Source organism: Xenopus tropicalis, chromosome 7 (genome assembly GCF_000004195.4).
Source record: "Xenopus tropicalis strain Nigerian chromosome 7, UCB_Xtro_10.0, whole genome shotgun sequence".
Lineage (NCBI taxonomy): Eukaryota > Metazoa > Chordata > Amphibia > Anura > Pipidae > Xenopus > Xenopus tropicalis.
Genome location: NC_030683.2, coordinates 118193172 through 118244381, shown reverse-complemented (window position 1 = coordinate 118244381; position 51210 = coordinate 118193172). Strand labels below are relative to the sequence as shown.

The window sequence follows — 51210 nt, the reverse complement described above, 5'->3', positions numbered from 1 at the left end:
GGGTCTTTATTTCTATAGAGCGTTGGTGGCTTTGGGCTGGTACAAGGAACCAAAAACACATGAGGAAACATTTCTAGTGATATTCCTTATCACAGAACAATAAACAGATAGGGTAGCTGTACATGTAAAACTGTGACAAATGTTTTTTTGAACAGGATGCAGATTAACCCATCACGTTTATACTCCAATTGCTGTTAATTGCATTATAAAGAAGGAAACAGTATAAACACCCACCTGTATCGCTTCCCAGCTCTTGGAATTCTACTGCTGAAAATGCAGTTTTACCCCTTTTATAGACGAAAACACATCACGCGATGCTGACCCCCTCCCAGTGATTACCATGGTAACGATAAATATATTTTGAAAAGTGAAACTTACTGTGTTGTTGCACTGCAAACACTTACCCAGCCCAGTTATATACGGCTAGAAATAACTAATCTATTGATAAATAACCATACCACAAAAAAGAAAATGTTTTACCAGCCTGGTGTATGGGCTTATAAAATATGAGGAAATGTTTAGAGAAAATCTGCCCAACTGCTACATAACCCACAGTTTTATTCTTTCTACTGTTTCTATTCTGCAAAGTAATATAAGGGGCAATTTACCCATATTAATCATTCCAAGGATATTACAAGTTATACAGGTCAGGGAACTCTGAGTATCACTTACTGTATGTATTATAAGGGATAATGTACCCCCTACTGTAAATGATAAGGATATTAGAAGTCACTGAGGGGTTCTGTAGCCATATAAAGGCACAAGGCTGCAGGCTGAGTTATACAGGGAACTCTGAGTATCACTCATGTATTATAAGGGATAATGTACCCCCTACTGTAAATGATAAGGATATTAGCAGTCACTGAGGGGTTCTGTGCCCATATAAAGGCACAAGGCTGCAGGCTGAGTTATACAGGGAACTCTGAGTATCACTCATGTATTATAAGGGATAATGTACCCCCTACTGTAAATGATAAGGATATTAGAAGTCACTGAGGGGTTCTGTGCCCATATAAAGGCACAAGGCTGCAGGCTGAGTTATACAGGGAACTCTGAGTATCACTCATGTATTATAAGGGATAATGTACCCCCTACTGTAAATGATAAGGATATTAGCAGTCACTGAGGGGTTCTGTGCCCATATAAAGGCACAAGGCTGCAGGCTGAGTTATACAGGGAACTCTGAGTATCACTCATGTATTATAAGGGATAATGTACCCCCTACTGTAAATGATAAGGATATTAGAAGTCACTGAGGGGTTCTGTAGCCATATAAAGGCACAAGGCGGCAGGCTGAGTTATACAGATATGGGATCCCTTATCCTAAAACCCATTATCCAGAAAGCTTCGAATTACGGAAAGCCCGTCTCCCATAGACTCCATTTTAATCAAAGAATTCAGAATTTTAAAACTGATTTCCTTTTTCTCTGTAATAATAAAAAAAAAACCTTGTAATTGATCCCCACTAAGATATAATTACCCCTTATTGGATGCAAAAGAATCCTATTGGGTTTATTTAATGTTCAATTGATTTTTTAGTAGACTTAAGGTATGAAGATCCAAATTACGGAAAGACCCCTTATCCGGAATACCCTTGGTCCCGAGCATTCTGGATAATGGGTCCTATACCTGTACAGGGAATTCTGAGCATCGTGTATTTATATTAAAACTATATATAGGTTACAGGTCACAGAGGTGTTTATGAGCATATATATTTTGTCTAGACCTGCGCTTAAGGGCAAATGCCCATACCTGGTGCACTCTTACCTTCCAATTTGTGCCTGTATGTTACCCAACCACTCAGACTGTAAGCTCTACGGGGCAGGGACCTCCTTCCTACTGTCTCATACCACACTTAATCTCTCTTTATTTATACTTATTTATTGTATTTATTATGACACTTGTCCTCCCTGTGTGTAATTGTGTATATTATAAGATTATACAGTGATGTGTGTCCTTGTAGTGCTTTATAAATAAAGTTATACATACATACATACTGTACATATAAAAGCCGAGTGCTCTAATGCAGGCTATGGAACTTCAAGATGCCTTCTAAGATCTGGATTACAACACTGGACATACATTATACATTTGTAACACTTGTTTGGCTGTAATTAGGGGTATATACCAGGCTAGTTTGGACCCCCTTTCCCAGGATGGGCCTCCGCTATATGGGAGCTGTGTCTGGGGATATATGGTGTAGTTGAACTACAACTCACACTGGTGTTGTGCAGTAGATTAAAGGAATAGGACGCCAGGAGCTCTTGCAGATTAACTAGATGAAGCTTTATTGTCCAAGACAATGTTGTATCAATGCAGGGATCAGCAAATACTCACACAGAGTTGAGGTAGACCAGCATACAGCAGTACAATCGATAACACAAATGAGCAACAGGTGGAATATGATACTTCCCTAGTACTCCCTTCTCATCAATAGGTCGGGTAGGCAAAGCACCAACAGAAGGATAGGTATAGGCAGCTCACCTGCGTAGTCCCTTCTCATCAAGAGGTAGGGCAAGGCATATTTGCTAACCTAATTCCCTAGCACTTCTGTGTCCCTACGATAAGGCAATAAAGGCCTAGTAGGAAGATTACTCCTTTCCTAGTATTCTGGATGGGGCTAAAGACTGCCCTTGCTAAATAAGTCTGACTGATCTCACACCTCCTAGAGGGTGCTATGACAAATACTGCTATGCTGTCTTTTCCTCATTCACGGGGCCCTGTCCCCGACTTATCAGATGAAATGCTACTGGGGCCTTAGTGCTCCAGGCTCAGTGGACTGATGCCCGCAAGCAGTGGCAGCCAAAGAGGAAGCCACTCCATCCTGCTAGACACTTTATTAGCCTACAGGGGGAGTGGTCAACCTGTATAGACCTATAGGGAATAGTATTAGAACTGTAACTTAAGTACAGGGGCTATTACCCAATAACAGTAAAGGTGTGAAGAGGTAGGGGATAAAGCCATAGGGAGCTTAACACTATGGGTCCCTACACATTTATAAGGATACATTTTACAGAACATTTATGGGTTTTGAGTATTTTAAGAATATAACAATTTGGACTTGAACTGGCCATTATAATCAGATAAGGGAGATATGTGGTTGTTGGTATATGGATTCTTTTTCTGATGCTCCAGACTTACAGCTAGACAGTCTGGCAGCTAGAATCAACCATATTTACACATTGCCCTGTTTAAGCTACACTCTACACCTCAGTCAGCCACACCGAGTCCTGTTCTTGCTTATCTTCCTATCCATCAGCACAGCACTTTCTCCTTGATTCTAGAAGTATAAACCACTATATATTTTAATAATGGATCTTCTGTTAGGGGGGTGTACACCTCTACCCAATCAGTGTCAAAATTGCATTCCAGACTACAATCTTTTATACAAAGTCCCTTTAATTAGGTAGTTTCCTTGCCGATAGTCCCTAGGGCTAAACATTAAAGGAACAGTAACATCAAAAAAATGAAAGTGTATCAAACTAATACAAATTACTTTAAAAGTTGTGTGTTTGCTTAAAAAACATTACCATAGTTTATTAAACTGTTGTGTAGCCATTGGGGCACCTATTCAATTGAAGGGCTAGGGCACAGGTTACATAGCAGATAACCTGTGCCTTTTCTCCTTTATCCCAGTTTGAATGGCTGCCCCCGGGGCTACCCAGCAGCTTTGTTTATATAAACTATAGTAGGGTTTCTGTAGCAAACACCCCAGCTGTACCAGTGCAGGAATGGCTGCCCCCGGGGCTACACAGCGGGGTATTTATATAAACTATAGTAGGGTTTCTGTAGCAAACACCCCAGCTGTACCAGTGCAGGAATGGCTGCCCCCGGGGCTACACAGCGGGGTATTTATATAAACTATAGTAGGGTTTCTGTAGCAAACACCCCAGCTGTACCAGTGCAGGAACGGCTGCCCCCGGGGCTACACAGCGGGGTATTTATATAAACTATAGTAGGGTTTCTGTAGCAAACACCCCAGCTGTACCAGTGCAGGAATGGCTGCCCCCGGGGCTACACAGCAGGGTATTTATATAAACTATAGTAGGGTTTCTGTAGCAAACGCCCCAGCTGTACCAGTGCAGGAATGGCTGCCCCGGGGCTACACAGCAGGGTATTTATATAAACTATAGTAGGGTTTCTGTAGCAAACACCCCAGCTGTACCAGTGCAGGAATGGCTGCCCCCGGGGCTACACAGCGGGGTATTTATATAAACTATAGTAGGGTTTCTGTAGCAAACACCCCAGCTGTACCGGTGCAGGAATGGCTGCCCCCGGGGCTACACAGCGGGGTATTTATATAAACTATAGTAGGGTTTCTGTAGCAAACACCCCAGCTGTACCGGTGCAGGAATGGCTGCCCCCGGGGCTACACAGCGGGGTATTTATATAAACTATAGTAGGGTTTCTGTAGCAAACACCCCAGCTGTACCGGTGCAGGAATGGCTGCCCCCGGGGCTACACAGCGGGGTATTTATATAAACTATAGTAGGGTTTCTGTAGCAAACACCCCAGCTGTACCGGTGCAGGAATGGCTGCCCCCGGGGCTACACAGCGCGGTATTTATATAAACTATAGTAGGGTTTCTGTAGCAAACACCCCAGCTGTACCAGTGCAGGAATGGCTGCCCCCGGGGCTACACAGCGGGGTATTTATATAAACTATAGTAGGGTTTCTGTAGCAAACACCCCAGCTGTACCGGTGCAGGAATGGCGGAACCCCTACGCTGCTTCAAATGGAAGCTCCATTCCTCTAATCTAAAGGGGGGGGCCTCTGGTGTACTCTAATGTACTTGTACAGAGTAATCATGTCCCCTCGCAAGCGCCTCTTTTCCAACCCTGACAATCTAACCCCATAGTTTAACCCTTCCATTCCCTTTACCAGTTTAGTTGCACGTCTCTGCACATAACTTCTTCGTGAAATTCCTCATTTCTACATTGGTGAAATTGCCTGGAATAGACAACTTGTTATCTACAAAAATCCTCAGATCCTTCTCAGTTATGGATCCCCCTAACACACTACCATTTACTTTATAACTTGCTATGTCTCATATAATGAGGTTTTTTTTAGGTTCTTTAATGCTAATAGATGTATTAATAAGGCCACATTGTTCACATTCTCCACATTTATATGTGCCCAGAGTTTTGCAACATTTAGTAACTTTGTGGTTTCCAAAATGGCTGGCACGTGGTAAGAAAAAGGCTGAAAGAGGAATCACACAAGAAAATGTCCCAGTGTTCCCTAACAGAGGAAAGTACAACGCATGTCCTTGTCTTGTGCATAATAGGTTAAAATGAGTCTATTTGAGGCCTTATTTCATGAAACGTTAAGTCCCTCTCCTTTTTTGTCTCCTGATATAGAGAAGTGATTCCCTAGTGTGTAATAAAGCATATTGGTAGGCTCTGGGTCTGTTCTCTATAGTCTTAAATATTTGGTATAGTAAATATGCCTGTTTTCTAAATTCTTGATCTGAAAAACAGACTTAAGTACTTAATACTGTACCTTAAGTGACTGGATCATACCTTCTTACACCTGTCAGTTTCAGCCAACACCTAACTGAATAAGTTCAATGGAACCATTATGATTGGATGCCTGTGACTGTACTAACCCTCAAGGGTTTAAATGCCGGGGAATTCCCTACCAGTCGGAGAAGAAGCCACTCCGATGGTGGTGAAATGTTTTCCAGAAAAACTCAGAAAAGTCCAGTTGTTTTAGACGTAATTCTACTAGATACTGGAAAAATATACATTGTCCATAGTCTTCTATTGAAACTTCCCCTTATCATATTTGATAAATCTGCCCCTAAATTATTACAGGTGCCTATAAGGTATAACACATTTATCTTTTTTTAACTGATTCAAATTACAATCAAACATTTCATGCAAATGAATTGTATATGTATAAAGCTTCTCACCAGCTCATTGTATCCCATGCCTGTTAGCCAACCATTAAAAAGACAAACTGCCATATAACACAGTATAACACAGTGTATATGTCTATAATCTGATCTCTTTGCCATGGAAATTAGTTTAAAGAAGGGAGTGAGTTGTACTTAATAAAGATTCTCTCCTTGATACAGTCCTGCCCAAAATGATTTCCTATTAATGATCTTTCACCCTTTGCAGGCCACACAAGAACAGGTATGGTGATAACACTTCATACTTATTGCTTCCACATATATATTTCAGAATCTATAACTATATTAACTATGAATTGCTGAGTGAGTATTGGTGCACAGTTTTCTGCTAATAGAAGATGGGTTATACTCATCCAGGAGGGTCACTCTCGGGATCAGGCAACACTCACTTTATTAGAGGATTATAACAAAAACATTGACTGCTGCACACACTCTCTGCAACATTAGGCACCTCCCAGTGATTGCACCTTTCCTTCTCCTTTAGGCACTGATTCTCCTATCACTCATGTTGGCTGGGATATATTTTAGTTATGGACAGTTACTGCACACAGGACAAGGGGTGAAGGTGTTGTTTACCTGCAGTACACTGCACTTTGAGGTCATAGATGAAGTTCCAGCAGTTCAGCAGTAGCAATTCCTTGCAGTCAGATGGCCAGTGAAACTGCTGTGATCACGCTGTGGAACTAACGTTACTGGGGCTTGCTATATTTTAAAGGAAAGCTATACCCCCAGAATGAATACTTAACCAACAGATAGTTGATATCATATTAAGTGGCCTATTAAAGAATCTCCCCAAACTGGAATATATATATCAGTAAATATTGCCCTTTTACATCTTTTCCCTTGAGCCGCCATTTAGTGTTGGCTGTGTGCTCCCTCAGAGATCAGCTGACAGGAAGTAATACAGCTCTGACTGTAACAGGAAGTAGTATGGAATTTGTCCATTCATTGGCTAATGTGGCCTAGTATGTATGTATGCCCTTGGCTTGTTTGTGTGCACCGCTTTTCCTATGATACCAGGAGGCGGCCCTTAATTGTTAATGGCTCCATTCAGTCCAGAAATTGAGGTCTCAGGGGACACTCAGCCACCATCACAGCAACTGGAGTCAGAATACTGAATTTTAGAAACTAATATAGATGAAGCTCCAATGTGGACTAGTGTTAATCCCTCAAAAAAGCACTTTTGCCATCAATAAATACCCTTTATGTGAGAATAGATGAACTATCCCTAAACAAAACCTCTTATATCCAGTACTGCAACCAGAACAAAAAGAAAAAAGAAGCTAAAAACCGGTCTCCATTCCTATTTCCTGCTAACAACTGGTTTACTCAGGAGATATAATAACTGTATCAATTCTGAAAGCTGGAGAGAGAAAAAATATAGAAATACATTTGAGAAATAATTCTGAAGGCTCAATGTGTGCTTTTTTGCCTCAAATGTAAAGAACACAAAATAAAGGTTTTTCAGTACTTATGGATAGCGATGAGTGAAATTTTTCGCAGGCATGGATTTGCAGTGGAAAAATAAAATAACAGAACTTTCCCCACAATTTGCTTTTATTAGATTTACTTAGTAGGCTAAAGCTTGGACATAGAGTCTAAGGATCTATGTGTTAGCAAATGTGGTAAATGTTTATATTTGGTTACGGCTTGAGCTTGGAAGTTAATTTTTTTGTTTTGGATTAAAGAAAAATCTCCTGTTTTCAAAGATATTTTGTCACATTTGAGCTCTCTGTGCCTCCCGGAGGCAATCAGATTTAGATTTGCAAGTCTAAAGATTTATTTTTAAAAAAATGTGAAAAATCAATGTACAATACTCATGTTTCAGTTGAACTTTATAACTTTTATTATTCTATTACTTGATCATTCATTTAATTTCCAAATATTATATATAGTGTATATATATATACACTTTAGTAAAGCTTTTTATTCCAAGTGAAGAGACAGTTAGATAGACAGACAGACAGCAAACTTTTATTTGTTGTTTGGTCATTCTTGGGTGTTTGAGATTAATCAATTTCTCCTATTCATGCATATCTATTGTATTAATTTCTCTAGTTATTTCTCTAGTATTGAGACTCTGCTATGTATCTGAATGTGTAAAATCATTTTTACCAGTAGGTGTTATTAGCCCAGTGCAGCTGTTATCGTGTTACCTGGCCATTAATCTGTTAATCAAATGCTGCGGGGGTGGTTGACATTACCATACATATCCAACTTATAGTGCAGCAGTAAAAAAAGACTTGTTGAATAGTTATATGGCTAAGGGCACTTGGGAAAAGTAACAAATATAAATCCCCATTTCAACCTTGAATATAAAAAATCTTTTTCCTCTTTTAAAAAAACAGGAGTGACATTAAAGTGTTTTTTTTTAAATCATGTTTCCCCACAACAGATTCCCATTAAACTATGAGGAAGGGCTGTCAAGATTACTCTTTACAACAGGTAAGGGCAGTGAGGTTGGGGAATGCCCTGCCGGGGGATGTTGGGTAGGGGGCTCCTCACGGTGAGGGCAGTGAGGTTGGGGAATGCCCTGCTGGGGGATGTTGGGTAGGGGGTTCCTCACGGTGAGGGCAGTGAGGGGGTTGGGGAATGCCCTGCCGGGGGATGTTGGGTAGGGGGTTCCTCACGGTGAGGGCAGTGAGGGGGTTGGGGAATGCCCTGCCGGGGGATGTTGGGTAGGGGGTTCCTCACGGTGAGGGCAGTGAGGTTGGGGAATGCCCTGCCGGGGGATGTTGGGTAGGGGGTTCCTCATGGTGAGGGCAGTGAGGGGGTTGGGGAATGCCCTGCCGGGGGATGTTGGGTAGGGGGTTCCTCACGGGGAGGGCAGTGAGGTTGGGGAATGCCCTGCTGGGGGATATTGTGATGGCAGATTTTGTTAATGCCTTTAAGAGGGGCTTGGATGACTTATATGACAAAGATAATATCTAGTAATCTTAGGAGCTACAGTTGGTTTGATATATCTATATATATCAATATATACACATTAACAACATATACCGGTGTGACGGGTGTTTGTATTTTTATTAAATATCTGATGTTTTGGATTTTTAAGGAGTGGGTTATATCCAATTCTGTTTGTTTATCCCTGAGGAAGGTCACGTTATATGACCAGAAAAGCAGATTTTCAGTAAAAATACTTTTTGTTTTTCAATGCTAAGACCAATGTACATTTTGTTAATTTGTTTCACAACCAGCATCCAGACGACTGACCTATATATGAGTTTCCTTCATGGTCTAGAAACATTTTCAGTTTTTCATAGATCTTCCTAAATGGCTGATATTGTTTCCTGTTACCGTAATTATCTATACATTTTTGAATATATAGCACATTATGAGGAAAAAATACCTAATGCATATAAATACAAGAAAATCTACCAGTTACAGTATCTGTCATGGTAGGTTCAGCCTTCTGTTTCCAGGGTCAGAATAAGGGGTAGGCAGAACTGGCATGTACCTGGGCCATAAGCAGATGGGTGCAATAGTAGGGGGAGAAATGAACTGGGGAAGGAGCAAGCAGAGAGTAGGAAGTGGACCAATCATCAGGGGCCCTGCATGGACAGTATTACTGGGTGTTGTGGCATGGTGCTAAATAATATGGCCTTGGGTGACAGTGCTACTGGCCCCACTCTGCTGGTATCAAGCAATGAGACATCATTTTCAATGTTTTAGGAGGCCGGGTACTAAACCTAAAGTTTTTCCAACTATCCCTGGTAAAACAAGTGATGCTACTTCAGCAATAGCACAAACACCTTGAGTTAGCCATTCACTGCTGCTGTTGCTCACTATATTCTGCCTTTCCAGATCCTGCACCTGTTCTTGTAGCCTCTCAGCCTTTGTATCAAATCCATCCTTACGCAGCTGCTCTATTTCCTAAACAGACACATGAAATACAGGATTAGCAGATAACTATTGTCACAATACACATTAAAGAGAAGTAATAGTTTCTATTGATGTCGGTCATTTTGCTACTTTTTTGCTAAATGTTGTTTAGTTCTCAATATTTGACATGTACCCCCTAGATCAGGGGTCCTCAAACTACGGCCCCCCGCAGCCATTTTCCCGGCCCCACACACTCGCTGCTGCGGCCTGCAGCTTGAGGCATAAATGAGTTGCAGGCAGTCTCCTCCTCTGTCTACTACTGTGTCAGGGTTCTGATCTAGCCAGCACGTCAACACGTCGCCACGTAACACGGTGACGTCACTTTGTTGCACAGCATTATGTGGTGACGCGCTGACGAGCTGGGCAGAGCAGACACAGGAGTAGCAGTTATGCGGCAACGCGCTGGGGCACAGCAGAACACCTACATTCACTGAATCCCGTGTCCTTTTATTAATGGTAGTGTACAATACTTTAACTAACTAAGCAGGGGAAGGCTAAGCTATGTTTATATGAAATATGGTAATAAGGTAACTTAAGTACTCCAGTATATACAGCTTTATTATGTGCTTTTTTGGAAAATAATAGATGTTTTCTTCTTCTTTTCATGCATTCTCTGTATTATTTTTTTTTTTATTTGCTTCTTTATGGTGCAAAAGATTGCACATTGGGAAAAAGTTGATTAACAATAGAAAAAAGAGTAGGGGTAATCGCAATTCAACTGAAAGAATCTAAGCATGATACAATGATACTATATATATATATATATATATATATATATATAGTAATGAACAGTGTTGGCACTCACAGGATTTCACGATAATATTCAAGGAGAGACTCATAGGTAGATGCAAAATCGGTGAGGTTTATTAATCCCGACTGGAACCTTCATCAGGGAACGTCGATCCTTGAATATTATCGTGAAATCCTGTGAGTGCCGACACTGTTCATTACTATTTTACAATCCTGCTCTGGCACCCAGGTATTGAAAAAACTCTTTTGGTGTGCTCCCATTGTGTATATATATATATATATATATATATATATATATATATATATATATATATATATATATATATATATATATACAACATAAACTACAATCCACAGATTACCGGTCCAGGCCTGATATATATAATGATAAACAAAGTTAAGGTGGCCATACAATAGTTTAACTAACTCTATCTTGTACAGCAAGAGTCATACGCTGTTCTTCATTTTAAATATTGTATTGCTGTTTCATGTTTTTTTGCACTACAAATAAGATGTGTGCATGGAAATTCGTTGATGTTTTTTTTTTCCAAACTATAGACCGGCCCCCAACAGTCTGAGGGACCATGAACTGGCCTCCTGTCTAAAAAGTTGAGGACCCCTGCCCTAGATCCTATATATTTGCTATCTTTAGCCAAAATGGAGATAAAATGATCCTTCTTATATAAGGAAGATCTGATAATCCATGCTCATTAATTGATCATTAATAGCCTCAACCTTTCTCCACTACGCAGTTGGTACGTTCAACGTGTTGTATGTATCTTATTCATTATACATGATATAAACCACTGTAATGTGCCTTTGCTCAGGCTATGAGCTCAAGTGACATATTTATAGTAGTCTACTCATTCTCTTATATGCTACTGTCAGTTGGTCTTCATTATTTATTTTTTTCTGTTGGTATTAGCGCTCAGTGGCCTCACTGAACAGCCCATCAGTACAAACAGTGCCTGAAAATGAATGAGCATTAATATTTAATACTATGCCTTCTATGGATACTATGTGAATTATTAATCATTTCCCTGGGTTGTAATTAAATTGGGAATAATGTGGAAGTGTTTTCTTTGTATATTACTGGAAAAATCACCGGTAAAACAAAAAAAATCTCCTGATTTTTTAAAATTTATATGTAATTTGATAGATTATACAATTAATAAGATCTATTTAAACAGAACATAACCTCCAGAGTCTTTTCTGCTCTGTTGGTCATAGTTATTTTACCTTTGTTTTCTCGTCAATCAGCCATTGAGTTTCCTCTCGATACTTCTCATGTTCCTCTTTCATCTTCTCCTTAAGCATTTCTACCTGTTTCTCGAAGAATCGCTCCTTCTCCTTTTTATCTTTTTCCATTTGCTTGACAGCATCCATCTCTTCCTGCAGTTTTCTCTCTAAAGCTTCCCTTTGAATTCTCTGCTCTGAATTTAATAGAAAAATCCATCAATGATATGCAAAACATTTTCCCATCACTTTGCATTGAGCTCCTCTCTCACCTTCTTTATCTTTCTGCCCCTCTGTCAGACATTCATCTGCCTTTAGGATGGAAACCTCTATAGTGTTCTTTACTTGAAGGAACAATTGCAACACCATAATAGCCTAGGATAAAATGTTGTTTTAGAAAGCAAATTAGTAATCATGACAGGAAATTTAAACTGGACTAAGCAGGGCAATTTCTTACAGTTAAAGCCAAACACATTTTTGTCCCATTGTGCCCCCTAGTTCTTTATAGAAGTGGGTGGAAAACATACAGTAATTGCATATGGAAAACAATTCACCAATGAGAATTTTACTGACAACAAACTTAATTAAAGATGCAAGAGAATTGACCATTTAGAATGCTAATTTGCAGCACCTTTTCAGCAATGTTGCTGTTATCTTGCATACAAAGATTATTGTGTCATTTTGGCTTTATTATATTACTCTATAATTAAATGGGCATAAACAACTCATTTGATCGGTGCTGGGAAAATGATCATTTCCTTGGATTTGTGTATTCTGCAACTTGATTCCACATAAGTCTTTGGCAGGACGTGCAAAAGTTGACACATTTAAGGGGAAATAAAGTCTAAAATACAATTTCACTATAAACGATTTATTTAATAAAATAATATATGCCTTCAAAGTTGTCCACGGGGGGGTCGCCACCTTGTGAATATATTTGGCCATCTCTTGAGTGACCTGCAGCCATGCACATGCTCAGTGAGCTCTGGGCTGCTGTTGGGAGACTTGCTTTAGGGATTGTCATACATTTTCAAAACAGCCCAAGTCAGGGAACATCTTCCATAGAAGCTGATGCTGCAAAACTAATAATCAGAATCGGAATATACAGACTGTATTGGCTCCTGTGTTGCCATGTAATGTGGGTCAGTGGTTACAATAATATGCAAAATAATCCTCCAATGAGAATCCCAGCTGATCTGTGTAAATCCGGCTCCCTGTTCTCTGTTCCTGCAATTGGAGTTGGGAGCAATAAGCACAGTTTCCCAACACTGAACAAGTCTGTCCCTTGATCCCCATGTCTGATTCCTGTGCCATATAATGAATATGGAATAACCTCTGTATGTAAGATAACATCAAGATGTCTGTCATAGTGCTGGTAATAAACATTCCCATTAGTCAATTCTCTTGCATCTATGATTAAAGGAATACTGTCATGGGAAAACGTGTTGCTTTTTTTAAACCCATCAGTTAATAGAGCTTCTCCAGCAGAATCCTACATTAAAAAAATTTTTTCCCAAAAGGCAAACAGATTTTTTTATATTAAATTTTGAAATTTCACATGGGGCTAGCCATATTCTTCATTTCCCAGGGTGCCACAGCCATGTGACCTGTGCTCTGATAAACTTCAATCACACTTTACTGCTGCGCTGCAAGTTGAAGTGATATCCCCTCCCCCCCAGCAGCCGATCAGCAGAACAATGGGAAGGGAGCAAGATAGCAGCTCCCAGTAGGTATCAGAATAGCACTCAATAGTAAGAAATCCAAGTCCGGCTTGGGACTCCTCCAGTTACATGGGAGTAGGAGAAACAATAGGTTAGCTGAAAGCAGTGCTAATGTGTGAATTATTTGTTATGTAAACAGTGTCATTTAGAAATAAAAAGTACCCAAAAAAATTATGATAGAATCCCTTTAAAGGAACAGTTCAGTGTAAAAATGAAACTGGATAAAATAAAAAATATTTCTAATATTGTTAGTTAGGCAAATATGTATAAAGGTTGGAGTGAACGGATATTTCACATAATAGCCAGAACTGTACTTCCTCCTTTACAGCTCTCTAAGCTGTTAGCAGTCAGTAACCAATCAGTGACTTGAGGGGGGGCCACATGGGACATAACTGTTCAGTTAGTTTGCATTTGAATCTGAGATGCAGGCTCACAAACTAACTGAACAGTTATGTCCCATGTGGCCCCCCCTCATGTCACTGACTAAAGGTGGCCATACACCCAGCGATTTTCGATCTTTCGTGCGACCATTGGTCGGGCGCCTTCAATTGGCGCCCAATAAAAATCTCTTAACCCAGCCAATTGATGAGTTGACCAATATCTGCAGCTTTTTGCGTTATCGGTCGCCTCGTCGAGCCGCCATACACGCACCGAATATCGTACAAAACAAGGTTTCGTACAATATCATTGGTGTGTATGTCCAGCTTAACTAAGAGGTTAGAGAGTTGAAAGCAGAAAGTAGTGTTCTGGCCATTATGTTAGACATCTGCCCACTCCAGCCTTTATAGATTACATTTTTGCCTAACTAACTATATCAAAAATATTTTTCATTTTGCGCAGTCTATTTTTCTCATTCCCATTTTTACACTGAACAGTTCCTTTAAGTTTTTCCTTAAAGGAGAATTAAAGCTTAACTAAAGCCGTAGGCTAGAAATGTTGTTCATTATTTTTTCTGCTTCTGTACCAGCCCAAGGCAACCACAGCCTTTTAGCAGGGAAGATGCCCCAGTAGCCCTCCGTCATCTTATGTGCTGATTCCCTGCACATTCTCTGTGCTGCTGTCACTTACCTGAGCTTAGGGGCCCACTCACTATATACTGTATATATAGAGTATAAATGTCACACTATACTGTATATATAGAGTATAAATGTCACACTATACTGTGTATATAGAGTATAAATGGCACACTATACTGTATATATAGAGTATAAATGTCACACTATACTGTGTATATAGAGTATAAATGTCACACTATACTGTATATATAGAGTATAAATGTCACACTATACTGTATATATAGAGTATAAATGTCACACTATACTGTGTATATAGAGTATAAATGGCACACTATACTGTATATATAGAGTATAAATGGCACACTATACTGTATATATAGAGTATAAATGGCACACTATACTGTATATATAGAGTATAAATGGCACACTATACTGTATATATAGAGTATAAATGTCACTATACTGTATATATAGAGTATAAATGGCACACTATACTGTATATATAGAGTATAAATGTCACACTATACTGTATATATAGAGTATAAATGTCACACTATACTGTATATATAGAGTATAAATGTCACACTATACTGTATATATAGAGTATAAATGGCACACTATACTGTATATATAGAGTATAAATGTCACACTATACTGTATATATAGAGTATAAATGTCACACTATACTGTATATATAGAGTATAAATGGCACACTATACTGTATATATAAAGTATAAATGGCACACTATACTGTATATATAGAGTATAAATGGCACAATATACTGTATATATAGAGTATAAATGGCACACTATACTGTATATATAGAGTATAAATGGCACACTATACTGTATATATAGAATATACATGTCACAATATACTGTATATATAGAATATAAATGGCACAATATACTGTATATATAGAATATAAATGGCACACTATACTGTATATATAGAGTATAAATGTCACAATATCCTGTATATATAGAGTATAGGCACAATATACTGTATATATAGAATATACATGTCACAATATACTGTATATATAGAATATAAATGGCACAATATACTGTATATATAGAGTATAAATGTCACAATATCCTGTATATATAGAGTATAGGCACAATATACTGTATATATAGAGTATAAATGGCACACTATACTGTATATATAGAGTATAAATGGCACAATTTACTGTATATATAGAATATAAATGGCACAATATAGTGTATATATAAAATATAAATGGCACAATATACTGTATATATAGAATATAAATGGCACAATATACTGTATATATAGAGTATAAATGGCACAATATACTGTATATACAGAAAATAAATGTCACAATATAAGGCTGATTAGTAATTAACACAGATGATTACTGCATGGCAGCTCTGAAACCAGTGCTATTAGCATCAGACTTATACCCATTAGGATCAGCTTATATGTCAGACAAACATCATTTTCTTTGCTTGATAATTTCCGATGACCCCTAAGCTCAGCTTCTCAACAGCTGCTCAGAGCGCACTGAGCATGTCAGTGTTGCAGATACAGGGGTCATTTAAAATCAGCTGTATTTACAAGTGTAAAATAAATTTCTGATATGTTTATATATTGTAGGGGATCAGAGAACCCTGTCCCCTGTTTCTCAGTCTGTGATCTCATCCAGCCTAGCTACAGCCTGGGGAGGGATCCGGTTGGCTGGCTGCCCCAGTGCACGTCTGGGAGAGGTGTGCCTAAGTTTTGGAGCCAAAAATCTAGGGGCGGGCCCAGCAGTTTATAAAGGGAGCCCCTGCTGTTGTTTGCCAGACAGAGAGAGAGACCCAGAGTGAGCAGTCAACACAAACTGTGTGAGTTCAGGCTAGAAAGCATAAAAGTCTGCTGGACTGCCAGGGAGTATAAAGTCCTCTGTGGAACTCTCAGATTGTGTCCCCTGAGTGAACAGGTATTGCCCGGTTACCTGCTACGTGGGAGCAGCCACCCTTTTCAATGGTGAAGGTACTCTGGGGCAGGTACTTGGGGGGAATTAAGAGCTCTTTGGGAAGGGACTGAAGTGATTAAAGGGTTGGGGATCTATCCGGATCCAAGTTGGGGCTGGGCAAAGTACAGAGACTGTGCCAGCCGTGGATAGCCTACACAAGTTCCTCAGGACAGGATTATCAGTCCTCCCTAAGCTGTCCTACTTTCTGTTTCAAAAGTTATATAAAGTTTAATACTGCTGCAAACAGTGAGTGATTATTTCCTAGTGGAAATCCCCTAGAGGTGTGTTCCTAGGTGGAGGCACTGCGCTGTTCCCAGTTCCCAGTATCAATATTACTCTGAGAACACATATCTCCTGGAATACAGCCCAATATTAAGTGAATGTGCCAAGAAAGGGTTACAATATATTGGAAAATCTGATTGTTTTTCATTTTTTAAAGGTGAATGACAAAATGAAATGCCCCTGAAATGAAAGAGAACAGTTTCAAAAACAGGCAATTAAAGTAACAGAAGCACCAAATTGGCTGGCTAAGGTTTAAAAAGTTTTATTATGCCATGCCCCTATCTATTAGGTCCTTACCTTTATCCCTTTCCCAGGGCTATTGTTATAGGTATCCGTTATCTTCTGTTTCTCCTCCAAAAACTCTTTGTACCCTCCAGGTTTGCAGAAATCGCCATCATTTATCCCTTTTTCCAGACTGGCACTTAGGACCTTCAGAAGATCCTCACACTTGTGTATCGATGCTTCTTCATTGCGTCTAGCATATTCTGTATTTTTCTGATATAAGCCTCCCTGTAGGTAAACATATTTTACATTGACAGGTCAGTTGTACTGATAGAAGAGGGATCAATTCTATATTTTTAAATCCATAGTAAGAAATGTCAACACTTTTACAGTAATAAAACAATAAATAATAATAATAATGCAATAACTGTGGTATCTACTGGAGAGCAAGTATGCTCTGAATACAACGCCTTCTTGTGTGCAGTCCCAAAGAGCTCCACAGCCCCATTATCAGAGGATCAAAACCTACTACAGACATATTCGATACCGTCCATAAGACCAATGTATTAACTTATTAATGCTTATATAGGAATTTATTTGATTCATTTTTATTTATTTATTAATTAATGCCCAGTAATTATTAATTTATTGATATTGATTCAATCATGTCATGTTTTACTTCCTACAGGAAATAAAACAGGTCTATGTACATATTGTGGGGGGATTGCTCTTTAGGTAATAGGGTTTGTAAAATTATTATTTTATATTTATCCAGAAGATTGTCAGGTGATTGCAGGGTACTCTCTGGAAACTCTTAAAATCCACAAGTAAATATATATTTGAATACAGAAAGAATATTTTAATTCATTTAGGCTTCAATGGAATATAACCTTTTCTCTTATGGTGAGGCTAATCAGACCTCACACATGAATAGGCCCTCATTTTCACAGCTGTCCTAAAGGATTCTGGGGGAGATATACTTTCCTTCTATGATTTTCTCTGTAATCATGCTGCATAATACCCCCCAAATACAGGCCGTGTAAGGGTTAACTGGCACAGAAAGCAATGTTTCCCTCATTTGTGCACACATTCTAAATTTGTGCTCAGGTTTATTTGCCTAGAAGACCATGGGTGAAATAGTTTTTTGATAATAGGTGCCCTTTAAGTTCACTGTTTAATATGGAAAAACATTTTTTTGGGATGTGATATTGTATGAAGATGAAGGGAAAATCTCAAACAAACTTTATTACAAACCCACAGATGTTAAAGGAGAAGGAAAGGCATTTTGGCATTTTACTGCCAATAGATTAGCCACATTAATGCCACATAGAACACTATATTTATTCTGCAGAATTCTTTACCACACCTGAGTAAGCAGCCCTAGAAGCTCCCTCTGTTTGTTTAAAATTGCAGCTTGGTCTTCATAGCTTCCTGCTTCCAGTCTAGCCATTATAGTTGAGATTACACATTGCTAAGGGAGGGGGGAGTGAGTTTTATGAATTCTTATGTGAGGGGGGAGAAGGGAGAGAGGAGAGAACTGCACAGACTCCGGCCTGGGAATGAAGGATTTTTCTGAGAGAGGAAGTCAGATACCCTAAGAATATGTTTACTTTTCTTACTTAGTTTTTTACGTTTCCTTCTCCTTTAAGGTTGTGTTGTACTACAGCAGTCACCACCCTAGGCTTTTGACAGTACAAGGACAGGAGGGACAGTACAGGAAAATAATAAAAGGTTTTTCAGTTATTCATCTTATCAAAACGCTGTGGTACAATATGTGTGTTATTACCTGGAACACATCAAAAGAACATTTGTTCTATGATTGTTTAATATCCAAATATTCCTGGCCTGGACAGTGAGCATTCTCAGATCAGTTACCAGATAAAACTTTTTGTGTTAAGGATATCACATTGGCCAAAGGTCACATAGTGTAGCGGTAAGGAATAGACTTTAAATGGCTATAGTTTAAATGGCTAAAGTATTTATATAAGTTGCAATTTTGTTTATTCTGTTATTGAATGTATAAACTAATTGGAATCACTTGGATTTGCAGTAGATTCTTCTGCCCAAATGGTAACTACAGACACCTACTCAGTCACAAGCATGTGTAACAACTAGAAATGGACGTTTGAGAACAAATATCATGTTGGGTTGAAAAACGTGAAGTAACTGAATGAAATCTGATCTGTTGTTGGCTCCGCCCACTTTTTCTAACCTTGGACCCACAGTTATATAGTAAAACCCACTGTGCAAAGTTTGGGGACCCTGGTTTTAATAGTGTCTGAATGGCAGCAATTTAAATTTCCCACTGAAAGTCAACAAGTGACATCTGATTGGCGGTTGGTGGCTCCGCCGTGGGGAGTTTGGGTGTTGGGCCCCTAAGACTTTAGGAGGAGTAGCGTTTAGAAAATGGAGGGCGCTAAAAAGAAGAAGAAAAAGCGGAAGAATAAGTCGAAGAACAGTATGTTGGGGTTTTCAACCCAACATAATAAATTCTTCCTTATCTCACTGACAGTAAGAGAACCCAACATGGACTAATGCAGCTTTTTATAAAGACTTGTAAAACAACACATTGACCCCAGCCTCACTCATCTCTTTTATTAGTTGCACCTATAATTTGAATTCCTATGAAATCAAAACAAGCCCCTAGAATTTATTTCATTGTAACAAAGCCACACATATGCTTTTCATGGAGTAACAGTGCTGCACTGTTCATCTAAACTTTACTCAAATCCCAGAACCATTTAACATCAGGGTTGTATTTCCCCAAATCCTCCAATAAGAATTCAAGCTAATCTGTATACATCTGGATCCCTGTACTTTGTTCCTGTAACTGAAGTTAAAATTCAGGGTAATATAATGAAGGAAAAGAAAATGTACTTAATCATCGCTATATGTAAGGTAACAAAGAAAAAAAATAAAGCCTGACCGTATTTTTAATCAGCATTCTCACTGGTGAATTGCTTTGCATGTATAATGAAGCTTTTGGTCAGTAGACCAGTAGACTAGTGGGCCCAGTTGGATGCCATTACGGTTAGTTTTTCAAACCCTTTAATGAGCAGAATTAATGAACTCACCATGAGCTGACCCTGATACTCTCTTTTATCATCCTTGAATGACCTTTCCATAAAAACCTTCATTGCCATCTTCTCACATTGTGTTTGCTTTTGAAAAAACTCTTCCTCTGTATCTGTAGGGAACGTGCCTTCTGCCTGCTTCATCTCAGCCTCATAGACAGACAGTGCCTCCTGAATGGCGGCTGTATTCTCAATCTGGGCAAGGGCCAGAACAGCGTTCTCCATGCAGGGGACTGAGCCACTCCGGATAGACTCCACGTATGTGACCGCCAAATTCCCCAGCACTGCAATAAACAGATGCAGAATATCTGTTACTAATTTACAACTATAAATTTTAGAGAATGAAAACATTCTAGTTTATGCTGCTTTTATTCTATGCGATACATTTCCGAACATGAAGTAGGCGAAGAAGTTGTTAGGTGAAAGAAAGAGGGATGATCTGATTTTTTCTGGTGAGGAAAAACATTAGAATAACTTTTCTAACATCTTTCAACGTCATGTTTGGCAAGTGACCAGCAGGTGGTGCTGTTGTAACTAAATGCATCCATATTAATAGTACTTTAACCCTTAATATCTTGGAATTAAAAAAAATAATAATAATGAATGTAAAAAAAGTGCTTAGAATAGCACTTATCAATTTTACATCTACAGGCATGGGACCCCTTATCCAGAATGCTCAGGACCTGGATCTTTTTAGATAAGGGGTCTTTCTGTAATTTGGATCTCCATAATTTAAATCCACTAAAAAACATTTAAACATTAAATAAACCAAATAGGATGGTTTTGCCCCCAATAAGAGGTAATTATATCTTAGTTGGGATCAAGTACAGGTACTGTTTTATTATTACAGAGAAAAGGGAATCATTTAACCATTAAATAAACCCAATAGGGCTGTTCTGCCCCAATAAGGGGTAATTATATCTTAGTTGGGATCAAGTACAGGTACTGTTTTATTATTACAGAGAAAAGGGAATCATTTAACCATTAAATAAACCCAATAGGGCTGTTCTGCCCCAATAAGGGGTAATTATATCTTAGTTGGGATCAAGTACAGGTACTGTTTTATTATTACAGAGAAAAGGGAATCATTTAACCATGAAATAAACCCAATAGGACTGTTTTCCATCCAATAAGGATCAATTATATCTTAGTTGGGATCAAGTACAGGTACTGTTTTATTATTACAGAGAAAAGGGAATCATTTAACCATGAAATAAACCCAATAGGGCTGTTCTGCCCCCAATAAGGGGTAATTATATCTTAGTTGGGATCAAGTACAGGTACTGTTTTATTATTACAGAGAAAAGGGAATCATTTAACCATTAAATAAACCCAATAGGTCTGTTCTGCCCCCAATAAGGGGTAATTATATCTTAGTTGGGATCAAGTACAGGTACTGTTTTATTATTACAGAGAAAAGGGAATCATTTAACCATTAAATAAACCCAATAGGACTGTTCTGCCCCCAATAAGGGGTAATTATATCTTAGTTGGGATCAAGTACAGGTACTGTTTTAGTACTAAAGAAAAATGAATTATTTTTCGAAAATTTGAATTATTTGATAAAAGTGCAGTCTATGGGAGATGGCATTTCTGTAATTCTGGGCTTTCTGGATAATGGGTCCGATACCTGTACTCGTTTTAAAGGTTTACTTATCCTTTAATTAGACTAGAATTTTGATTTTTATAAAAGCAAAAAAGCTCCTTGCAGGTTTCTACTATTACAAACCGCAACAAATCTTGTTTAAAAAAATAGTTTTCAAATATTTTAATTTAACCTTTTGAAAAATGAATCTTACAGAAGCCTAATAGATACAATCCCTCTCACATAACAATAGTTTTCTTTCTACTTATATAGCTTTAAAGGGGTTGTAAACCCAACCACAACACTATCCCACTGTTTCTGAAGTTTCTAAAAAAACGTAATTATAGGTGCAATAAGAATTATACTGACCTTAAGGTTGATTTTAAATTTATATATAATAAAGTTTATTTTTTAATAAAAATGATAATTAGTATTTGATAAATATATGGGTTAAATTAAATATTTTAGCACAATTTTAACTCACCCAGTGATAGCTATGAGAAGTTTACAGGTATTTTTCAAGTACAGGTATCGGACCCCTTATCCGGAAACCCGTTATCCAGAAAGCTCCGAATTACGGAAAGCCCGTCTCCCATAGACTCCATTATAAGCAAATAATTCAGAATTTTAAAACTGATTTCCTTTTTTTATGTAGAAATAAAACAGAACCTTGTAATTGATCCCAACTAAGATATAATTACCCCTTATTGGGGCAGAACAGCCCTATTGGGTTTATTTAATGGTTAAATGATTCCCTTTTCTCTGTAATAATAAAACAGTACCTGTAATTGATCCCAACTAAGATATAAATAATCCTTATTGGATGCAAAACAATCCTATTGGGTTTAATTAATGTTTTATTAATTTTTTAGTAGACTTAAGGTATGGAGATCCAAATTACGGAAAGACCCCTTATCCGGAATACCCTTGGTCCCGAGCATTCTGGATAATGGGTCCTATACCTGTACTGATAAAGGATAGGCACTGGTAAATTTGAGAAGTAGTGTAGATCCCTTAACAAGGAAGGTGTAAGGTATTCCCAAGTAGGGATGTAGCGAACATAGCCAAAAATGTTCGCGGACCCGTTCGCGGACTTTCGGCAAAACTCGCGAATATTCGCAAACTTTGCGAACCCCATAGACTTCAATGGGAAGGCGAACTTTAAAACCTAGAAAAGCCATTTCTGGCCAGAAAACTGATTTTAAAGTTGTTTAAAGGGTGCCACGACCTGGACAGTGGCATGCAGGAGGGGGATCAAGCAAAAATTTCTCTGAAAAATACTTTGTAAAAAAAACGCCAAAAAAAACGCAAAAAAATAACGCAAAAAAAAAAAGCCAAAAAAAAACGCCAAAAAATAACAAAAGAAAAAAAAAAACGCAAAAAAAAGCGGCGAACCCAAAATGGCGAACATCGGCAAAAGTTTGCGAATTTGTGGACTTGCGAACACCCGATGTTCGCGCGAATTAGTACGCCGGCGAACAGTTCGCTACATCTCTATTCCCAAGGTGATTAAAAGGGAATCCCATATGTGTTTGTCCTTCTTGCTAAAAGAAGTGGTTTGGTGCTGGTGGGACTGGAATGGAGGTTGGTTCAAGTATAGGAGAAGTAAGTGCTAGGGCAATTTAGTAATTCTAGTGAAAGCTGGAATCATAAAATAGCTAGAAGAGCAGCCAGAATCTCCACTGTGGAGACCAAGAGGGTTAGTTCTCTGGGGTGACAAGGCTGCCAGGATAGGCACTCAAGGCTCATGAAAGAGAGATCATTGGAGTATGAGACCACTGTGAGATGCACCCAGAGCAGGGGATTGTGCACCAAGGCAGGTATATACTGGGTGGCTATCTGTTACTGAATAATTCTGTGTTACATCAGCACCCACCAAAAAGTGATTGTTTGGTGGGGGTGGGGGGGCATCAATAAATATTTTGATCTGTTTTTAAGAACCACTGGTGCCCAAGTTATTTGAGAGATTGAGCTTTATATGTGGGATCAGTGTGGTTAACCCTTCCTTCTACAGTACAGCGAGGGCTCACCTGAAAAGAAAGAGTCCTCTGTAACACATGCCTACGAGGTATTGCTGGGACTTGTGCCTGATTAGACCGGCCTGATAAATACCAGAGAGGTATTAGTGATTCTGGGCCACGCCTACCCCCATGTACCTGTTACATAAGCATTAATAGAATATTGAAATTTTTTCCTTCCAGATTAAAAGATTTTTTTATCACTGTAACAGAGATGCTCAAGTTTTTACCCTATCCTTGCACACTATTTACTTATTGCTGTATAATTAAAAATAATATGGGTGGGTTTTATAAAACTTACTTCTCCCAGTCACACAATTTCTTCCAGGCAAGGTCTTGGTCTGGCTGTTCTCGAACACATAGTCACAAAATTTGTGTGTCTGTTCTACAAATTTGGGTTCAAGTTTTGACTCTGGAAGTTCTTCCAGACATTCGAGGTCTGCTGTAGATGCTGGGCGCTCAAACACAAAGCATTTATGGGAGTGGAAAAATTCAGTGATACATTCCCGGAGGAGGTTGTAAGCATGTAATTTACTGGATTTATTTCCTGTGGAATTAAAAAAAAACATTAACACAACCTTTATTTTTTAGTTGCAAGGTATGGTCATAGCTATAGCTCAGTGTGCTATACTCTGCCTGCCCTATGCTGCCTGTGTGTGCCATACTCTGCCTGACCTATGCTGCCTGTGTGTGCCATACTCTGTCTGTCCTATGCTGCCTGTGTGTGCCATACTCTGCCTGCCCTATGCTGCCTGTGTCATAATCTGCCTGCCCTATTCTGTCTGTATGTGCCATATTCTGCCTGCCCTATGCTGCCTGTGTGTGCCATACTCTGCCTGCCCTATGCTGCCCTACTCCACCTGTGTGTGCCTGTCCTATGCTGCCTGTGTGTACCATACTCTGCCTACCCTTTGCTGTCTCTGTGTCATACTCTGCCTGCCCTATGCTGCCTGTGTGTGCCATACTCTGCCTGCCCTATGCAGCCTGTGTGTGCCATACTCTGCCTGCCCTACCCTGCCTGTGTGTGCCATACTCTGCCTGCCCTACCCTGCCTGTGTGTGCCATACTCTGCCTGCCCTACCCTGCCTGTGTGTGCCATACTCTGCCTGCCCTATGCTGCCTGTGTGTGCCATACTCTGCCTGCCCTATGCTGCCTGTGTGTGCCATACTCTGCCTGCCCTATGCTGCCTGTTTGTGCCATACTCTTGTTACCTTGTTACACAAGTGATCGAAGACTCTCCTGTAAACCAGTTCAACTTTATTTGTGTGACTTCAGTACAGCACACAGTTTTGGCACTCTTCTCCTTCCTAAGCTTTCCCTGACAAGCACTTCTTTCCCTTACCTTCTCACTGCCAAAATGGCTACTCCATTTCCTGTTCCTCTTTCCTTTATTTACTTTTCTTTCTCACACACCTTTATTACCCAATATTAGAACACACTGCCACCTAGTGGCTAAACTAATTTGTATTAACTATTAACATTTCACATCCTTACACTCTGCCTGCCCTTTGCTGTCTCTGTGCCATACTCTGCCTGCCCTATGCTGCCTGTGTGTACCATAATCTGCCTGCCCTATGCTGCCTGTGTGTGCCATAATCTGCCTGCCGTATGCTGCCTGTGTGTGCCATATTCTGCCTGCCCTATGCTGCCTGTGTGTACCATAATCTGCCTGCCCTATGCTGCCTGTGTGCCATACTCTGCCTGCCCTATGCTGCCTGTGTGCCATACTCTGCCTGCCCTATGCTGCCTGTGTGTGCCATATTCTGCCTGCCCTATGCTGCCTGTGTGTGCCATATTCTGCCTGCCCTATGCTACCTGTGTGTGCCATACTCTGCCTGCCCTATGCTGCCTGTGTGTGGCCATGCACTGCATGCCCTATGCTGCCTGTGTGTGCCATACTCTGCCTGCCCTATGCTGCCTGTGTGTGCCATACTCTGCCTGCCCTATGCTGCCTGTGTGTGCCATAATCTGCCTGCCCTATGCTGCCTGTGTGTGCCATACTATGCCTGCCCTTAGCTGCCTGTGTGTGCCATACTCTGCTTGCCCTATGCTGCCTGTGTGTGCCATACTCTCCCTGCCCTATGCTGCCTGTGTGTGCCATACTCTGCCTGCCCTATGCTGGCTGTGTTTGCCATACTCTGCTTGCCCTATGCTGCCTGTAGGAGGTGAACATTGTAGGAGTTTGTTCTGGGAGTTTTCTATCATTTGGAAATAGTTGTTAGGGGGTCCCTAAGGTGTTTAAATGCTCTATCCACAGGGGAGGAGGAGGCATATGGATTTAAGAGTATGTTTTAATATGACTTAATTAATTTTTTTCACATATGAGCGATGGGTGATATTTTTTGGTGTGCTACCACCATTAATGTGGATATGGTCTTAAAAATGTTTGTGTTAACATAGGTGTGGACAGCACTGTTTTATAATATAAAATAAAGTAAAAAAGGGAATGGGGAAGTCATACATGCCAATATATTTAAATTAAAAAGTAGGAAATTTGAGCCCATGTTCTGATTCCTCAGCCATCCCTTGTTTTGTTCCAAACTGAACCCTTAAGAGTCCACTGAAAATAACATTTACAGAGGACAAAGGCATTTTATAAGACAATTGACAAACAGGTAGTATAAGTAATTTAAGTGTAAAATCCACAAGTATATTAATTTGGGTTTTGACTGTAGCTATATAGGTTCATCTAATGTGCCGAAAGTATAGAATTCAATTCTATTATAACCCTTGTTATTGCCAATCAATTCCCCTTGTTGATTAAAATTACAGATACCTCTCCTGAGCTTAAGAGCGTTTTGTAGATATTCATCTTCTGTAATTTCTTTCCCTTTATGCTCCATCTTCAAAGTAAAGTCTCGGACGCACCATATGAATGATGGGGAGATCCGTTTGAACTCTGCAGTCTCATCATCATCATCATCATCATCATCATCATCATCATCGGCTGTCTTGGCTTTTAGCTTTATCCGCTCCGCCAGCTCCTGTACATAACTGAGACAGGCTAAGGAGGAACTGGGGGACTGACTGACAGGAAAAATTGAAATAATGTATAAAATAAGCTGTTCTCTATAAAACCTAAAGTTATAGTTGATTAAAATCTATAGATTTGTTATTAAAGGGGCAATAAAAGCAAATATTTGTACAGGTATTGGACCCCTTATCCGGAAACCCATTATCCAGAAAGTTCCAAATTATGGAATGGTCATCTCCCATAGACTCCATTTTAATCAAATAATTCACATTTTTAAAAATGATTTCCCTTTTCTCTGTAATAATAAAACAGTACCTGTACTTGATCCCAACTAAGATATAATTACCCCTTATTGGGGGCAGAACAGCCCTATTGGGTTTATTTAATGGTTAAATGATTCCCTTTTCTCTGTAATAATAAAACAGTACCTGTACTTGATCCCAACTAAGATATAATTACCCCTTATTGGGGGCAGAACAATCCTATTGGGTTTATTTAATGGTTAAATGATTCCCTTTTCTCTGTAATAATAAAACAGTACCTGTACTTGATCCCAACTAAGATATAATTACCCCTTATTGGGGGCAGAACAGCCCTATTGGGTTTATTTCATGGTTAAATGATTCCCTTTTCTCTGTAATAATAAAACAGTACCTGTACTTGATCCCAACTAAGATATAATTACCCCTTATTGGGGGCAGAACAGCCCTATTGGGTTTATTTCATGGTTAAATTATTCCCTTTTCTCTGTAATAATAAAACAGTACCTGTACTTGATCCCAACTAAGATATAATTACCCCTTATTGGGGGCAGAACAGCCCTATTGGGTTTATTTCATGGTTAAATGATTCCCTTTTCTCTGTAATAATAAAACAGTACCTGTACTTGATCCCAACTAAGATATAATTACCCCTTATTGGGGCAGAACAGCCCTATTGGGTTTATTTAATGGTTAAATGATTCCCTTTTCTCTGTAATAATAAAACAGTACCTGTACTTGATCCCAACTAAGATATAATTACCCCTTATTGGGGCAGAACAGCCCTATTGGGTTTATTTAATGGTTAAATGATTCCCTTTTCTCTGTAATAATAAAACAGTACCTGTACTTGATCCCAACTAAGATATAATTAATCCTTATTGGAGCCAAAACAATCCTGTTGGGTTTAATTATTGTTTAAATCATTTTTTTAGCAGATTTAAGGTAGGAGATCCGAATTACAGAAAGACCCCTTATCCAGAAAACCCCAGGTCCCCAGCATTCTGAAAAACAAGTCCAATACCTGTATCTTATTTCAAAGTTTAGACAAAATTGAACCTTTTATTATCATTATTGACTAGCTATAGTTTTTGTTTGTTCCGTATACCTCTAGTCACTGCCTATTTGCTATTAAGCATGCATACAAGCTAACCAATCAGGGCTTAAGCCCTTTGCTCATGACTATTATGAAAAAAGTGGTAAACCTGGTTTGTGATTTCTTCTCCACATGTAATCCTGAATCCAGTTGAACAGCACATCAATACAGGGTGAACCATCATGCATCTAAAACCAGCTCTATGGCAAACTAATATATATTATTTTTCCCCTCCTGGTTAATAGCAATGAAATATTGTGCAATGTTGACAAGAGAAAATAAAAAACATGCAATTAAACATGCAAGTAATTAAGTAATGAGCAAATTGCCAAGACTACAATATGGGGCCAAATTTAAACAAATCAGGGTAAAAAGCCTGTTAAAGGGGATGTAAATCCTGCTGCACTGCACAACAAAACTTTACTTAGTTGTTGCTGGACTACAAATCCCAGAGTAATGTAACATATAATGAAGACTGTGTCATGCTGGGAGCTGTAGTGCAGGAACATCAGGTTGCTTAAACCAATATTGCACAATACAACTTTTCCCCAATTCTCCATAACCAGCAGCTGCATTAAAATAAAAAAAAATCCTCCAATGAGAATCCCAGCTGTTCTGTGTAAATCTGTCTCAATGTTCATTGTTCATGCAGCTGGAGCTGGAAGGTGTAAAGGAAACATGTAGGATCAATGAAATAAAAACTCCAGTCTTTTAGGCAAATATGAATAATACGTGTATGTGGTGCTCTTTTTACTTTGCTCTTAAAATTGATCCTATCTGTAAAAATGTCCCCTTTATTGGAGCTCTCTATAGATCTGCTATGACCACTGTCAGTGTTTTAAATGAGGGGTGGGTGTGTCCTAACAGTCCCTATCAGAAGCACAGTAAAAGGGGGATAGCCAATCACAGCCCTGCAGTCACACAAGCAAAAACAGGCTTCGTTTTCTGAAAACTTCTATTGAAAACTAGGGGGCGGAGTGGTATACAATTATGGTTGGGTTTACATTCCCTTTAAAGGTAAATCAGAATTCTGTACTGAAATCCATTTTTTATTTAAATTTTTAAATTTGTCATGGGGTTAGCTACATCCTTACTTTCCCAGGTGCCCACAGCCATATAACTTGTGCTCTGATAAACTTCAGTCACACTTTACTGCTGCGTTGCAAGTTGGAGTTATATCACCCCCTCCCTTTCCCCCCTAGCAGCCGATAAGCAGAACAATAGGCAGGTAACACGATAGCAATTCCCTAGCACCTCTGCTGAAGGATTCAGTTGCCTGAACTGATAGTGCCTTCATGGGCTAATAGCACTGCTGCTACTGCCCTGCATTTTAGTAAATGGATAAACAGGCCAATTATTAAGGGTGGCTTCAGGCATTTCTTTGCCAGAAAATATACACTGTGTAAAAACTGCCCATGTACCATTATCCTCAATGAGCTTGTACAGTAAAGGATAAATACACACAGTATGCACTTGTAAATTATGGTAATTTGCCTATACATTACATATAGTGAGAAGCAGTGGGAACTTAAGCCGCAAAAAAATTAAATACAAACAGAGACAATGGTTTCTAACACCCCAGACCCCCTTACCCTTCCAAAAAGTTGGTTTCCTAAAGGCTGGAGAAGATTGTAGAGATCAAAACGAATTCAGAAACCGTTTGCACTGCTAAATGTGCTTACATACCCCAGTGGTAGACAAGAGAATAGCACCCAAGAAGGAGAAGCCCTGCATTGCTGTTATGTGACTTGGGTCATATTGACGTACGTTGAGTAAGAAAAAAAATAGCTTATCTGAAAGCTCAAAATCAAGCACAATGTACTGAGATGACTGCCTACACTCCAAATTTACATTTATTGATTCAAGAACGTAATATTAAAATGGTAGAGGGAATCATTTGCTATGTAAATAGTGTTATTAGAAATAAGAAGTAAGGATACTAAAGTTTCTCCATGCTGTCTTGGTCAATAGTCCCCACACTGTTATACACCAGAGTACTGCTTAGGAGAACGGCTAGTGAGAAGATCCAAGTATCATTGTTACTGTCTCCCTGAAAGAGAAAAAAATCTGTGTACAGTAATATAACCAATTCTACCACAGAAATTAGGGTTATGGTGTCGGCACTGACCTTTTCTACATCCCCCAGTCCCTCCGTGTCCAGCAGTACCAGGGTGTGCCCAGGTTTGCGTGGGTGAGGAACACACCACATCCAGATGCCTTTGGTCTTGGACTCAACGGTGGACCCCAGAGCGAATCCTAATAGATAAGATAAGATTTAAGAATAGAAAGACAAAATTACATAACAAAATAAAAAGGGATTTTTGGCTTTATTATTAAGATAACCTATAACAGCTTTAACTTTAAAGCAGACCTGTCATATCCAAATCCATCCTTTGGTTGTATAGGGAATAGTAAAGGGATCCTATTTATTATAACCTATGGGATTTTTGTCCATAAAATCCAAAGAAATACTTGTAAATTGCACATCTTTTTATTATATTTCCTCTGTGATATCTGCCATGACAGGTTGTACTATAGTTATAATCTTTTTAATCCTTTTGCCACTCCCCTCTGTGATACTTTGATAACTTCACCCAAGTTTGGGTGTATCCTACTATGTAGTCACAATCTCAGCTTCCTTTGCTGGTAATGCTGTAATTACATAAACTGTTTTAAGGGATTAAGTCCAACCAAAGAAAATCACATAGTCATGATCTCCAGCTGAAGGCCAAAGACTATACTTGTGTAGGGACCCATAGGGTTAAATGGCCCCTATGTCTTTAAATCCCTGCAGGTTCAGTTCCCTCAGTTGCTGGACAGAGGGGAATGTATGTAAGTAAGTTCATTTATATATGTATGCTATTGGCTAGCAGGTATCGTGACCACTTCCTGACTCACTTTGGTATAGTGCTGGGAAAGGAGTGGTACCTTCCTGTTTGCTTCCACCTGAGGAACAGGGTGGGTGGTGCTGTGAGCCCAGGGCACGGGCCCAGGCCCATTGAAGTCAGGGAAAAGGGCCCTGTGAATGAGGCATTAGATGGGGGCAGGTGTAGCTCCCTTTATAGTACTACTCTAGGGTGCAAGGCAGTTAGGGCTGAGCCCCTGTATAGTACCACTCTAGGGGTGTAAGGCAGTTAGGGCTGAGCCCCTGTATAGTACCACTCTAGGGGTGTAAGGCAGTTAGGGCTGAGCCCCTGTATAGTACCACTCTAGGGGTGTAAGGCAGTTAAGGCTGAGCCCCTGTATAGTACCGCTCTAGGGGTGTAAGGCAGTTAGGGCTGAGCCCCTGTATAGTACCGCTCTAGGGGTGTAAGGCAGTTAGGGCTGAGCCCCTGTATAGTACCGCTCTAGGGGTGTAAGGCAGTTAGGGTTGAGCCCCTGTATAGTACCACTCTAGGGGTGTAAGGCAGTTAGGGCTGAGCCCCTGTATAGTACCGCTCTAGGGGTGTAAGGCAGTTAGGGTTGGGCCCCTGTATAGTACCACTCTAGGGGTGTAAGGCAGTTAGGGCTGAGCCCCTGTATAGTACCACTCTAGGGGTGTAAGGCAGTTAGGGCTGAGCCCCTGTATAGTACCACTCTAGGGGTGTAAGGCAGTTAGGGCTGAGCCCCTGTATAGTACCGCTCTAGGGGTGTAAGGCAGTTAGGGCTGAGCCCCTGTATAGTACCGCTCTAGGGGTGTAAGGCAGTTAGGGCTGAGCCCCTGTATAGTACCACTCTAGGGGTGTAAGGCAGTTAGGGCTGAGCTAGAAAGAGCAGTTCTGAGCTCCTATATAGGACTGGCAGTTTTGGAGGTATCTCTCCCAGGCCACATTGCCTGTAGTGTAGAGATCCCAGTGAATAGGGAATCAGGATAGAGAATTCCCTGAGGGGATCCACTACAGGGTGTGTTACAGAGGTGAAGTGAGATTCCTGCCAGTCTGCCCGCAGGAGAGTGTGAGTCTGTATGTGGTGTTGCCTATACCACTGGCCTCTGAAGCTGTATTGTGAGTAAACCCTGTTCATGTCAAATAAACACTTATTATTTTGTTATTTGCAAGAGCCTCTGGCGCCCTCTGTTTTCATTTTTTTGCATAGCAGCAAGAGAGGTGTAGTTGCACAACACCATCACCCTCCTCTTCCACTTAGCGAAGGCCCATTCTGGCTGAGAGAGTACAGTGTAACCCATGTTCTACTGGTACTAGTCCGGGAAGGCAGCTATTGAGCTGAAATAGAGGTTACACTTGTATATACACCCATGAAATATAACTATCACTGGGTGAGCTAAACTTGTGCTAAAATATTTCATTAAACTCATATACTTGTCATACGCTTATTTACAGGCTGCTCAATCATAATCCAACAAGACAAACCTAAGTACAAATCCAAACCAAAAGCAACTACATTAACTATGAAGCAAACTAAGTAGTTTCACATTTATTTTAGGGAGAGGAAAATAATGAATTGATTCCATCAATTTTGTTAAATAAAACAACATTTCTAAATCTTCCATGCTTCAGATGTTTCCATTCTAACAGAAACCCCTAAAAGCTACAGTAACACTAAGCCACTGAGTTTTAGCTGAGCAAATGATATGGTACAAATGGATTAGATCAGGATCCCTATTTAGGTGGGATTATACCAACATGTTCTCTAACTATGCTCTAAAAACCAGTGAGTCGGCATCGGTTTACAGGAAAGGGAATTGTTTTCCAAGAATTTTGTTTTCCATACTTAAAGGGACATTAAACCCAATCATAAAGCTACCCCACTGCGCCCCAGTTCTCTATAGAAGTTGAGTAAAAACATACTTACACATGGAAACCAATTCACCAATGAGAATTTTTACTGACCAAAGATGCAAAAGAACTGACCAATGAGAACAGTGCTGATTCCCAGCACTGTGTCAGGCATCTCCCTGTTATCTTACATATAGAGATAATTATGTCATTTTTCCCTTCATTATATGGCATAAACTTTGAAAGCAATTCTAAGAATGAAAAACAAATTGTCTAGTATAAGACTTGTCTAGTATAAGACTGTACAGCGCTGCGTACCCTTGTGGTGCTTTATAAATAAGGTTATACATACATACATACAAATTATGGAAAATTATAGAAATTTAGTAACACCAAGGCAACAGAGCATTGTGTGAGTGCCAGTCCAGTGCAAACTGACACATCTGTGCTAGAAATGAGGCACTCAAGTAAAAAAGCAGCTGTAATTCCCTTCCTACAGCATACATAATGACTAGTGATGTGTGGGCCGGCCCCATACCAGTGGGACCCGTGGGTCGGGCAGGTTCAGGATGACCTCGGCACATCACTTGCAGCTCGGGGGCGGGTTTGGGTTAAGCTATTCCGCTCACCCTCCCTGCCTCTTCCAGCTTGTGAAATTATACACATGCCCTGCCCCTTTTGTGACATCATTGCAGGGCGGGCACAGGTCTATAAATAGAGGGGAGATGCTGGGAGGGTTAGGGGGGCGGTGTGGGTGCGGATTGAGATTTTCTCACATCATGTTTAGGCAGAAATATAAAGCGGAAAGCATCACCTAAAAAATACAAGGGGAGCTTCCACTTACTATTTTTCAAATAGCTTTTGTCATCATCAGGCAGTTCCAACAACACCTATTTTCACTCATATGTATTTGTATTTTTTGTGACTGAGAAGGCAACTGCTGTTACCCCGTGATTTTAACTAATTTCAATAATTGAATGACTTGCATATTTAAACACATTTTTCAAAAGAGTTAGAAAATGAAACTTTACAGAAAAAAACTTTTTTGCACCTAAAAACAGACATGACACATTTTTTGTAATAGTTGGAAAGTATTCGTTTTTACCTTTATTGTCACTTTAAATGACCTCTGCCAGGTAGCGGGCTGCTCTAAATTGCACTCAGATATTTACACTAAGCTGGGGGCTGGGCATTTTGCCATTAACAAGAACACCAAGGCAGTTGGTAACTAGAATAGCAGGGATATGTGCATATATTGATTACAAATAAGCATCTTATTAAGTTCATTCTTACCATTATTCTCTCCAGCCAGTTTGTTCATCAAGTAAGATTTTCCCGTTCTATATTTCCCTACTATTGCCACGACAATAACCGGCTCAGTGATTCCCTGCAAGATCGCCACTGCTTGCTGATTGATGACAAGTTTATTTTCTTCCTGATTCTCAATGAGGCACATTGGGTGTGACATCACAAATGATTTGTCCATTTTCAGCCTAAAAGAGGTAAAATAATTGGTTACGTTTAGGTTTTGTTTGTTTGAATCTGTTGATTCCAGTAATGATTTGAAGCATAACTGACAAAATATTGTGTGATAATATTCACAAAAATAGGATGAAAAGAATCGCACTGAATGCAGCAGAATTCCTGTCTGTCTCCATGTTCTTTGCCCTGCATTTACAGAAATTCATTATATTAGATAAAAACAATTTAAATTTTAAAAACAAGAAAAAATAATGTCAAATGCAAATGTCCTTAGACGTGTTCTGAGCTATTTGTTTTGAGGCTTTTTCATTTCATTATATCTTTTGCCCGACATGCTGATCCACACTGGGGTGAAATAGGTCCGTGGCACAAAGCTCTTGTTCTTGGTAGCGTCAGTCTATGCAACTGGCTGTAATCACTGATTGGTTGCAGTGGGTAAGTGACCAGGTGTAAACTGTAAATATTGCACGTGGTCATACTTTACCACTACATACTTCTAGTCTTTAAGACTGGTTATCATCAGGCAGAGTAGCTATTCATGGCTTCCTTACTAACAGGCTGAGATGCATTTATCACTGCAACACTACATGTTAATTCATTGCCCTGTGACTTTAACCTGTAGACTCAGCACTTTCCTCCAACCTCTGCTTTCTGTGCCATTAGCCTGTAAATGGACACTCTATACTCTCAGACTGCTGTATACGCTATGATAACTTGTCTGCCTGCTGCCTGAATATGTCCAGTGAGTCTGGTTGCCTTATAAAGAAAAAGATAATATATATATATATATATATATATATATACACAATAATCTCTAATGCTAATAGCCTCTGCCACTTACCTGCTTGCTTTGCTGGCTCTGTCTGTCCGCACACAAACAACTCAGGCCACTTATATTGCTGCTGATGCTGGAGTCTTAACCAATCAGAGAGCATCTATTTTTTCTGCAGCAAAGAAAGTGGGCCGAGCTATTTTCAAGCATACATCATCCTATATGGACGTTTGTATTTATATAGTGTTACAGGGATATGAAGTGCTGTATATGAGGAGCTATTAGCCTGTGGTTGAGGATGCTGGAATTTATATAGAAAGGTAATTTGCAGGAACGCAAATGCTGGAACTGGCTGAAGTAGCAGTTATTATATGCCAAATGCAATATTATACAAGGGGGTAACTATAATTATGGGGGGGTCATGATAAATGTACAGGTTCATGAAGATAAAAGATTTGAATATGGTGAATGGGTGAAGGTACAATTAGCCATTTGCTTGTTTTAATGTCTCAGATACAAACAGCTCAGCAGTTACATGTTAAAATGCCATTGCCACAAAGGTTAAAGGGACACTAAACCCAACCATAACGCTGTCCCCCTGCGCCCCCTAGTTCTCTATAGAAGTTGGAAAACAATTTACCAATAAGAATTCTACTGACTGAAAACTTAATTTAAGATGCAAGAGAAGTGACCAATGAGAATGCTGATTCCCAGCACTGTGTCAAGCATCTCCCTGTTACCTTACATATAGAGATAATGATGGCATTTTCCCGTCATTATATGGCACAGGAATCAGACATGGGGATAAAGGGACAGACTTGTTCAGTGCTGGGAAACTGTGCTTATTGCTCCCAACTAGAGATGTAGCGAACTGTTCACTGGCGAACTAATTCGCGCGAACATCGGGTGTTCGCAAGTTCGTGAACTTTTCGCGTATGTTCGCAATTTGGGTTCGCGTGGCGTTTTTCTGCTGCGTTTTTTCTCGGCCTAAAAACGCCGCACAAGCAACACATGGCGTTTTTCAGCAAATCCTGTTTCCATGGTGCTAATAGCGCGAAATAGCAAAAAACGCTGCGTATTTCCGCTAGGTCTGCCAGCTGCCTTTGCGTATACATAGGAATAGCTTGAGTTTTACGCAACACTGTGTCAACAAAGTATTTTTCAGATAAATTTTTGCCCTTGATCCCACTCCTGCATGCCACTGTCCAGGTCGTGGCACCCTTTAAACAACTTTAAAATCAGTTTTCTGGCCGGAAATGTAAAGTAAAGTTCGCCTTCCCATTGAAGTCTATGGGGTTCGCAAAGTTCACAAACTTTCGCACTTTTTGGCGTAAGTTCGCAAACTTTTTTTTTGAGGTTCACTACATCCCTACTCCCAACTCCAATTGCAGGAACAGAGAACAGGGAGCCGGATTTACTCACATCAGCTGGGATTCTCATTGGAGGATTTCTTGCATTTTAATGCAGCCGCTGGCCCTGGGGATTTGGGGGAAAGTTTTATTGTGCAATATTGCTTTAAGAATACAACCCTGATGTTACTGGACTACAGCTCCCAGCATGCCTCAGTCTTCATTATTTGTTACATTGTTCTGGGATTTGTAGTCCAGCAACAGCTGAGTAACGTTTGGTTGAGCAGCGCTGTGCAGCAGGGTTTAGTTCCCCTTATATGCATCTGTGCACCTTAGAGAGCTGAGAAATGTTTGTAATATTGCTTTAAAAATGCAACCCTGATGGTGCTTGACTGCAACTCCCAGGATGCATTAACTCTTAACAATAATTTGTTACATTATTCAGGGATTTAAAGTAAAGTAAAGTGTGATCAGTGCAGAGCAGCTGGGTGTAGTGTCCCTTTAAGATCTGAGCCGCTACATTGTATCAGTGCAGTTGTCAATTCTGAGTCTGCCAGTGTGAGAGTTGCAAAATATACAATTTAAATATTTCAGAAACCACAAAAAATAAAAAAATGAAGACAAAATGAAAGCAGTCTTTAAATTCTGATGTCTGCAAGATACTTAATTCCAGTCTGAAGTAACAGCTATAGTTGTTTCCCCTGGATTCAAAGCTTTCACTTTCGTATCTAATTCCTGGTTTCCTGTAAATGACTCAGTTAGGAGAACTGTAAGGGGTGGGGGAGTGACTGCACTGAAGGGAGACGTCAGAGCTTGTTTTAATGTCTCAGAAACAGACAGCTCAGCAGTTACATGTTAAAATGCCATTGCCACAAAGGTTAAAGGGACATTAAATCCAACCATAACGCTGTCCCATTGCGCCCCCTAGTTCTCTATAGAAGTTGGAAGACAATTTACCAATAAGAATTCTACTAATTGAAAACTTAATTTAGGATGCAAGAGAAGTGACCAATGAGAATGCTGATTCCCAGCACTGTGTCAGGCATCTCCCTGGTACCTTACATATAGAGATAATGATGGCATTTTTCCCGTCATTATATGGCACAGGAATCAGACATGGGGATAAAGGGACAGACTTGTTCAGTGCTGGGAAACTGTGCTTATTGCTCCCAACTCCAATTGCAGGAACAGAGAACAGGGAGCCGGATTTACTCACATCAGCTGGGATTCTCATTGGGGGATTTCTTGCATTTTAATGCAGCCCCTGGCCCTGGGGATTTGGGGGAAAGTTTTGGAAAAGTTTTATTGTGCAATATTGCTTTAAGAATACAACCCTGATGTTGCTGGACTACAGCTCCCAGCATGCCTCAACCTTCATTAAATGTTACATTATTCTGGGATTTGTAGTCCAGTAACAGCTGAGTAAAGTTTGGTTGAGCAGCACTGTGCAGCAGGGTTTAGTGTCCCTTAGCTGGACTACTGCTACAAACTATATTGTGAACCAATAGATATCTTATAGTCTGTATTGAGTTTACCGTATTTCTCCTATTAGCAAGTAAATTACATTACTGTAAAGTGAAGGCCACCTATGTGTGTAAATACTGCCCCACTGTGAAACGGTCATGTGACATATATGCTGATTTGCCCTGAATGTGAAGTAAAAGGAGGATTTAGGCACAAGTAAAATGCAGTAGATGTCGGCAGGATGTATAGTACAACATAGGCCAGCTGATAGTATAACATATGAGTTGTAAAGGACAAGAAGTTATGGAATACACAGTATATTGTAAATGATCTATGTAATGAATAGTTGACCAGAAGCAGCAAACCTGTAACTTTGGCTCTGTGTCTCCATTTATTTTCTTTATCAGAAATTTTCCCATTGACTTTGACAGGGAAGATTTTCAAACTGCTGCCAATCTTACAGCTTTGAAGCTCCACCCCAAACTGGAATAACATAATCATGGGGTCACCCCAAATGAAACAGCGATTTGTTGGAAGACCCAAAGTGGGAGGGACCAACAACAGCCAATCAAATTTCAGCCATTGACTTTAGTGGGGATATTGAAACTGCTGCCAGTCTTAGAGCTTTGAAGCTCCACCCCCAAACTTGAATCACACAGTCATGGGGTCAGCCTGAATGAAAATATGATGATTGTTGGATGCCCAAAAGTGGGCGGAGATGTGAACAGCCAATCAGATTTTAATGGGGAAATCCAACCTGCTGCCATTCTCACAGTATTAACACCAGGGTCCCCAAACTTTTTACAGTTGGTCACTAGGGGACTGCAGTTTTTGTTTTAACAAGTGGGCGGAGCCACCAATAGGCAATCAGATTTCACCTATTGAATTTCATTGGTTTGATGCCAGGGTTCCCAAACTTTGCACAGTTAGTCACCCTAAGATTCCAACAATTTATCATTTGCCAAAGGTACACAGAGAACAACGGCCACGAATAGGTAGACCAATTATCTCAGGGATAGATTCATTAAATGAACATTTATCGTAATAGGTAGATGCATACCTTCAGCCACTCGTGCTTAGATTAGATAGTTATGTTAGAGACACTGCCCATTTGCTTTTGAGATAAAAAGATGTAGAATGGCAGATGGGGTGTAGTTGGGCCACATTGGATGTGGCCTCACTGACTCATCATGATACAGGCCTGGCAGCAGTGTGTTATCATCTCGAGCGATATAGCGAAAATTCAGATGAATTAAAAAATTATCTATTATCTCTTGAAATAGAATTATTTTATTTTTGACTCCAACTTCTATCTACAAACATGTGGTACAACAACGGGGGCAAAATTGGCTCCCTCCTTTGCCAACCTCTATATGGGCTGGTGGGAGGAGACTCATCTTGGCATAAAGTTAATGATCCATCTAAAATTATATATTTGCTATATTGATGACCTGTTGTGCATCTGCTGTGGGAGTGAGAAGGAGTTCAGGGCTTTTGCTAATAACATCAAAAATAATGAATTGAGTCTTAACACATACAGACACATTCAATATTTGAGATACATCTACTTATAATGTAAAGCTTGACTGTTAACCTTGTATATGTAAAAAAACTGTCAATAAAAAAAAAATTAAAAAAAATAATGAACTGAATCTTCGTTTTACTGATATATAGGAAGAGAATCCATACCTAGTGAAAAAATTTGCTCATCACTAGTGAGAAGGGGTTAGTACCCCACAAGTCAGCCACCGTTTTTAGATCCATTATTAAGGGCAGTGGCTAAAGGTATGGCTTAAATGTGGATTTGGCATGAAATAGCAGATTTACATAACTTTCTTCTACAACAATCCCCATGCAATGCAATTCATAGCCTCCATGTTACCCAGCACATAGGTTCCAGCCTAATAGTCTTTAGTAACTGAATACAAAAAACAATCTCAAATACCACTAGAAAATTTAAAAAAATGCAAGTTTATTTTAATCTATCGACTGACTGAGATTGAGTTTCTTCACATTAAGTTGATTGTTGAAAATGGTTCAATTCACTCAACCATCTACAGTTAACCTTGAAGTGGTAATACACTACTGCATGCCCAATTATATCACCCTAGAAAACAAATTTGTGGTATACCTGTGGGACAGTTTCTCCAACTTAGGAGGAACTGCTCCACGGAACAGGAATTTCAAATTAAGTCTGATGAGATGAGGAACAGGTTTCAACAAAGAGGCTACAGTGAGACTATTATTAATAGGGCTTTGACGAGAACTAAGAGTACATCTAGAGATTGTTTGTTGGTACCGAAAGCAAAGGCCCTAAAGGATAGGTTTAGAGAATCACTTGTTATGTTTGACCCGTTAGTAGGCACTTGCTATGCTATTGTTTATATCGTGGTTGCTCCGAATTTTTTGCTATTGTGATTTTAACCACAAAAAAAATTGTGGTTTAATGAACGGGCCCCTCAGTACCAACATACTGGCATCCAGCTGTCCTTGAGATTTTATTTTTGTATGTAAAATGTACAGTAAACTGAATAGGGCAAAATTAATTTAAGTAGCTGGTACACACTGCTATATTATTGTCTATCGAAATGGTCTGTCACCAAGTGGACCTTGGGGCTTTAAAATCTAATTAATCTTTTGCAGTTATTTCTGTAGAGATTCTTCAAATTAGTTTGAAGCCATGAATGGAACAGGATAAATACAGCAGTCGTTAATGCCTTTAATAGTGGCTTGGATGCCGAACACACTGGGGTAATGGTCATAATTTAGAAGTGTTCTACTTAATGGACTATGGTCTTTTTTCTATTAATAATGTAGCTATAAATAAAATATGTCCTTGGGTTGGATCACTTCTAAATGTTTCAAAACAATTACATCTGTTCAGGCATATTAAAACATAGGTCCCTGAACTGTCAGTTTGGTGAGGGTAGCTACGGGAACAACCCAGAGCCCAAATAGGTCTTAAACATCAATTGTCTGCAACATTAAAATAATTGCTAATGAGTAATGAATGATGTAGGTTTAGTAACAAATAATGTGGATTTACTCTGTGCACTCCCTTTAAAGGGTGAGACAATGTCCCTATGTAGTATAAGCCTAGTAAGTGGACAATATTGGGCTGATGAATTTTAGTATACATGCGTTACATGGCCTGGGGATGTCTGGTTCCAAATAATTCCTAATTGTGAACTGTGAATTGCTGTACTGGAACTGTGTGTTTATGAGAAGTATTGTTTAAGGGCTAGAACTGCAAAACTGCATCATTCCTGTCAGTGATCCCAATATTATTTATGTATTACTGATGCTTTATTGATATGATAACCTGTGAACCACGTTCAAATGGAAAACGTGCTGGGGAGCAACACAAGAATGGATAAAGTTTGTGGGGGTAAAAATAAGAGCTATAACTGGATATCTGGTTGCCCCTATGTGGACTGGCAGCCTATAGAAGGCTCTGTTTGGCTTTACACTGGGTTTTGAGCAAACAAAGTTTGCCTGCTATCCAGAAATTCAAAAATGAACACCTGGTTTGGGGGCACTTCCCCCGCCCGCCCGCAAAAGCCACACCCGCCTCCTCCGGCTCCCCTGTGCCTCCACGGCGGCATATCTTTTTCGCCCACGGCGGCATTCCTTCCCCCGCCCACGGCGGCATTCCTTCCCCCGCCCGCCCGCAAAAGCCACATCCGCCTCCCCTGTGCCTCCCTGTACGTGTGACGTCAATACGCACGGGGCGCAACCTTATTAAAGCGCAGGCGTAGCGGGGGAGCCGCGGGAAATTGCAGAGATAGTCGCAGGGCCCGGGCTTGATTAAAGGGGGCCCGAACTAACAAAGTTCTTGCACAGCCGGGCCCCCTTTAAAGTTAATAACGCCCGGGGCTGGGACCTACACGCAGCATTAATCTTTAACCGCGAAATTCCCTTTCTTTTTGGTCACGCCCACAAGGTGGCTATGTACGTCGATGTGCTGGCCAATGGGAAGCCGTTGCTAGGCTGCATTCTCCTTACCCGCCCCTCCCCGTTATAGCTCCTCTGTTCGAAACGCGGGAAAGTATTGGAAATGTTTTCTGCTTCTTATAGAAGGTTATGTACACAGACATTGCAGCAAACAAAGATTTAATGGATTCCCACTCCTTTTTTTTGCCAAAGTTGAAAGTATTGGTCAGGGAATGAAAAAAATAGGGGTATATTATTTTATCAGAAGAATAGCATGCTGTTCTAAAATAAAGTCATGCCTTAATACATACCAAACTGATCCATTTACTGAAACTGATAAAAGGAAATAAAAGAAATATATTACATATTCAATGTATTTAAATGTTTTAAGTTAATTGGAACTCCGTGACATCCCTCAATCAGCAAAGAGTTAAAATCTCAAGGAGCCCTTTCCACACTAAAAGTGATACTGACATTAAAGAACTTCTAAATATCAATATAAACTGAAAGTTGCCTATAGGTCATGTTGATCATTTTTCACTGATAGGGCTGTTTTCATAAGTAATTGTTACTTGAAGTCCCCAAACCTGACTGTTTTGCCAGCCTGACTGTCCATTTCCAACCTGTCAGTTACAGCTTCTAATGCTAACGGCCTCCTGCTGCACCACTATGGCCGCCCCCTCATAGGGGAACATGGGGATCAGATAGGGAATGTAAAAGAATTGGGCAAATACTTTTATGGCAAAATGCTAATGATCATACAAACACAATATTATAATAGTTGTAAAAAAGGTTTTAATTTGTGATATCACTATCACTTTCTCTTAACACTGGGAAGTTCATACGAAAACAAACTTTATCACATCCCTACATATGATATAATATTCACGCACTATATTCAATATCTGCACTGTGAGTAACAGGAGAACTAGAGCTTAATTAACCTAGAGGTCTTGGATCATTGTTGTTATAGAGATGGGGAGCCTTTAGGCTGATGCAGTAAGAAAAGTAAAATAAAATATGTTGTTTCTAACCATAATCATATTAAGGGTTTAGTTCTCCTTTAACCCCGTGGTTGTCCAGAGTCTGGGAGAGGCCCTGGGCTAGTCAGGAAGGAAAAGGTCTTACATTTTGCCCTGTAAAAAACTTTGACTTATTTGACACTATTACTGATGTTAACAGATTTGTACGTAAACAAAAAACATTTTTTCAATGATAGCACCACTTCTTTGGAAAAAAGAGAAAACGAGGACAATCAAGTTGCCCCCGTTCTCTTACAATCTAATATATCTAACTTTAAAGATATGACTATGCTTCTCCAACTTGAACAATTGAACAGAGAAACTGACCCCGAATCGGGCAGTCGGGGTCAGTCTCCCTGAGTCAAAAAGTAGATTCAGATCTAAATCCACTTTTTATCCTACACATCTCAGAGATAATATCGTTAATATGTTCCAAAAAAATGTTGAAACTGAATTATCTTTTTTACATGAAACTGTAAGTGATTCACCAACTAGGAGTAATCTTATGTTAAAAGAAAAAAGGGCACTTGAGACTTTGAAAAATGACCATGATATAGTTATCCGAAAAGCGGACAAGGGAGGTCAAATTGTTATACTTAATAAATCAGACTATGTTTCTGAGGCTCATAGACAACTTTCAGACGAGGAGACATACTTACCTCTAGAAAAAAATCCTATGAATGCATATGCATTAGAGCTTGATGTTTTGTTACAAAAGGCTTTGAGCTTCAATATCATAGATGAAAAACTTATTTCCATTATTAAAAATGACACACCAAAATCAGCGATTTTTCACCATTTACCTAAAATTCATAAAAAAGAGAGACCACCGGTAGGACAACTGATCATAGCAGGTATCGGTTCTCTTGGTGAAAACCTTTGCGAATTTATAGATCATTTTTTACAGCCTTTGGTTCTAAGACTTCCTAGTTACCTGAGAGACAGTGGTCACTTACTCTACACACTCAATAACTATCAGTGGAATTCAACTAATTTAAAATGGGCCTCGATTGACGTCACTTCCCTATACTCATGTATTCCCCATGATCTTGGCCTACAGGCCATTGAATACCACCTAAATCAATACAGCACATATGATTCCAATTTTATTACTTTTTTATTACGATCTATACATTTTCTCCTTACACACAATTTTTTCTATTTTGATAAAAAATACTATCTACAATGTAGAGGCACGGCTATGGGTGCCAAATTCGCACCTTCCTACGCAAACCTATTCTTTAGTTGGTGGGAGGATTTACACATCTATAACGATAGTAATCAATTTTCTGACCACATTCAATATTATGGACGCTACATTGATGATATTATAATTATTTGGTCCGGCACGGATGAACAATTTAGCAACTTTATTAAACCCATCAACACTAATGATTATAATTTACAGTTTACTTCTGAAATACATCATGCCAGCATTAATTTTCTGGATATCACATTAAGCACATTTAACCAATCTGTCACCAGCACTATCTTTCGAAAAGATTGCTCAGCTAACACACTTTTAGATGCCACATCATGTCACCCGAGGCACTCCATTCTCAATATTCCATATAGTAAATTTTTGCGTATTAGACGTGTTTGTTCTGAGGAATCAGAATTCATGTCTAAGTCCACTGACCTCTTTTATAGATTACTTGACAGAGGATATCCAAGGAAGAACATCATAAAGGCCTTTGAGAGGGCTGCATCCGTAGATAGGTCCAGCCTTTTCGATAGATATCAAACTTGTGATTTAAAAGTATCTAAACATAAGAAAAATGTGCATAAAAAGGATAATGAATTCCTGACCTGTATTCCAACTTATAGCCCTCAACAAAAAAATTATAGAAAAAAACATTGATAATTTAACTATCCTAAAACCAGATCCCATTTTGAGGCAAATACTTGATAATGGACATAGATTTGTCACCCGGAAAACTGAAACTTTGAGTACCTTATTATCACCTAGTTTAATCCACACTAATGTAACTACCAACACATGGTTATCTACAAAAGGGTGTTTCAAATGTGGAACCAGACAATGCATTACTTGTAACTACATACAAAAAACGAATTCTTTCACTTCATCTATAACCTCGAAAAAATATCAGATAAAACATTTCATTAATTGTAATACCAGAAATGTTATATACCTCCTTACTTGTACCAAATGCATGAAGCAATATGTTGGTCAAACTGGCAGAAAACTAAAAGACAGGATAAGAGAACATGTGTTGAATTTCACTAATGCTAACAGCCATACAACTGTTGCCAAACATTTTCATGAATGCTCTAATAGATCCCCATCATTCCTACAGGTTATAGGGATAGATAGAGTAATTCCTAACCCTAGAGGGGGCAATATTTCTTCAATTCTAATTAGAAAAGAAACTAAATGGATTTTCTTTCTAAAAACTCGACAACGATATGGCCTAAACTTTGACTATGATGTTACTTGCTACGTGTGAACAGATCTAGCCTTTGTATCTATACTGCTAATTTAATGTATACAGTGTTTAATGTATCCTTATGTGAATTAGTGACTTTTTATTCACTATCCCTAGCCACAAGACCCTCTGGTCTGATTGGTTAATTGTAAAACCTTTCCTATTGGTCAATTTGTATGTATGTATAATTTTATTTCTTTAAATTAAATTTGCCTTTAAATAATGTGTACTGTGCATAATGTATTCAGCCTATGATTAGGTACCTCATGGTACAAAACGCGTAAGGCTTCTTGTTTTTACATATGGATCAAATAAAATCTATACTTTTTTAATGTAAACTTCTTTTGGCTGCTTTTTTCCACACTTTGAAAAAATCCGGAGTGCCTGCCTGTTTCAATTTTGATTTTCCTAGTCAGGAAGACTGCAATCTCATTTGTGTGAAAGATTGTTCTTTATTCTTGATGGTGTATGAAGATAAGCACAGTGTTGGTGTTTTTCAGTTGAATAAAGTAAAGGCAAAGTGCTATTATCCTGCATTTTTTGTGTCACTGTCACTTCTCTACTCAAGAAAGCCACTTGCCTACCATTATAAAAACTAATCTTCCCACAATATAGATAGGTGATAGATAGATATAGATTGTTAGATAGATTATAGATAGATAGATAATATATAAAAGCATACCTATATCAGCTCCCAGAACTTGGATTTATAATACTAAAATTGCTGTTGTGCCCTTTTAAAAGCTTAAAGAGCAATACATCATATAATGCCAATCCCCTCCCGGCTGTAACAATGACATTTATAAACAAGATAAGGAAAAATAAAGTTATTGCTTGTGTTTTACTGCAGTAGTTTATTCCTTATCCTTATTGCGTATTTGGAAATATGAGGTCCCAGGAAAACATGTCCTGGTGTGAACTTGGCTTATGTATCCATGTGCTCCTAGTCTTTCCTCTAGTTAATATTTGTAGGTCAATGATGTCCACTCAATTATCCAATTAAAGCCTTTGTACAAATATCATTATTACCAGCCTATATAATATTGGTTAAAACATTTCTCTCTGATGCCCCTGTGACAGCTTTAACATCACTTATCGTAAGGAATAATGTAAATTCTCTGGTACTCTGGTTGGCCAGTCCAGCACTGGTGATGTAGTGGTGACTCCAGGATTACTATGCGCAGAGGGCCCAATAAATATATAGGAAAATGTCTAACCTGAATGCAGATTATAAAGATGTAAATCAGGGATGATGTCTCACTTGCCGTCATACCCAGCTCATTCTAAACTCCAGGTGCTTTTTATTGTGACCTGTGGGTCTCCAAGGCCATTGTAGAGCTCCCTCTGATATATCTGCTGCTGAGGGCTCCTTTGAACCCTTCATTCAGTTCTGGCAGGGTTGGGGAATGATACATGTTACCCTTTTCTTGCACCGGTAGTATCTCAATCCAGCATACACAGGACACCTAGCTGCTGGCAATCAGGCCAACTGGGAACCCTCTGCTGTACTATGGGAGGGAACCCTGGGACTTAGCACAGTGCCTTCACCTTGCAGATACTAAAAGACCGCAGAGTGTCCCAAAAAGGAACCAAATAATATGTCATAGATATAGCATTAACAATGATAATGATTTATGATATAATAATTCATATTGTCAGGTTAAGTCTGGTTCTAATAATAAAAGGCACAAGGTCCTTTCCCAAGAACTGTGACAGGCCAGTTAATGCTACACCTACCTCCCCTTGGCAAAAGGCAGTTGCTCCCATAGAGGCCAAACTCTTGTAACTCTGCCAATATCCTCCCCAAGGTAGACTACTCACAGGTAGGCTTTCAAGCGCTGGCTTGCTGGAGTCCACAGGTACAATAGTTCTACAGTTCTGACACTTTCATCAGCAACATTGGTCACTTCTTCTGCATTTGGCAGCTTAGCGGGTAACAGGCTGGATTACAGATGGAGCTGCAGGCTTTTCCTACTAACAGCAGGGACAGCACCCTCCCTTTCTGGGAGTGGATACAAGGAGGCCTCCTTCCTTCCCAAGTGTCCTCTGGGGCTTTCACCAGGGTCCAGGTGCTTGTTCCCTTGCCAGTTGGATCACTCTCCCTCCGATGACCAGGCCAGTAAATGTCACTAGTTGTTAGAAACATGGTGCCAGTGTCAAAAGGCCTGGGATCCAGCCACTGGTTGAAGGGCTTAAACAAAATATTGGAATAAAATGTGTTTCCTTGGCACGTTGGTTCTGTCTAGTAAAACAAAGAGGTAAAAGACAACTCTCCTGCAATCAGGACTCCAAGCCCCACTATGAACTGAGTGCTTCTTAACAGATCTGTTACTCACAGAACATGCAATGCATTGTAGGTAATATAATGATGAGACTCTATGTCTGGAGAGTGCAGGTGAGGGTAATGTGACTGCGTAGAAAACCCCACTCTCCTCAGGCTAGGAATGTGCAGGGTTCTGTATATGTATATGCATGAAGTTATATGAAGGATCAGCTCAAGGAGTTAAAATGTCTCAGTGCACAGTGCAAAACATTTCCTGCCAGAATTCCAATTCTATTGAACTTCTTAGAAAAAAACAACACAGTAATTCTCATGTATGTCCATAGGTGCAATGAGCAAAATGCAATTTTGAGCACAATTGCCAGGTTTTTTTGTTCCCACAATGCAGTGTTTTTCCCAGAATTCAAGCATCAAGGGAGCAATGTGCTGGGTGTAACTGAACTGCACCTACCACAGTTGCAGTAGATTTGTAAAAATTAGCACAAGTACATGTGTGTTTTATTGCAAATCAGGCTCATTTGTGCCAAATATTTTTGAAGTCTGACTGGCGTCATTTGTAGTGTTTGCTGGTTTCATTTCTGCATGTGAATAATGTATGATCCCTATTCTTTTGCCGCAACTGAACTGGCAGTAGCTCCAGTGTGCCCCAACCTCAACAGGTGCAATCCAGTAAAATAACACAAGGACTGAGTGGCGCTGAGCTCAAATATATGGAAGTGCAGGGAGTGCGGTTTTTATGCAAGTACCTTTAATGAAAGTGGTTTTATGTGCAACTGACGCATGAGCCCTAAAATGTTACCCTTAATTATGGAGGTAGCGGGCAAATACTTGTACTTTCATAGCCCTCTATACTTTATGATTATCAGAGGGCACACATTAAGCATGTATGGGATCAATTCAGAAAGCAAAAGAACAAGACTGAGCACTTGGTTTAAATGTGTTAGCAGATGCCCATGTTCGCTTGCACATGGAGGGGACCTAAAGAGTTGAACACCCCCCCACTTTTCCTACTGAAGTCCCCAGTCAGTAACCTATGGTCTGTAGGACAGAAGTAGTCCTCATTGGTCCAGTGGTTGCTGGTTCTCTGCAAGTATAGTAATATGTGCTCAGGAACAATCTAGACTCACTTATAGCAGGAGGTGGAGCTGCCAAAGGTCTGAGGTGGAGTTAAGCCAGGGGTCCCCAACCTTTCTTACTCGTGAGCCACAGTCAAATGTAAAAAGACTTGGAGAGCAACACAAGCACCATAAAAGTTCATGGAGGAGCCAAATAAGGGTTGTGATTGGCTATTAGGCAGCCTCTATGCACACTATTAGCTTATAGGGGGCTTTATTTGGTAGTAAATCTTGTTTTTATTCAACCAAAACTTGCCACCAAGTCAGGAATTCAAAAATAACCTGGTTTGGGGGCACCGAGAGCAACATCCAAGGGGTTGGGGAGCAATATGTTGCCCCTGAGCCACTGGTTGGGAATCAGTGAAGTAGAGGTTGGACCCTTAGTTAACTATGCCATTACATGGGAAAACATGCCGTGAAGCTGGGATAACAAGGCCCTCCTGAGTGAGGATCAGATAGGGACAAAAGAAGTCATTTTTCATTCAGCCCTTGTGTCTGGGGTGCTCTGCACCTTGCGCTGGATAGGGCAGGCAGTAACAATGGGGTAACCTGTACCTATCCCCTGCCCCTTCTGGTGCACTGAGAACAACACAGACAGATGCCTCACAGGTATCACAGGTGCATAGGGTGGGTACAGGCATGGCAGCAGGTAGGAAGTGGGGATGTTAGTGGGAGGAACATGGTTCCCAACTCTCTCTGCTGTATATGTTACACCACTTAACAGAGGTCTGAGCAGGCTTCCTGCACATGTTCTATTATACAAAGAGGTCCTGAAAGAAACTGAATGCAGGCTGAGCTTCCATGTTGGAATTGTTGGTTGTTTTTCCAATGACACTTTGCTGCTCCCTCTGGACAGACCTCTCCATGAGTTCATAAGCAGACCTGCATCCCCCCCCCCATATTTTTCATGAGTCACCCATATTTATACCCCCTACTGTGGCAAAAAAAATCACACATATTAAAAACACCAATCACACTTCTAGTGTTTATATGTGCCCGATCCCTGGTTTATTTCCATTGTTGGATATGGATTTGGCCAAATCCATATCCCAGACCGAACTGCATCCAAACCCTTTTTCAACGCATGCTGTGCGCGTTGCTCTCTTTAACCCTTCCGTCATTTAGCATTTTAAAATGAGTAAGACATAGGCTAATTAAAATCAATTGCAGTTGGATTTCATTATTGTTCTTTTGATGTTATTCTGTTTGTATTAAATGTGAGAGCCCTGTGCCTGGTATTTCACATCTTATGATGTCCCCCCTCAAGGCTCAGGGCATCGTAACTCAGGTGCTTCATTTGGTGCCAGAAATTAAGGTTCACCCATGAGGTCCCAGTTGAAGGTTTGAAGGTTTCAGAGCCAGAATGGTTTTCGTGCCGTTTACAAACGTTCGGATCCAAAAATTTCGCGACTTTCGGAATGCAACCACAATATTTTCATACGACCGATAAAAGACATTAATTGACATTTTCGAACAATCAGAATTTTTTGCTATCGTGATTTTAACCACAAAAAAAAATTGTGGTTTAATGAATGGGACCCTCAGTACCAACATACAACATCCAGTTGTCCTTGAGAAGATTTTATTTTTGTACAAGTAAGTAAAATGTACAGTTAACTGAACAGGGCAAAATTAATTTAAGTAGCTGGTACACACTGCTATATTATTGTCTATCAAAAGTGGACGTTGGGGCTCTAATTATTTTTTTCCAGTCATTTTTGTAGAGATTCTCAAATTAGTTTGAAGCCATGAATAGAACAGGATGAATACAGCAGTCGTTAATGCCTTTAATAGTGGCTTGGATGCCGAACACACTGGGGTAATGGTCATAATTTAGAAGTGTTCTACTTGATGGACTATGGTCTTTTTTCTATTAACTATGTAGCTATAAATAAAATATATCCTTGGGTTGGATTTCAAAACAATTACATCTGTTCAGGCATATTAAAAGATAGGTCCCTGGACTGTCAGTTGGTGAGGGTAGCTACGGGAACAACCCAGAGCCCAAATAGGTCTTAAACATCAATTGTCTGCAACATTAAAATAATTGCTAATGAGTAATGAATGATGTAGGTTTAGTAACAAATAATGTGGATTTACTCTGTGCACTCCCTTAAAAGGGTGAGACAATGTCCCTATGTAGTTAGGCCTAGTAAGTGGACAATATTGGGCTGATGAATTTTAGTATACATGCGTTACATGGCCTGGGGATGTCTGGTTCCAAATAATTCCTAATTGTGAAGAGCTGTACTGGAACTGTGTCTTTATGAGAAGTATTGTTTAAGGGCTAGAACTGCAAAACTGCATCATTCCTGTCAGTGATCCCAATATTATTTATGTATTACTGATGCTTTATTGATATGATAACCTGTGAACCACGTTCAAATGGAAAATGTGCTGGGGAGCAACACAAGAATGCATAAAGTTTGTGGGGGTGAAAATAAGAGCTATAATTGGATATCTGGTTGCCCCTATGTGGACTGGCAGCCTATAGAAGGCTGTTTGCCTTTACACTGGGTTTTGAGCCTGCTATCCAGAAATTCAAAAATGAACACCTGGTTTGGGGGCACTGGGAGCTACATCCAAGGGGTTGTGGAGCAACAAGCCACGGGTT

General features: G+C 39.7%; 1 protein-coding gene across 1 annotated transcript; it reads right to left on the bottom strand.

Annotated features, from left to right (window-relative positions):
• Positions 1-8754: 8754 nt before the first annotated feature.
• Positions 8755-34260, bottom strand: LOC100495160 (guanylate-binding protein 1-like). The gene is made up of 10 exons (XM_031906404.1): positions 34025-34260; positions 30145-30272; positions 29957-30066; positions 26463-26680; positions 23987-24232; positions 20083-20366; positions 17084-17296; positions 12058-12160; positions 11789-11982; positions 8755-9790 (listed from the first exon to the last, which is right to left on the bottom strand). Exons 1-10 carry the CDS (start codon positions 34215-34217, stop codon positions 9578-9580), a joined length of 1902 nt encoding a protein of 633 aa, XP_031762264.1. The 5' UTR covers positions 34218-34260; the 3' UTR covers positions 8755-9577.
• Between the last annotated feature and the right edge of the window lie 16950 nt (positions 34261-51210).

Bases quoted from the DNA above. Each gene is read 5' to 3' on its own strand.
- LOC100495160 (XM_031906404.1), bottom strand. From the start codon at position 34,217: ATGGACAAATCATTTGTGATGTCACACCCAATGTGCCTCATTGAGAAT. The intron at 30,273-34,024 runs GTAAGAATGAAC...CTTATCTATTAG, and splicing joins ACTGGCTGGAGAGAATAATG to GATTCGCTCTGGGGTCCACC. The intron at 20,367-23,986 runs GTAAGTTTTATA...TGTTTATTGCAG, and splicing joins AAATTGTGTGACTGGGAGAA to TGCTGGGGAATTTGGCGGTC.